Source organism: Gossypium hirsutum, unplaced genomic scaffold (assembly GCF_007990345.1).
Source record: "Gossypium hirsutum isolate 1008001.06 unplaced genomic scaffold, Gossypium_hirsutum_v2.1 scaffold_103, whole genome shotgun sequence".
Taxonomy (NCBI): Eukaryota; Viridiplantae; Streptophyta; class Magnoliopsida; order Malvales; family Malvaceae; genus Gossypium; species Gossypium hirsutum.
The window spans coordinates 1-53591 of NW_024402809.1; the positions used below are offsets into that span (position 1 = coordinate 1).

Sequence of the window (53591 nt, forward strand, 5' to 3'; positions counted from 1 at the left end):
TGATATCCAAGCCTCAGTAGTCTTGTCAAATTTGGTTAGGTTCACATTAGAAATTGTCATTCGTACCAGTATCTACTTTTACTAATTTTAATTCATCACATATAAAAATAATATAAAAATAATATAAGGTTATACCGAATATAAAAAAAAATAAGAATTATTATGAACCGGTGTTACTCGTTCATCCAGGAGTTGACGTTTCCTGAGCATACATGATTGCGCCAATGAAGTTGTCTTATGTAAGGCCAACCTTATGGAGTTTTAATGTTTTTATCTAGGAAGGATTTTCTTCGATATACGATGGTTTTTGGGTAACTTGTTCTCAATTTTTCCTCGAGAATGGCTTGTTTGATTGATAGTTATGTTAAACTATCGTACCTGCTAGCTAATACCACGGTTAATATGTAAGCCAAAGAGGAGTCACATTCATGCATGATGGGTCGTTAGTATATAGGCTATTGTGTTAAACCATCGTTTTTGATTCAACCGTTTGATGATTCCATAGCCAAACATTTTATGAAACTTTGATAGCTTTTAATATTAACATAATAGTAATTTTAGCTCTCATTGTTTATACATTGTGTCCATTTAATCTTTATTCTAAAAAATTCAACTCCCTAACATTTATATAGTGCAATTTTGTATTTTTATAGTTTTGCTTTTATTGTAAGATTCAAGGTTAAATTTAAAACAATAAAAAAAGATAAAATTGTTATATTAATTTTTAGGTTTTTAATTTTAACATATTTTCGATCAAATTTAATTGATAAATTTATTTTTTTACCTTTTAAGGTGAAAGAGTACTAAAAAAAGAAAACTAAAAAGAAAATCAAATTATACAAGGTGTAAAAGTTAAAGGTTATTTTTAGAATCAAAACTAAATTGATACAATGTATAAATATTGATTATTAAATTTTTATGCCAATTTATAAAAAAAAAAAATATATAAAGAAAAAAAACAAATAATAAAAATTGGTCAGAGTATCTAAAATTAATTATATCGTAACCTAAATGCAAAAATGTTGTCCATTGCAATATTTTTGTTGAGTGTATTTTAAAATAATTAATTATGAAAAATATTCTTATAACATAGAATAAAAAAAACAAATTTATTTGCGAAATAAATTATAAGAGTTACAACGTCATCAAAAAAATATACCTCTGCTATTGATTAAGCGGTCGGGTAGATTTGCTGGGATAGGGCAGAACATGCAGCTGGATTTTGTTTGCCACTAACTTTAGGCTTCACATTCGAACATTGTGATACTGCAGGTCCAGTCGGTCCACTATGCGTAATTTCAATGTCTGCAAGTTCTACATTTTCACAAGGCAAAGTAGCACTACAAATAATCTTGACAGCTTCTGGACGCGCAGAAGTGCCGTGAATGTTTTTGAAACTAATGTTGCTTAGTTAACTTTCGATTCTTCCTGCATCAACAAAATAATGATTCAATGACCGGTTAACTCTTTTTGCTCTCTTACGATTTTGATAAATATGTACATACATTTATTTGCATTTGTTCCATGGGCAATATTTCTGATCAATATAATAGGAGAACTGACATTGGTCACGGTAATATCCTCAAAGTGAATGTTCGAACAAGTGCCAGGTTCAGCACCTGGCCAAGTTTGATTCTAACACCATTGGAAGTATTAGTCATGGTGCAATTTTTTACTGTAACTCCATCAACTGGTTCTTCATTTTTAAACAATCCGAGACTACCAATACTGATACCATGTCCTGGTCCACAAGTTACTCCATTGATAACCAAATTTTGGAACCGTCCCCAATTGAAACACAATCATCACCAGTTTTTATCTCCGAGTTAAGAACATTGACCCCATCCGATCTCCCAATGTGAATCCCATCTGTGTTTGGGCTTTCGTCAGGTGCAGATACGGTGAAATGTTCGAAAGTAATGTTTTTGCATCCTAGAACATTAGCCTGGAACTGCTTGCTGTCTTTGGTAGTTATATCTTGTATCATTGCGTTGGTTAAAAAATCAAATCTTAGGTTCTGTTTAATTCCAGAATGAAACAAAAAATAATTATTACTTAATTCTATTTATAAAAAAAAGTCATAACTTCTCAATAAGAAAGTAACTTACAATAGGAAGTGAACCACAATAATCATGACCTTTGCAACCTTCCCTTTTATAAGCAGTGGTTCCCTGGCCGTCGAAAACTCCTCCGCCAGACAATTTGAAATTTTCAATTCTATTGAAAGCAATCCATTTAGGCTCCTTGAAAGCACCAGGGTCTGCCGGAGCCTTCACAGTGCCTTGAACTTGAAGCTCAATAGGAGCCTTGCAAGGACCATCTAAGGTAGCTGTACTTAAAAAATATATCCCTTTAGGAATCACAATTTTTGACGGAGATGTCGAGGCACATGCTTCTTTCCAAGCATCCAATAATGGCTAGAACCAAATAAAAGAATAAAAAAGATACATATAAAGATAAGATATTTGGAAAATAGTTATGCATACTTTTATCTGCTAACTATAAGTTATATGATATTTTGCTTACCTTACTCAAATCTGTTTTCTCGTCTGCCTTTGCACCAAACTTTGCAACAACATCAATAACACCACCACCTCCTCCTCCTTGACCTTCAACGGATGATATGGACAGAAGTACTAGTATTAACATGGATGAAACAAAATTAAATTGAATAGCCATACTTTATTTTTTTCACTACAAAGAGAGAATGATTTCTGTCTTTTGTTTTGTTTCAAACCATCTTATATAGATAAAGTAAGGCCAAATTACAACCAACTAAACATTTTCTATTTTAATTAGCGTGGGTAAATAATATGACCAAGTTTTGCTTACTATAATTAGCACTTCTTTTTCTTTTTGGAAGCGTTTAACTCGTTAATTTGCCAACAAACTTGATATAGTAAAAATAATTAACTAACACGTGACTTAATATAACTATTTAAGGTTTCTATATATAAATGAAAATGATGAATAAAATTGTCGACTTAGCTCGATTGGCATCGACCTTGTTGCACATGCAGGAGGCCGTGGGTTCGAGCATGTTGAAGGGCATTAATGATATCCTATATTAAGGGTTGGGGAAGAGTTATGAGTAGTTCTAGGCAATGTATAAAAAAATGATGAGTAAAATTATCCATTACTAATTTCTTTTCTATATTGTATTAATAATTTATTATATGGTTAGATATAGATAATTAAATATGTATGTTTAATAGTATTGAAAATTATAGTATTCTATTAATTTGAAATATTTTAAAAAATAAAAATTTATTAATAATATAATATATGAAGCTTGACTTAAGTTATTTTTTATATAAAAATAAAATCTCCCATAAAGGTTAAGTCATTCTAGAGTGAAAGAAAAAGGGCTTATTTTTTGTTGACTTGTAAGTTATTTCCATTGACTAAACTGTTTTCCATGAGACAAACACAAGAAAATGTAGAAAATATTTTTCGGAAACCATTTTCAATGAAACAAACAGAACCTGCCTTGATTGAGTTGGTATCACAAGCCAAGGGGAACCAACTTTGGTCGGTAGAGTTCTTGAATTCAAAGTCTCATTGCAATTTCATATAATTATTCCATGTATCAGCAATGGTATACAAGTTTAGTTATAATGCTACTAAGTATCGTTAATAAACGTAATATGCAAGTATGCTTTTATTTTATTTCAATTTATTGGTAAGTTTTTTTTAAATAATATCCATTCAACGAAAAAAATTACAAGTGAGGATCAAATCTCGGGTAAAGTACTAAATAAGATGTAAATACAAAATGAATTACAATAGAAAATCATACTTTGTTTGAATCAAGTTGAAAACTCTATCATATGTTGGTGTTTAGCCATTAGGGCTGTGAAGGTTGGACCTTGATGTGTATAGTTTGTCATGCCTTCACTGCTGTTACAATGGCACACCTCAAGCACCCAATAAATGCGAAAAGCTCGAGCAAAAATAGGCAAACTAAAGCTTCTCGAGAGCTCTCAAAAATGGGAAATCAAAGCCTTGGCAGAGGAGCCAAACAATGCAATATTATGTTGGAAAAGAGAAGGCTCATTCGCATCTCATTGGCGTCCACAGGAAGATACTGTGCCAGATAATACAAAATTCAATGAGATGGAAGATAAAGGGGGAAGGGAGGGTTGCTTTTCAGCCATATAATCGTCAACAACCACTCTGCCAGCCGAAAGATTAAGGCCTTACTTTGGTAGCAATGTTGACAACTTTAAAAGCTCATATTTAAATTACTCTTGCCACTAATACAAAAATATTTATAAAAAAATAATAATTTAAATAATAAAAATTAATAAATAATTCATAAATTATTTTAAAAAATTACACGAATTGTCGTCTCCTACTACCCATATTTATCAAAGGAAAAACGGGTAAAACATATGCAATTACCATGCCTAATTTTGGGAAATTTAGGTTGGTGGAAAAAACCTATTCCGACTAAAAGGCATAGTATAAAATTCTTCAATCCTATTATCTCCTCTAACCGATAAAAACTTAAGCCTCATGGCATCCCTCTAGCTTTCTTCGATTTCTTCACTTTATCATGTTGTCTAAGATCACCTCCACCATCAATCCCACCATTATCGGCAGTGAGAACACGGTGTTCACGAATACATTAAACTGAAAAAACATTCACTTTGTTTTACCCTCTTTTATCATTGAAGATTATGGGATTGGAGTTTTTTTTTAAAGAAATAAAATAAAAACACTTACTCAGGCTACATCGGTGTGAGCGAGGCCATGATGGGATGGGTTCAATATTAGTTGAAGAATTAAGGGATGGAAATCACTAAGAAGAGTGATAATCCTGTTATGATAAGGTTTCTCGTGTAATTCATGTTTCTGAATTGCAGACATGATAATCTAACAGAACCTGCAATAAACAAAGCAACAATATTTTCATTAAGGTTACTAAGATTAGATAAACCAATATTTAGGCCTAAATGAAATAATTTTTTTCATCTTGGTCCATATTTGTCTTTGACAAAATTGGGAAATTTTTTCATGAACTTGGATTCGGATGATGTAACACTTTTAATTTACGAAGCAATCACCTAAAATTTTTAAATCTATAAAATGTAAGAAATATATTAAAATATTAATTAATTAAATCAGGTGATGGCATAGTAGAATTTAGTAATATCATTTACGTGTACTTTAATGGAATCTAAATTTAAGGATTAAATTGAGAAAAGTTATCAAGTTCTTAAACTAATATGACTTTTTATGCTAAAAAAAGTTATATCGAGCTCGAATTTGAATTAGTCGAGTAAAGATCTATATGACACCCCAAACTCAACCGAGAGGGTCCGACCTGGATTTCGAGCGACACATTTGCCACCGAGGTGATTCTCTGAAAAACTACCACAAATCACACCAACCATCCATACTCACTATACAGATACAAAATATTTCATACAAGCATTTACTCCTAAGAGCATGCTTTTCTAAATTAAACTATAAGCCATATAATAAGCGGAATAAGGCGTACCTGGATTTCGACAAGTTGTACTAGCTGCAAAATTTCTCGTTAGTTCATATGGGCAGTATCATATAATTCAAACAGCAAATTCAGCCAAACAAGCAAACATGGAGATTAAAAAATCCCAAAATTTAAAATAGACCAAAAATTCCAATTACAACCCTCTAAAAAATTATTTTTAAATTGTCTAAAATTATCTAAGCCCCATTCCAATTCTCTAGGCTGGAAATGTCCCATATTCCCTTCTTGGGATTTTATAAGCTCGACGCACATACTGTAAAAACAAAGCTTGTGTGATAGATCTTGAACTGCTGCCCTGCTCATTATCCCATGCACTACTTATCGTGAAGGGAGAAGAAAGCAAAGAGATGAGCTCAGGAAAGCTCAGTGAATACACATGTACACAACACAAGAAGACAGACATCAATAATTTATGTACTAAACAATACTAAAATTTTGAGTAATAAATATATTGATAATAAACTAAGTTTTCTTCTAAAGCTAAACAAATGTTCAAAAATATTTGTTTTCAAAACTTCGACTGCTTACTAGGCCATTTTGGTGGCTAATGTAATCTTTCAAATTCAAGTCTAACGTCTAGGCAGGTTGGGGACGTTACATTTCGTGGCATTAGTGCCTAGTTTTTCTAAATTTGCATTGTGAAATTTTGATATATGTTTGCATGAGTGCATCGAAAAGGGGTATTTTGGGAAAAACCACGCCACAAGATTTTTGAAAATTTTATTTTTCTATGGGAAATTAAATCCAAGATTACTGTAAAAAATTTAGATAAATTGTAAACTTTAGATTGTGAACATTTAGGAGGATAAATAATGCTTCAACTTTTCTTTGAAGACTATAGATATACTTTAGATTTAAAACTTTCGAAAGATCACTGTGAACACCCAAGGCTGACGTGGTAGGGGTTGGCCACGTAGGGCTGCACCTATAGAGTTACCCATTGTCCAGGGAGAAAACCCAATACCAGAGGAGGATTATGTTGAGAACGAAAATGGTGACGACACGATAACCCAGGTGATGTTGAGGATTTTACAAAGGGTTGCTGGAGCCCAAACTGGATCGGGGAGAAGGGGATCGTTGCAGAGAGGCTCGAATGAATGCGTTAGAAATGTTCAAAGGCATTGCTGGAACAAATCCAACGGTGGCTGGATGGAGTCGGTGGAGAGAATTGTGAAGGATTTAGATTTTACTTCGGAGCAGAAGTTGAAGAGCACTATGTTCTCCCTAAGAGAAGAGGCATATCATTAGTGGTAGTTTGCCATAAGAGGTATGCAAATAGACCGCATAAATTGAAAATACTTTCAAGAGGCCTTCCAGAAAAAGTATTTGGGCACTAGGTATACAGAGGCTCGTAGGCTCAAATTTATCAATCTAGAACAAGGAGACAAGTCTGTGATATAATATGAGGTTGAATTCCTGAGGCTCAGTGGATATGCTCAAGCTGTGATCACCATGAAGTAGGATAAATGCTTGAGGATCGAAAATGGGATGCGTTTCGACCTTAAGATTCAAGTTGCTCCACACTAAAAATGAGTGTTTTAGACCCTAATGGAGAAAGCCAAAATAGTGGAAGAGATTAAACCAGTGAATCACGAACAACGAGAGAAAAGTAAGGTCCTAGTTAAAAGAGATTTGGCTTCCACTAGTTCAAACTTTCATCCTATAAATCTATTTAGAGAGGGTAGACTACAGACAAGGGGCGCAGTAACTAACTCTAGGGGTAAGGTTTTCCACTGTAAATATTGTGGAAACTACCACTTGGGAGATTGTCGGAAGAAGATGGGTGTTTGTTTGAAATGCAGATTAATGGAGCATTTGATGAAAGCTTTTTCTCGCTCGAGTAATCAAGCACAAACTTCGACCCAAAATCAGGGAGTGGGCTAGCTACCTCTAAAGGGCTGTTGGCAAAATAGGGCTGCAAATAATGTAGCAATAGGCACGATTAGAACCGAGGCTAGGCAACCAACCTTTGTTTAACATTGTTAGAGGTCGTGAGGAAAGGGATGTGTCTGATGTCATCACAAGTATTTTTTCCATTAATTCAATCTCATATATTGCCCTTAATTGAAGTAGGATCCACCCATTCGTATGTTGCATGTAATATGCCTGATAAATTAGGTGTTGTGTAGAGGAAACCATTATTGATATAACCATAGCAAGCTCCTTAGGATAGTCAGTTATTATAAATAAAGTCTATAGGAGATATCCATTAGAGGTTTAAGGGGTAGTGCCTCTAGTAGACCTTATGGAGTTACCATTTCAGGAGTTTGATTTAATTATAGGTATGGATTGGTTATCAGAACACCAGTTCCCTCTGGGTTGTTGCAACCTATCAAAATACCTTAGTCGATGTGGGAGCGAATAACGGTGGACTTTGTTAGTGGGTTACCCTTAACACCCACTAAGAAAGATCTAATTTGGGTAATAGTAGACCGGCTGACTAAGTCGACACACTTCTTTCCTGTCTGTAAAGATTACTCTTTGAAAAAACTGGTTAAGTTCTATATTTCTGAGATAGTGCAGTTGCATAGGGTGCCCATATCAGAAATCTCTATCAAGATGGAATTGTTAGTTGGATATGATTATTCTATGTGTTATTATTTAATATGATTTAACGACTGTTTGCTCTGATTTTCTTATACAGTGACTCACACTAAGCGTCATAGCTAAATCCCCCATTTATTTCCATCCTTATAGATGACCCACCAAGTTAAAACGTGGACGCGACATCCAGAGGGTCTCGGCTCAGTTTTATTTATTGAATTATTTAGGCTTATTATTCAATTTATTCAATTATTCAAAGTTTTAATATATTTTATTTTGAACTATGGCATGGAATTTAGGGTTTAGGTTTTGTTTTTTGTATTGCATGAACGTAAATAGAATTTAAGGATGCCACTATACAGTTAATTATAAACCCCCGATTTTATTAAAAATACATACTATTATCATTTTCCACTACTAAAAGAGATGAGCTTACGAAAGCTTAGTGAATACACAAGTACACAACACAAGAAAACACATCAATAATTCACAAACAAAATAACTCACTTATAGACAAATCGTATAAAACAGTTCGCACATAAATAGTTCTACACGTTGGTGGTCTGCATAAAATCGGTTGGAATGTCACTAATTCACATATAATCAACCCCGTTTAGTTTAGTGATATATTATCAGTTCATGAAAATGAAACATAAGTAAATAATATACTCATTGGATAAACGGTTCTCCTAAAACACACCCTAAGACTCATAGAGTCACTCAAATCGCCATATAAGTGTAGCACGAATGCTCACACTCTTCGAAAAACACACTCTTACGATCCCCGGTGAATGAAGCATTACTTAACATTCCCTTATTTCTCCATCAAGTCATTAGGCCATAATGCCCTATCACATTACATAAGTGAGCACTCACGATCCTATGGCAAGCCAACTATATCTAATGGTTCCAAAAATTCACAATGCCAACATATCGTAGTAATACACATTTACAGATCACGTCATTTTAGGTTCACAATTTTTAATAGAGCTCACAGTACCACAACACATCATAGAATAGCTTGCAAAATAGAAAATTAGGCATAAAACAACAGCATAGTAGATTTAGGGTTCGCACACCGCATATATATACATTTATATATAATAGATAGAACAAAAATTTTTAATGCAAAGGTATGTAAATATATTTTTTATATTAAAACCCACGCATGCATACATATAATACAAAACCCTTTTAATGTAAAGTTATGTACATATATTATATTATTTATAATAACCTTTGCGCATGCATTCATTATATATAACAATTCCCTTTTACATCAATGTATAGCATGTAAAAACACACGGACATAGATTCATGCTAAGAGTTCGCACAACGCATAGATGAGGTTTGCACAATACATGGAAGAGGTTCACACATGCACATGTTCAATTCACGATAGAAGATAAGGTTCGTATGTCTTACATGCTTTTAGCAGAGTGCGTCCTCGTTTTCAGATGCAGTATAGAGTGTACTCACCTTGTTCACCATAATGTCGATTATGTGAGCTTTTCCTTTCCTTTGTCTCTACTAGTCGATGCTTCTTCAATATTTTCAGCTTCGAATGAAAAAACGCACATCACATATTGTCTAAAACAATTTAATTCATTCTCTATTCAACAACAGCCCACTACTCCGTTATCTCTTGCAGATTTTTATTATTCTAATACTTACCCCATTTTCTAACCTCTAACCCTCCTAACGTACATATATTTGTAGATCTGGACAGTTACTTAAACGCTAATCTCACCTAAATCTTTCATTTAAGAATCAGTCACTGTTCAACGTCTTCCTCAATAACAAAACCATTTTAAACAACATTTCTTAGCTTCACCAGCTTTAATCCACCATTTTCATGAAGCCAAATCATAAAAAAACAAAGATTATTTATATTTTCTAACTAAACTGTTGATACTTTAGTCAAAAGCATTTCATGCATGTTTGATATGAAAATATATTGCTTACCTTCGTTCCTGCTAGCCTTCACGACTTTCTAGTGGTCCGCTCAATAACCGAACCAAAGTTTAAGAAGAAAAGTTGGTGTATTACTTGAGAATTTAAAAAAGAAAGTGGTGTTTGGTTGCTTAGAAATGTAATGCGCAATAAAATTTTGAAGGAAAATTAGCTACCAAATGCAACAGCTTTGAAATGAAGAAAGTGTAGAAAGAAAGAAAATAATAAAAAAGGAAATTAAAACATGAGAAGAAAATGAGCAGTGACAACTTATATAGGCAAATTCATTTATAAACTTGGTTTATTTATCCTATATATCCCTCCTAATTCTACTTTTATTTTAATAAATCCCCCACTAACCATTACTCCTAATTTACCTATTTAAGTTCTCTACTTTGCTATTATTCCTATTTAGTCCTAATTACTAACGTGATTTCTATTTACTCTATTTTTAATCTATAATATAATGTCAATACCATCGATCCAGTTTCCATGATGTGACAATCAAACGTTGGGATAAAAATGGGTAGCTATGGTTAGAATTAATACATATCTACAAGGCCGAAAAGTATAAAATAAAGTGCTGCAAAGATGGGGAAAGGTATGGATGCAAACACTACTCCAAATTTTCCTACACAAATTATCATATATGTTAAGATTAAATCACTATTTGGATCTAATTTAGTAACTTTTTTACATTGGAGTCTGAAATTTTTTTTGCCAAAGTTAGGCTTTGAGCTTAGTAAATTGTTCTCACATTGAGACTTGAAGAAGGTTATCGTTTCCACTTTGGGGCTTGAACTTTTTAATGTCCAAGTTAGTTCTTAAACTTGACAATGGTTCCCACATTGGGGCCTAAACTCTAGGGCTTTAAGGACTAACTTGAACCAAAAAAATTTCAAACCCTATTGTGAGAACAACTACAAAATTCAAGGTTTAATTTAGATAAAAAAATCCAAGCCTCAAAGTAGAATTAATTGTCAAATTTAAGGTCTAGGGTTCCACAATATGAGAAAATTTGTCAAGTTCAGGTACCAAAAAGTAATCTAACCCTTTATATTACCTAAATTTTAATTCATTTCCAACATATATGAATTTCAAATATATATATAAAAATATTGAGCGTATCAATGTTGGACTTATACCGAATATAGAGAAAAACAACATGAAGCCACCAGTTATCTTATGAACTCGGTGACTTTCAACTCGTGTCAATCCTAGGAGTCTGACGTTTTCCCTGAAGCATAACAATGATTGCGCCAATGAAGGATTGGTCCTTATTGTAAGGCCAACAAGACCTTACGTTGGAGTTTCATAATGTTTGAGTTTAATCTAGGAAGGATTTTCTTCGAGTATACGATGGTTTTTGGTGACGACACGATAACCCAGGTGATGTTGAGGATTTTACAAAGGGTTGCTGGAGCCCAAACTGGATCGGGGAGCAGGGGATCCGTTGCAGAGAGGCTCCGATGAATGCGTTAGAAATGTTCAAAGGCGTTACTGGAACAAATCCAACGGTGGCTGGATGGAGTCGATGGAGAGAATTGTGAATGATTTAGATTGTACTTCGGAGCAGAAGTTGAAGAGCACTATGTTCTCCCTAAGAGAAGAGGCATATCATTAGTGGTAGTTTGCCATAAGAGGTATGCAAGTAGACCGCATAAATTGAAAATACTTTCAAGAGGCCTTCCAGAAAAAAGTATTTGGGCACTAGGTATACAGAGGCTCGTAGGCTCAAATTTATCGATCTAAAACAAGGAGACAAGTCCGTGATAGAATATGAGGTTGAATTCCTGAGGCTCAATGGATATGCTCAAGCTGTGATCACCATGAAGTAGGATAAATGCTTAAGGATCGAGAATGGGATGCGTTTTGACCTCAAGATTCAAGTTGCTCCACACTAAAAATGAGTGTTTTAGACCCTAATGGAGAAAGCCAAAATAGTGGAAGAGATTAAACTAGTGAATCACGAACAACGAGAGAAAAGTAAGGTCCTAGTTAAAAGAGATTTGGGTTCCACTACTTCAAACTTTTATCCTATAAAACTATTTAGAGAGGGTAGACTGCAGACAAGGGGCGCAATAACTAACTCTAGGGGTAAGGTTTACCACTGTAAATATTGTGGAAACTACCATTTGGGAGATTGTCGGAAGAAGATGGGTGTTTGTTTGGAATGCAGATTAATGGAGCATTTGATGAAGGATTGTTCTCGCTCGAGTAATCAAGCACAAACTTCGACCCAAAATCAGAGAGTGGGCTAGCTACCTCTAAAGGGCTGTTGGCAAAATAGGGCTACAAATAATGTAGCAATAGGCACGATTAGAACCGAGGCTAGGCAACCAACCCTTGTTTAACATCTTTAGAGGTCATGAGGAAAGGGATGTGTCTGATGTCATCACAAGTATTGTTTCCATTAATTCAATCTCATAAATTACCCTTAATTGAAATAGGATCCACCCATTCGTATGTTGCATGTAATATGCCTGATAAATTAGGTGTTGTGGTAGAGGAAACCATTATTGATATAACCATAGCAAGCTCCTTAGGATAGCCAGTTATTATAAATAAAGTCTATAGGAGATGTCCATTAGAGGTTTAAGGGGTAGTGCCTCTAGTAGACCTTATGGAGTTACCATTTCAGGAGCTTGATTTAATTATAGGTATGGATTGGTTATCAGAACACCAGTTCTCTTCTGGGTTGTTGCAACCTATCAAAATACCTTAGTCGAAGTGGGAGCGAATAACGATGGACTTTGTTAGTGGGTTACCCTTAACACCCACTAAGAAAGATCTAATTTGGGTAATAGTAGACCGGCTGACTAAGTCGACACACTTCTTTCCTGTCTGTAAAGATTACTCTTTGAAAAAATTGGTTAAGTTCTATATTTCTGAGATAGTGCGGTTGCATAGGGTGCCCATATCAGAAATCTCTGATCAAGATGGAATTGTTAGTTAGATACGATTATTCTATGTGCTATTATTTAATATGTTTTAACGACTATTTGCTCTGATTTTCTTATGAAGTGACTCACACTAAACGTCATAGCTAAATCCCCCATTTATTTCCATCCTTATAGATGACCCACCAAGTTAAAACGTGGACGCAACATCCAAAGGGTCTCGGCTCAGTTTTATTTTTGAATTATTTAGGCTTATTATTCAATTTATTTAATTATTCAAAGTTTTAATATAATTTATTTTGAACTATGGCATGGAATTTAGGGTTTAGGTTTTGTTTTTTGTATTACATGACACGTAAATAGAATTTAAGGATGCCACTATACAGTTAATTATAAACCCCCTATTTTTATTAAAAATACATACTATTATCACTTTTCCACTGCTAAAAGAGATGAGCTTGTGAAAGCTAAGTGAATAAACAAGTACACAACATAAGAAAACACATCAATAATTCACAAACAAAATAACTCACTTATAGACAAATCGTATAAAACAGTTCGCACATAAATAGTTCTACACGTAGGTGGTTTGCATAAAATCGGTTGGCATGTCACTAATTCACATATAATCAACCCCGTTTAGTTTAGTGATATATTATCAGTTCATGAAAATGAAACATAATTAAATAATATACTCATTGGATAAACGGTTCTCCTAAAACACACCCTAAGACTCATAGAGTCACTCAAATTGCTATATAAGTGTAGCACGAATGCTCACACTCTTCAAAAAACACACTTTTACGATCCCCGGTGAATGAAGCATTACTTAACATTCCCTTTTTTCTCCATCAAATCATTAGGCCATAATGCCCTATCACATTACATAGGTGAGCACTCACGATCCTATGGCAAGCCAACTATATCTAATGGTTCCAAAAATTCACAATGCCAACATATCGTAGTAATACACATTTACAGATCACATCATTTTAGGTTCACAATTTTTAATAGAGCTCACAGTACCACAACACATCATAGAATAGCTTGCAAAAGAGAAAATTAGGCATAAAACAACAGCATAGTAGATTTAGGGTTCGCACACCGCATATATATACATTTATATATAATAGATAGAACAAAAATTTTTAATGCAAAGGTATGTAAATATATTTTTTATATTAAAACCCACGCATGCATACATATAATACAAAACCCTTTTAATGTAAAGTTATGTACATATATTATATTATTTATAATAACCTTTGCACATGCATTCATTATATATAACAATTCCCTTTTACATCAATGTATATTTACTACATAAATTAAAAGCCACAAACCTACATATAATATATAACTGTACACACAAATTATATTATATAACAAAATTTAGAGGCCTATATATATATCATATATTTAACCTAACCCTGGACGCATGTGTACATTTTACTCAAGGTTCGCATAGCATGTAAAAACACACGGACATAGATTCATGCTAAGAGTTCGCACAACGCATAGATGAGGTTTGTACAATGCATGGAAGAGGTTCGCACATGCACATGTTCAATTCACGACAGAAGATAGGGTTCGCATGTCTTACTTGCTTTTAGTAGAGTGTGTCCTCGTTTTTAGATGCAGTATATAGTGTACTCACCCTGTTCACCACAATGTCGATTATGTGACCTTCTCCTTCCCTTTGTCTCTAGTAGTCGATGCTTCTTCGGTATTTTCAGCTTCGAATGAAAAAATACACATCACATATTGTCTAAAGCAATTTAATTCATTCTCTATTCAACAACAGCCCACTACTCATGTTATCTCTTGCAGATTTTTATTATTCTAATACTTTCCCCATTTTCTAACCTTTAACCCTCCTAACGTACATATATATGTAGATCTGGACAGTTACTTAAACGTTAATCTCACCTAAATCTTTCTTTTAAGAGTCAGTCACCGTTTAACGTCTTCCTCAAGAACAAAACCATTTTAAACAACATTTCTTAGCTTCGCCAGCTTTAATCCACCATTTTCATGAAGCCAAATCATAAAAAAACAAAGATTATTTATATTTTCTAACTAAACCATTGATACTTTAGTCAAAACCATTTCATGCATGTTTGATATGAAAATATATTGTTTACCTTCGTTCTTGCTAGCCTTCACGACTTTCTAGTGGTCCGCTCAATAACTGAACCAAAGTTTAAGAAGAAAAAGTTGGTGTATTACTTGAGAATTTAAAAAAGAAAGTGGTGCTTGGTTGCTTATAAATGTAATGCGCAATAAAATTTTGAAGGAAAATTAACTAGCAAATGCAACAGCTTTGAAATGAAGAAAGTGTACAAAGAAAGAAAATAATAAAAAAGGAAATTAAAACATGAGAAGAAAATGAGCAGTGACAACTTATATAGGCAAATTCATTTATAAACTTGGTTTATTTATCCTATATATCCCTCCTAATTCTACTTTTGTTTTAATAAATCCCCTCTAACCATTACTCCTAATTTACCTATTTAAGTTCTCTACTTTGCTATTATTCCTATTTAGTCCTAATTACTAACGTGATTTCTATTTACTCTATTTTTAATCTATAATATAATGTCAATACCATCGATCCAGTTTCCAGGATGTGACAATCTAACGCTGGGATAAAAATGGGTAGCTATGGTTAGAATTAATACATACCTACAAGGCCAAAAAGTATAAAATAAAGTGCTGCAAAGATGGGGAAAGGTATGGATGCAAACACTGCTCCAAATTTTCCTACACAAATTATCATATATGTTAAGATTAAATCACTATTTGGATCTAATTTAGTAACTTTTTTACATTGGAGTCTGAACTTTTTTTTGCCAAAGTTAGGCTTTGAGCTTAGTAAGTTGTTCTCACATTGAGACTTGAATAAGGTAATCGTTCCCACTCTGGGCCTTGAACTTTTTTATGTCCAAGTTAGTCCTTAAACTTGACAATGGTTCCCACATTGGGGCCTAAACTCTAGGGGCTTTAAGGACTAACTTGAACCAAAAAAATTTCAAACCCTATTGTGAGAACAACTACAAAATTCAAGGTTTAATTTAGATAAAAAAATCCAAGCCTCAAAGTAGAATCAATTGTCAAATTTAAGGTTTAGGGTTCCACAATATGAGAAAATTTGTGAAGTTTAGGTACCAAAAAGTAATCTAACCCTTTATATTACCTAAATTTTAATTTATTTCCAACATATATGAATTTCAAATATATATATAAATATTGAGCGTATCAATGTTGGACTTATACCGAATATAGAGAAAAACAACATGAAGCCACCAGTTATCTTATGAACTCGGTGACTTTCAACTCGTGTCAATCCTAGGAGTCTGACGTTTTCCCTTAAACATAACAATGATAGCACCAATGAAGGATTGGTCCTTATTGTAAGGCCAACGAGGCCTTACATTGGAGTTTCATAATGTTTGAGTTTAATCTAGGAAGGATTTTCTTCGAGTATACGATGGTTTTTGGGTAACTTGTTCTCAATTTTTCCTCGAGAATGGCTTGTTTGATTGATAGTTATGTTAAACTATCATACCTGCTAGCTAATGCCATGGTTAATATGTAAGCCGAAGGAGGAGTCACTAATTCGTTGCAATGATGGGTCATTTAGTATATAGGCTGTTGTGTTAAACCATCGTTTTTTGATTCAACCAGTTTGATAAATTCCATAGCCAAACATTTTATAAAAATTTGATAGCTTTTAATATTGACATAATAGTAATTTTAGCTCTCATTGTTTATACATTGTGTCCATTTAATCTTTATTCTAAAAAATTCAACTCCTTAACATTTATATAGTGCAATTTTGTATTTTAGAGTTTTGCTTTTATTTGTAAGATTCAAGGTTAATTTAAAACAATAAAAAAATAAAATTATTATATTAAATTTTTAGTTTTTTAATTTTAATATATTTTTTATCAAATTTAATTGATAAATTTATTATATAAAAAAATTTGTTTGCAAAATAAATATAATTATAAGAGTTACAACGTCATCAAAAAAATTTATACCTATGCTATTGATTAAGCGGTCGGGGTAGGTTTTGCTGGGATAGGGGCAGAACATGCAGCTGGATTTTGTTTGCCACTAACTTTAGGCTTCACATTCTAACATTGTGATACTGCAGGTCCAGTCGATCCACTGTGCGTAATTTCAATGTCTACAAGTTCCACATTTTCACAAGGCAAGGTAGCACTACAAATAATCTTGACAGCTTCTGGACGCGCAGAAGTGCCGTGAATGTTTTTGAAACTAATGTTGCTTAGTTTAACTTTTGATTCTTCCTGCATCAACAAAATAATGATTCAATGTTCGGTTAACTCTTTTTTCTCTCTTACGATTTTGATAAATATGTACATACATTTATTTTGCATTTGTTCCATGGGCAATATTTCTGATCAATTATAATAGGAGAACTGACATTGGTCACGGTAATATCCTCAAAGTGAATGTTCGAAAAAGTGCCAGGTTCAGCACCTGGCCAAGTTTTGATTCTAACACCATTGGAAGTATTAGTCATGGTGCAATTTTTTACTGTAACTCCATCAACTGGTTCTTCATTTTTAAACAATCCGAGACTGCCAATACTGATACCATGTCGTGGTCCACAAGTTACTCCATTGATAACCAAATTTTTGGAACCATCCCCAATTGAAACACAATCATCACCAGTTTTTATCTCTGAGTTAAGAACATTGACCCCATCTGATCTCCCAAGGTGAATCCCATCTGTGTTTGGGCTTTCGTCAGGTGCAGATACCGTGAAATGTTCAAAAGTAATGTTTTTGCATCCTATAACATTAGCCTGGAACTGCTTGCTGTCTTTGGTAGTTATATCTTGTATTATTGCATTGGTTAAAAAATCAAACCTTAGGTTTTGTTTAATTCCAGAATGAAACAAAAAATAATTATTACTTAATTCTATTTATAAAAGCAAAAGTCATAACTTCTCAATAAGAAAGTAACTTACAATAGGAAGTGAACCACAATAATCATGACCTTTGCAACCTTCCATTTTATAAGCAATGGTTCCCTGGCCGTCGAAAACTCCTCCGCCAGACAATTTGAAATTTTCAATTCTATTGAAAGAAATCCATTTAGGCTTCTTGAAAGCACCAGGGTCTGCCGGAACCTTCACAGTGCCTTGAACTTGAAGCTCAATAGGAGCCTTGCAAGGACCATCTAAGGTATCTGTACTTAAAAATATATCCCTTTAGGAATCACAATTTTTGACGGAGATGTCGAGGCACATGCTTCTTTCCAAGCATCCAACAATGGCTAAAACCAAATAAAAAAATAAAAAAGATACATATTAAGATAAGATATTTGGAAAATAGTTATGCATACTTTTATCTAACTATAAAGTTATATGATATTTTGCTTACCTTACTCAAATCTGTTTTCTCGTCTGCCTTTGCACCAAACTTTGCAACAACATCAATAACACCACCACCTCCTCCTCCTTGATCTTCAACGGATGATATCGACAGAAGTACTAGTATTAACATGGATGAAACAAAATTAAATTGAATAGCCATACTTTATTTTTATTCACTACAAAGAGAGAATGATTTATGTCTTTTGTTTTGTTTCAAACCATCTTATATAGATAAAGTAAGGCCAAATTACAACCAACTAAAATTTTCTATTTTAATTAGCGTGGGTAAATAATATGACCAAGTTTTGCTACTATAATTAGCACTTCTTTTTTTTTGGAAGCGTTTAACTCGTTAATTTGCCAACAAACTTGATATAGTAAAAATAATTAACTAACACGTGACTTAATATAACTATTTAAGGTTTCTATATATAAATGAAAATGATGAATAAAATTGTCGACTTAGCTCGATTGGCATCGACCTTGTTGCACATGCAGGAGACCGTGGGTTCGAGCATGTTGAAAGGCATTAATGATATCCTATATTAAGGGTTGGGGAGGAGTTATGAGTAGTTCTAGGCAATGTATAAAAAAATGATGAGTAAAATTATCCATTACTAATTTCTTTTCTATATTGTATTAATAATTTATTATATGGTTAGATATAGATAATTAAATATGTATGTTTAATAGTATTGAAAATTATAGTATTCTATTAATTTGAAATATTTTAAAAAATAAAAATTTATTAATAATATAATAATATTAAGCTTGACTTAAGTTAATTTTTATATAAAAATAAAATCTCCCATCAAGGTTAAGTCATTCTAGAGTGAAAGAAAAAGGGCTTATTTTTTGTTGACTTGTAAGTTATTTTCCATTGACCAAACTGTTTTCCATGAGACAAACACAGGAAAATGTAGAAAATATTTTTCGGAAACCACTTTCAATGAAACAAACTGAACCTGCCTTGATTGAGTTGGTATCAGAAGCCAAGGGGAACCAACTTTGGTCGGTAGATTACTTGAATTCAAAGTCTCATTGCAATTTCATATAGTTATTCCATGTATCAGCAATGGTATACAAGTTTAGTTATAATGCTACTAAGTATCGTTAATAAACATAATATGCAAGTATGCTTTTATTTTATTTCAATTTATTGGTAAGGTTTTTAAAAAAAATATAATATCCATTCAACAAAAAAAAATTACAAGTTGTCGAAACCATTTTTTAAAGGGATGTTTGAAAAATGGGGATCAGCTTTTGAAAAACGAAAATAGGAGTTGCCACCAACCTTTTAGGTGTGATTGGATCACCTTATAGAACGTTTTGGTCTACGAATGTTCAAAAATATTTGTTTTCAAAACTTCGACTACTTACTAGGCCATTTTGGTGGCTAATGTAATCTTTCGAATTCAAGTTTAACGTCTAGGCCAGGTTGGGGACGTTACATTTGGTGGCATCAGTGCCTAGTTTTTCTAAATTTGCATCGTGAAATTTTGATATATATTTGCATGAGTGGATCGAAAAGGGGTATTTTGGGAAAAACCAAGCCATAAGATTTTTGAAAATTTTATTTTTCTATAGGAAATTAAACCAAGATTACTGTAAAAATTTTAGATAAATTGTAAACTTTAGATTGTGAACATTTAGGAGGATAAATAATGCTTCAACTTTTGTTTGAAAACTATAGATATACTTTAGATTTAAAACTTTCGAAAGATCACTATGAACACCCAAGGCGGACGTGGTAGGAGTTGTCCACGTAGGGTTGCACCTATAGAGTTACCCATTATCCAGGGAGAAAACCCAATACTAGAGGAGGATTGTGTTGAGAATGAAAAAGGCGACGACACGATGACCCAGGTGATGTTGAGGATTTTACAAAGGGTTGCTGGAGCCCAAACTGGATTGGGGAGCCGGGGATCCGTTGCAGAGAGGCTCTGAATGAATGCATTAGAAATGTTCAAAGGCATTGCTGGAAAAAATCCAACGGTGGCTGAGTATTGGATGGAGTCGGTGGAGAGAATTGTGAAGGATTTAGACTGTACTTCGGAGCAGAAGTTGAAGAGCACTATGTCCTCGCTAAGAGAAGAGGCATATCATTAGTGGTAGTTTGCCATAAGAGGTATGCAAGTAGATTGCATAAATTGAAAATACTTTCAAGAGGCCTTCCAGAAAAAGTATTTGGGCACTAGGTATACGGAGGCTCGTAGGCTCAAATTTATCAGCTAAAACAAGGAGACAAGTCCGTGGCAGAATATGACATTGAATTCCTGAGGCTTAGTGGATATGTTCAAGCTGTGATCACTGTAGAACCCATATTTTGCCCGGGCTTACAAAAATTAAAAAAAATGAAATTAAACGAAAAATAAAATTAAACAGTCCATTTAAGTCCTTTTGCAGAACCCAAATACCATAGCCCACTAACCCATAGGCCCAAAATTAAATGCCTAACCCAATAACCCGTTACACCCATAACCCAACTAAACACTAACCCAATAACCCGCTTAACCCAACAACCCATTTACAATCAAGTACCCAATACCCTTGATACCCTAAACTAGTCCAGTAACCTAAGACTTAATTGGCCCAATTGGCCCAACCTATCTTCAGCTTCGGGAAACCCTAGCTAGGGTTTGCGCCGCAGCTCCCAAGCCATACCAAACGTCAGAAGATCTCGCACCGCAAGCACCAGTGCGCAGTCAATACCTGGTCCGTCGCCGCCATCGTCAAGCCTTTATCACCGCCGTGATTTTCGTGCTCACCTGCACACAAATGGAAAGAAAAGCAGTATAACAGCACAAAAATAAGAAGAGACCAAAGGAAATTATTCTTACCAAATGTAAATAGTGGCTACAAAGCCCGAGTGCTATCGTTGTAATAGGGACCATAGGAACCACATACGCAAACAGTTGTACGATTTACTACACAAACAGTGTTTTTTTTAAAGAAAGGTGATATTTTGTTTATTGTTATTTTTTTGTTTCTGTTTTTTTTTCAACACATACAAAACAACATTTTTTAAAGAATACTAAAAAGAGGGAAAGAGGGTTACCTTTGACGCGCTTAGAAGACGGAAGATTTTAGACTCTCCGACCGCCACGTACAATGGCGCGTGTGGTGGCGTGTGTAGCGGTCGACCGTCAGAGCTTTCGCTGGATTCCGGGCTGAGGAGAAGAACCGAGAGAGTTTTAGAAAAAAGGGCAGGGTTTAAATGAATTTGGGTGTAAAATTTTGTTTTTATAATAGTATAAAACGACACCATTTTGGCTTAAAACAATAAGCCCTAAACCGGCACCGTTTAAGCATATAACCCGTGTGTCAACCCGACTCGACCAAGGGATCCGCGTGTTTTCTGTTATTGGAATAATTGTCCAATTGGTCCTTCCGCACTTCTATCCTTTAAAATTAAATTTCTTTCATATTTAAATTTTGCCCAATAAATTTATTTTTAATTTCAATTTAGTCTCGAGCCTGTGATACCTGAACACTGGAAACGGTGACGTTTTAAGGATTAGGGTTATTTACCCATGAGTCCCTCTCTTAAAACGCGCACTCTAATTAGGCCCCAAATTCAGTTTTGATATTTTAAAATTTAACCCTACAGTTTTATTAATCATTAATTTTAATCCTTTTTTATATATTTCTAAATTTTATTTATTTATTTATTTTAAATATTTTGTATATTATTTATTTGACTATAAACATTATTCATATATAAAAAATTATTTATCGTATATTATTTTATTATATATTTATATTATTATGTTATGTTGTCTATTATATATATTATCTATTATTTATTTATATTTTATCATATATTATTTACTATGTTGTTTATCTTTATCTTTATTATTATAATTTTAACACTTGTAAATTATTATTAAAAATTACATATTATTGAATATTTAGTATGATATATAATCTTCTAAACTTATTAAAAAATTTTGTTCCTATTTAACATATTATTGTAAGTATATATATTAGGTTATTATACCATATAGTATATTTTTTGTATATATACTAACCTTTCTTTAAAAAAAAAAATCTCTTTTCACTATTTATATACTGTTTTAAATATTTTTTATACTGCAATTATTTCCTTTTTGACTTATTTTATATATGTTCATAAATTTGTTGATTTATTTTCATATGTTTTTATTTAGTGTTTTTAGTATGTTAATTTTATCTTAAATTAATTTTTTATGTTATTTATTGTTTTTATATATTTGCATAAAAATTGATTATTTATGTTGTTATTTTAAGCTATGTTTGCTTATATGTTATGAAATTTAGGGTTTCCCACGTTGTGTTGTGCATGAAATGTTAATGTATGTTGTTTTTAAGTATATTTGCATGAATTGCTAAAATATGTACCATGTAGTTTATGTTATTATTGATATCTTGAAATATGTTAAATGCATCATCGTTTAATTTTTTTTAAACCCCAAAAGAGTTTTAAAAATAAGGCAATGTTTTTTCGTGTTTAGGAATTCGAGAAATGGTGCCCTAACATGCTGGGTTGCGATTTCCCGTTTGTCTAAATGCCTAAATACCCTTCTAAATGATTTTATAAATTACGAGGTGATTTCAGTTACAAGAATTTTAGAATATCATGTCCTACCATACTAGATGTGATATTTATATTTTTGGAATGAAGGAATCTCATTTTAAACTGAAACTATTCTGACTTTTAAAAGGATCCTATTTTTAAACTCTTTCAAAATTTTGACATTAAGACAGAAAACTATTCAATTTGGTACTGATTTTGGGCGTTGCGAGGGTGCTAATCCTTCCTCGTACATAATCGACTCCCGGCCCTGTTTACTCAAATTTTCGTACACCAAAATGTTTAAAGGTGATCCAATCGCACCTAAAAAGATTGGTGGCGACTCCCGTTTTCATTTTTTTAAAGTCGAACCCCATTTTTCAAACCCCGTTAAAAATGAGTTCGATAGCTTGGCGACTCCGCTGGGGACAATAAGAGAGTCAAGCCAAAAATTGATAACTTTTTGTCTTAATGCTAAAATTTGAAAGGATTTAAAGATAAAGATCCTTTTTTTTGTGTTCGCTGCATATGTTTGTTATATTATTTGCACACATTGCATTTGCATGACTGTTGGTCACACCTTTAAGTGGGAGTAAGAAACTAAGCTTTCGTGAGGTTTTCACCTCCGCATGAGTTAGTGGATTGCTTCCGGGATACTATACCTATGTCTTCGTGAGATTTTCATCTCCGCATGGCCATAGGGAAATGTGTCCCCCTGAACTGAACTTGGTCTATATGAGCCTATAATGGGTGAGGACTGAGGAATCGGCTGGTTCAGGTACCCTCACTTTAGAACTGGAACTCATATAGTGAACTTTAAGCGCTTACCCTAGGGATTATGGTGATAACTTTTAGTAAACTACCCTTATAAGTGTTTATTTGTTATACTTTTATACGATACTAATTTATTTTGTTTCGCTATCATTGCATGTCATTCAAACATTCAAAGGTATTAATTCAAGGTTTGATTTCTGGGTTAGAAAGTTTTGTAATGGGGAACAAATATCTTGATAAAGTGGAGAACAATGCCTCTGTCTGTACCTGGTCAGAGAAAACCCAGTTAGAGAAAGGAGATAGTATCAGTGAGGGGCATACAACAGAGTTATGGGACTTCACCCATATTAATTCGACGTAGGATGAGTTTCAGGAGTTGAGAGACATTTGGGCCGAATGGGATGACGAGGCTAAGCGGCTTTTCTATCAGAATTATGGAGGCCTTCCCTATTTGCTAGACGTCAAAGTAGATAGGCACTTGTTTCGAGCTATGGTACAGTTCTAGAACCCTGCTTATAGTTTCTTTACATTTGGTAATGTTGATCTTGTACCTACTTTGGAGGAGTATGCGACTTTACTGTATTGCCCGAGGATTTAGGGTCACAAGGCTTATGTTAGGCCTGCTAGCCTTCCAACTTTTGCGAAGAAGTTGGTGATGATTACTAGGATGAGTGAGCAATGGGCTGTAGCTCGTGTGCAGTAAAAAGGTGATAGTAAGTGCGTTCCATGGGCTGCTTTGAGGGATTTAATATCGACACATCCAGATGTAAAGAAAAGGGTCGACGTCCTAGCTTTGAGTATTTACGTCATGGTGATTTTCCCAAAGACGGTAGGGCACATGATGAGGCAGTCGCGGATTTGTTCAATCGCATTGGCAAGCAGAATACACTGGTACCAGCAATCCTAGCTGAGACATTTAGATCTTTGAGTGCATGTTGGAGGGTCGGCGAGGGAAGATTTATTAGATGTATGCAATTGTTGCTAGTCTGGCTCCATAGCCACTTTTGGAAGCTTGATAAGGTTCCTTGTCGAGTATTCTTTGAGGGTTATTCTCCCTTAAAGGAAGCAGTAGACATGCCTAGGAGAGATGACATTTCAGAGGAGAGGTGGATAGACATTCTTCAAAATCTTCGAGAGGAAGATGTTATGTGGAAGGCTCCTTGGTTGGTTCCTAGTAAAGTCCTTTACTGCTGTGGCAGTTTTGATTGGGTTCCTTTACCAGGAATTTGGGGCGTTGTTGGATATACACCATTGCTTGTTCTAAGGCAATATCGAGTGAGGTAGTTCATACTGGCTATACAGGGTTTAGCTTAGAGTGATTTCTCTTATAAAGGAGATCACTATAAGAAGAGGATGCGAGAGATTTCTGAAGCTTGGAAGAAGCCTTTCTATATGAAGATCTTAATCGATGGCTCGACATCAACCCTTGAGTATAAAGGGTGGTTTAATAGGAGAGTCAACGATAATGTCCTAGGCCGATTTTAGGGGCGAATCGATCATTAGAGGAGAGATTACGAGTGATTCCATCAGAGTTGGAGGTTATAAAGCAAGAGTTCAAAAGAAAGAATTCAGAGCTTGAAAAGAGGATTGAGAAGCTCGAAGAGGAAAAAATGTGCTTGAGTCTCGACGTCGATGTTCAAAAGATGGAAGTCGAGAAGGTGAAAAAGGAAAAGAGAAAGATCGAGGAAGATCGAGATGATTTAAAGACGCACTACAAGAAGGCCCAGGTAACGTTGAAAAGGGTCGGATTAGGGAGATCTTCAGAGTAGTGGCAGCAAGAGATTCAAGAAGAAAGAGCCAAAGCCAAGTATTGGGAGAGGAATTTCCAAGAGATGCAGTCGCGTAATCAGGCCCTAGAGAAGGAAAATCAAGGATTAAAAACTAAGGTGGCTGAGCTTAGATAATCTCTTTATCATCACCGAAGTCGTAACTCTATGATTGAGTTAAAGGCAAGCTTGGAAAAGATCAAGGAAATGAAGCACAATATTGGAGGGTTGGAAGTAGCACTACAGGACTGTGAGCTACGAATTGAGCAGCTCGAGGCAAGAGAAGAACAGTGGAAGGGAGAGCTTCACCATCTTCGGGATCAAGTTGGAGATAGGGATTATCTCATGGGAGAAGATATAGTCTAGATTCGAGAAGTTGCTGATCATTTACAAGACCTAGCGGCACAAGCTAATGTATTGAGTAAAAAATATGAGTTAGTGTCAGATAGAGGTCTAGAGTTATCTTTGTTGTTGGATAGGGTTAAAACCTTGGGCCTGAGGGCAAAGGCATATATGTAATCCGTTTTGTGTAAAGTTTTTGTTTCTTAAATAATGTTTTCTAAAAAGAAACTGAATCAGAATCGATATCTTTTAGCATTCATGCATTTGTATCTCATCACATCATATGCATAGAAAGACCCTAATTAGTTAAAATTAATAGGGAGAAAAAGTGTAAGAGAAAGAAAATTTGGAAGCAACACATCCTTACGGTACACGCGCTAAGTTAAAGAATATGGATCAAAGACTTGAGCAGATTCAGAAAGAAATGCAAGAGCAGTTACAGGAGCAATTGGAAAAAATCCAACAAGAGATGAAGGATCAAATGTTCGAGGCTCAAAGGAATATGATGGCTGAGATGGCTCAGCTGTTGAAGGGAACAACAGATAAAGGAAAAGCCCCTATGACTACTACTGAAGAGGATAATGAGGGTCATCCTCTTGGTTTCACTCCACCTCACGTACAGACCCAACCTGAGGGATATCCCCGAGGGCCGTCTGTCACAATAAGGCCTTAACAGGGTCAAGTCGATGCTGGAATACCCATGAACTTTCAAACTGGTTCGGGATTCAATCCTGGAGACAATCCTTCCAATTTGGTTATACCCGATCTAGATGTAGCTGAGAGAGAAGAAATGGGACTCGAATCATCAAGGCAATTAGAGAACATTGCAGATGGTTAGAGGAGAAATTTAGGGCACTAGAAAACGCTGATAATCGCTAGGGAATGGATGCTAAGGACTTAAGTTTAGTCCCAGATTTGGTGCTTCCCCATAAGTTCAAAATGCCGGAATTCAAGAAGTACAATGGGACTACTTGCTCGGAAGCCCATTGTAATAACCCAAATTTACCCGGGCCCATAAATAATAAAAATAAAAACAAAATTTATTTAAAAATAATAAATTCCATTTAGCAGTCCATTTACAATAAAAAAGGTCTAAAGGCCCAATAGCCCAAACTTGGTTACACTTGTAGCCTAACTGGTCTAAACCTAAAATTAACCCTATACCTGGCTACACCCTAAAAATTTTAGCCCAAATACCTAAAACCCAACAACTAAACCCAAATTAGTAAAGCCTGATAAGGCCCAAACCCTAATCTGAAACAGGAAACCCTAGGGTTTCCAGAAGCTTCGCGCCGCAAACATCATGCCCCTTCGTCTGGAAACGTTTCAGTGACCCCTTATCGACGCCTCCATCAGAGCTGTGACTACCGTAATCTATGCCTGAATCGACACCCCATCATCGCCAGATTTCGCGCTGGCATTTGCAAAATAGGAAAGAAGAACAATAGAGGCAATCCAAATATGGAAGGGAATAAAATCAAACAGATAGAATATTATTTTCAGTGGCTATAAAAGCCCGAATCAAAATGATGTATAGGAGAGAGTTTATATATAGGCATATATACAAAAAAATACAGTAGTTTGTCAAGAATACAAAGTTTTTAGCAGGCATATATAATAAAAATTAAAAAACAGAGGTAATTTACTTTTATTTTGTTTTTCTACGATTACATACAAATATTGCTAAGAATATAAAAGAGAACTTACTGACAGATTCGCGTTGAGAAACAAAGGCATTTAGCCTTCCCTCCGCTGTGTACGGCGGCGCGTACAGCGCGTAGGCACTTGCAATCCAGTGGCCAGAGGCCGGAGACCGGAGCCGGAGGTCTCCTCTTTTAGAGGATTTTAAAGTTTTTTTAAAAAAATTGATTACCAAATGAATTTTGGGTTATGTTTTGGCATATATAGCATAATAAAAACGATGTCGTTTTGGCTTAGTCAATCAGCACTGAAATGACACCGTTTTAGTAGAGGATCCGCGCGTTGACCCGTGACCCATAAAGGATCCGTGTGTTTTTGATAAAAGGGCAAATTGCTCAATCAATCCTTCTGTATTTTTAAAGTTTATAACTGCATTTTATTTTTATTTTAAATTGGCCTTAACCTTTTACGTTTGTTTCAATTTAGTCCCTCTGGTCACTATAAGACTTATATTTAGTATGTAACGATAATGCATGTATATTTGATATTATCTATGATCACATATGCATAAAATGTTGACGTATATTGTGCAATTTATGCTATTACTCATCATCTCTGTTATATTTGCATGGAATGTTAAAATAGGTATCATATAGGTTAATTTATGTAATATTGATCCTTTGTAATATGTTAAATGCATCATCACTTTAAAGAATTTTTATAATTCATTTGATCCAAAAAGGATTTTTTTAAAAAAGGATAAGGCAATGTTTTTTTGTAGTTAGAAATTCGGGAAGTAGTGCCCTAACATGTTGGGTTGTAATTTCCAGTTTGTCTAAATGCCTAAAATACCCTTCTAAACGATTTTATAAATTATGAGGTGACTTCAGTTACAAGAGTTTTAGAATATTGTGTCCTATCATGCTGGATGTGATATTCGTATTCTTATGGAACGAAGAAATCTTGGCTTTCAACTCAAGCTATTTTAACTTCAAAAGGAATCATATTTTTAAATACTTCCAAAATTCTAGCATTAAAGATAGAAAGTTATTCAATTTGGTACCAATTTTTTGGGCGTTACGAGGGTGCTAACCCTTCTTCGTATGTAACCGACTCCCGAACCCGTTTTCTTGATTTCGTAGACCAAAACAAATGATTTCAAACAAAAAGTGCTTTAAAGGTGGTTCAATCACACTTAAACTGATTGGCGGCGACTCCCGTTTTCATTTTTTTAAAAAAGGGCTCCTTTTAAAATGGTTTCGACACTCATATTACCATGTTCTGCAGACGGATGACTGGTTATGTAAACAATGATCAATTATTCATCCATTGTTTTCAGGATAGTTTGGTTGAGGCAGCGGCCAAGTGGTATAATCAACTGAGCCAGGCCAAAATAAGTTAATGGAAGAATCTTGCACAAGCCTTCATGCAGCAGTACAGTCGTGTGACTGACATGACTCCGGATAGGATCACGCTGCAAAACATGGAGAAAAAGCCTAATGAAAATTTTAGGCAATATGCACAGAGATGGAGAGAGGTGGCAATGTAAGTTCAACCATCGTTGTTGGAGAAAGAGACTACCATGTTGTTCATCAACACTTTAAAGGCTCCATTCATAACTCACATGATTGGGAGCACCACTAAAAGCTTTGCGGATATAGTCATGGCGGGAGAGATGGTTGAGAATGCAATAAGGGGTGGCAAAATCGAGGGGGAAGTGACCAAAAGATCAGCCCCAAGGAGAAAGGATAGTGAAGTAAATAACACAAGCACCTTCAACATGAAGGCAATCACAGTTGGTCAACCTAAAATAGCTGCGGTTGAGCAACAGAGTTCTCAAAGGCAGGAGTCCGGTACAAGGCAGAATTCTGAAAGGATGCAGTTCACACTTATCCCTGTGACGTATCGCGAGCTTTATCAAAGCTTATACGATGCACATGCTATTGATCCTTTTCACTTGAAACCACTGCAGCCCCCATATCGCAAATGGTATGACACAAACACCAGATGCGAATACCATGCTAGAATACCGGGGCATTCGATCGAAAACTGTACCGATTTTAAGAAGGCCGTAGAGAGGCTTATTAAGATAGGGGTAGTGAAGTTCGACAATACCCCTAATACTAAAAACTCGTTGCCAAATCATAGCGATCAAGGAGTGAGTGCCATTGGCAAATCCAGTGAGAGGAGAATGAAGGAAGATGTTGCTGACGTAAGGATGCCAATGAAGGTGATTTGGGAGGAGATGATGAAGAGAGGTATGTTAACCTCTAAAAACTAGAGAAGAGAAACAAGGAACTATGGTGAGTTCCATGAGAAAGAAGGACATGAAGTTCAAGATTGTGAAGAATTCAAGGCCTTGGTGCAAGGCTTTATAGACAACAAAGAGCTACAAATTTTTGAAGGTAGCTCTTGTGAAAAACAAGTATGTGTGCTGGAAGATGAACAGAAAGGAACTAGCCGGCCAAGGATTATTATTTCCCTACTAGGGATTAATGAAGTGGGGGCATAAACGGTGCCTAAGGTCATTATCCATAAGCCTACATTTTTCCCTTATAAGGATAGCAAGAGGGTACCATGGAGTTATGACTGCAGTGTGACAGTGCCGGAAGATGAGAGTATAGCCAGTACGTCTAAGGATGTACAAGTTGAGGGTTCCCATACACGGAGTGGGAAGCGGTATGATACGATGGGCGTCAGAGAAGAGCCCACAAAAAAAATTGTTAGTGCAGAAAAGGAGAAAGAGGCTGAACTGCCTGTCAAGGAGCCAGTAAAGGAGGAGGAGGCTAAGGAATTTCTAAAGTTCCTTAAGCATAGCGAGTATAGCGTGGTCGAGCAGTTGCATGGCAGCCGGCTCGCATATCAGTATTGGCTCTATTTTTGAGTTATGAGGTGCATCAGGACGCATTGATGAAGGTGCTCAACGAAACATATGTCACCCATGACATATCCGTTAACAAGCTGGACCAGTTGGTGAATAACATAAGTGCGAATAATTTCATCTACTTTAATGATGATGAAATCCGACCGGGGGGCAGGGGGTCAACTAAGGCCTTGCACGTCACCACTCGATGCAAGGGGTACACACTCCCAAGTGTGCTCGTCGATAATGGATCAGCCTTGAATGTTCTACCGTTGTCAACATTGAACAGATTACCTATTGACGGTTCTCACATGAAGACATGTCAAAATGTGGTAAGTGCCTTCAACGGTACAGAAAGGAAGGTGATGGGAAGGATTGACATCCCCTTGGAAATTGGGTTGAGTATATACGAAGTAGACTTCTTGGTGATGGATATCAAGCCTTCCTACAATTACTTATTAGGGAGGCCATGGATACACTCAGCGGGAGCGGTGCCCTCATCGTTCCACCAGAAATTAAAGTTAGTGACGGATGGACGGTTAGTAACCATCAATGCAGAGGAGGACATTATAGCTGCAGTCACTAGCAAGGCCCCTTATGTCGAGACGAACGAAGAGTCTATTGAGTGTTTCTTTCGCTCTTTAGAATTTGTGAATGCAACCTTCATTTCAGAAGGGAGTGAGCTACCGGTGCCAAAGATAGCAAGAGCCACGAGGATGGCTCTACAAATGATGGTGGGAAAGGAAGCCTTACCAGGAAGAGGGTTAGGAGAATACTTGCAAGGAGGGACTCAAATTCTAGAACTGAAAGAGAAGAGAGATCGCTTTGGTCTGGGCTTGAAGCCAGACTATAAGCAAAGGAAGAAGGAAGTTGAGAAGCGCCAAGAGGGAAGAAGGGCGCACCTTAATGGCAGAGAAGTAGAGTGGGAGCCGATGAAATTCCCTCCAATATCCTAAACCTTCATATCGGGAGGGTTACTTATAGAAGAAAGTCATCAGATTAATACTATACACAACGAAGGATAAAAGCAAGGAAACCTTGAGGGCATTCGCCCTTACGAACCGAGAAGCTCTCTGAATAATTGGAGTACAGAGGAACTTCCTGTAGTCTTTAGGAATTTTTCAGAGTAATTCTCGAAACATTCTTGTTACTCTAGGGCCTAGGAGTAATAGGATTACATTTGTGGAATGGGCTTACGATCATCTTTTTTTTTTAATAAAACATAACTTTTATCAATTTGAACGAGTATTGTTTCATTTTTATCAACCAATATTCCGTTAAACTTTTGCAATTATTATTCTTTCATTCATAGCATATAAATAAGCATTCTTAAATTCATTCATTCTTTGTATATTCTTTATACTTCACAGGTCCCTAGATATCAATGACATGAGCACTGGTATTAACAATCTTGATTTCTCTTGCGAGCAAGACATGTGTTTAGAAGAATCTCAGGATTTTGAAGATGTCCAGGATTGTGATGTGTCTCCGGAGCTGTTGAGGATGGTAAAGCCGGAGGAAAAACAAATCATGCCCTATGAAAAAGAGGCAATAGAAAATGTAGCCCTAGAGGAAGGGAAAGAGCTGAAAATCGGCACGCATATTACCAAGGACACAAGGCAAGGACTGATTGAGTTGCTACGTGAGTTCAAGGATATCTTCGCATGGTCCTATCAAGATATACCAGGGTTAAATACCGATATTGTGGTGCATCTTCTTCTAATAAGACAGGAGTGTAAGCCTGTCCAACAGAAGTTGCAAAGAATGATGCTAGATATCGTATTGAAGATAAAGGACGAAGTCAAGAAGCAGATCGATGCAGGATTCTTACAAGAGGTGAAGTACTCTGAATGGGTAGCTAACATTGTACCAGTCCCTAAGAAGGATGGAAAGGTACGAATGTGCGTTTATTAGAGAGATCTGAATAAAGCTAGCCCAAAAGATAATTTCTCTCTACCACACATAGACACTTTGGTAGACAACACAACGGGGTATTCGTTGTTCTCCTTTATGGATGGTTTTTAGGGGTACAACTAGATAAAGAAGCATCCGGAAGACATGGATAAAACCACTTTCATAACATTGTGGGGCACCTTTTGTTACAAAGTAATTCCGTTTGGATTAAAGAATGCAGGGGTAACATACCAAAGGGCTATGGTGACTTTATTCCACGATATGATGCATAAAGAAATTGAGGTGTATGTTGATGACATAATTGCTAAATCTCGAACAAAGAAGGAACATACTGAAGTTTTAAAAAAGTTGTTCCTGAGATTAAGGAAAATTTAGTTGAAACTTAATTCGGCAAAGTGCATCTTCGGAGCTAGGTCGGGGAAGTTATTGGGCTTTGTGGTCAGTGAAAAGGGAATAGAAGTTGACTCAGACAAAGTTAGACCCATACGAGAATTGGCTCTACCACGTACTAAGAAGGAAGTTCAGGGTTTTCTTGGAAGATTAAATTATATTGCTCGGTTTATTTCACAATTAACTGAGAAATGTGATCCTATATTTCGCCTCCTTAGAAAACACAACCAAGGTACTTAGGATGAGGAATGCCAGAATGCTTTTGATAAGGTTAAGTAATACTTGTTACAAGCTCCAATGTTTTCTCCGCCTATTCCAGATAGACAATTAATTCTATACTTATCAGTGTTTAGTAATTCTATAGGATGTGTGCTTGGTCAACATGATGAGTCGGGAAGAAAGGAGAAGGCGATATACTACCTCAGCAAGAAATTCAAAGAGTGTGAGATGAGATATTCACCAATTGAGAAATTGTGTTGTGCTTTAATCTGGATGATTCGAAGGTTAAGACAATACATGCTATAACATACTACTTGGCTTATTTCAAAACTTGATCCTTTGAAGTATATAATGGAGTCAACAGCTTTGAATGGGAGAATGGCAAGGTGGTAAATATTGCTCTCAGAGTTTGATACAATCTATGTAAGTCAAAAAGCTATAAAAGGAAGTGCAATAGCAGAATTATTGGCTAGCATAGCTCTAGAAGATTATGAGCCATTAAACTTTGACTTCCCTAATGAGGAGTTGATGTATGTGGCAACTATTGAAGAACGTCCATGGAAGATGAACTTCGACAGCGCATCCAATGTGGTAGGAAATGAAATTGGGGCAGTCTTGGTATCCCCAAATGGCGATTATTATCCATTCACGTGCAAGCTGGATTTTGATTGCATAAACAATATGGCCTAGTATGAAGCGTGCATCATGGGACTCCGAGCGGCTATAGAGCGAGGAATAAGAACCTTGGAAGTATATGGAGACTCTACGTTGGTAATTTACCAGCTTAGAGGTGAATGGGAGATAAGGGATCCTAAATTGATCAATTATCGAAAGGTAGTTTTGGGGTTACTTGAGGAGTTCGATGACATCACTTTCAATTATAACCCACGAGATGAAAACCAATTGGCAGATACTCTAGCAACCTTGGCTTCAATGATTAAAGTGAATAAAGAGGAGGAGATGAGACCCATACAGATGAGTATCTTTGATGCTCCAGCTCGTTGTTGTAACATTGAGGAAGAAGAAAAGGATGATAACCCTTGGTATGAGGATATATTGCGATATGTGAGAGATCGTAAATACCTAGAAATGATAAGCGAACTTTAAGGAGATTAGCCTACGACTACGTTTTGGATGGGGACATCTTGTACAAAAGAAGAAAGGACCAAGTACTATTGAGATGTGTTGACGCTGTGGAAGCTAAGTTAATCTTGGAAGAAGTTCACGAGGGTGTTTGTGGGACGCACACTAATGGTTTCACGATGGCTAGACAAATCATGAGGTTTGGATATTATTGGTCTACTATGGAAGGGGATTGTATCAACTACGCTAAGAAATGTCATAAATGTCAGATTTATGGAGACAAGATTCATGTGCCACCTTCACCTCTACATGTTATGACTTCTCCATGGCCTTTTTCCATGTGGGGCATGGATGTCATTGGGTCAATATCACCAAAAGCTTCAAATGGGTATCGCTTTATTTTTGTGGTCATTGATTACTTCACGAAGTGGGTAGAGGCTTCTTCTTATGCGAATGTTACTAAGTCGGTTGTGATTCGATTCTTAAAGAAAGAGATCATTTGTCGGTATGGGATGCCTGAAAGGATCATATCAAACAATGCATTGAACTTGAACAATAGAAGGATAGCAGAAGTTTGCAATCAGTTCAAGATTAAGCATCATAACTCTTCTCCGTATCGCCCAAAAATGAATGGGGCAGTAGAAGTAGCCAACAAGAACATCAAGAGGATAGTGGGGAAAATGACTGAAACCTACAGAGATTGGCATGAGAAATTACCGTTTGCACTCTTAGCCTACCGAACGTCTATTAGAATCTCAACTGGGGAACTCCTTTCTCGTTGGTTTATGGGATGGAGGCAGTGTTACCCATTGAAGTTGAAATACCGTCTCTCCGAGTTTTGTCAGAGATAAAGTTGGATGAAGCTAAGGGCCATTCGTCATGGTCAGATGTATCAGAAGTGAATGATGCGAGCTTACGACAAGAAAGTGCAACCAAGAGAATTCCACGAGTGGGATCTTGTGCTGAAAAAGATCCTTCCCATTCAGAAGGACTTTAGAGGAAAATGGATGCCGAATTGGGAAGGGTTGTATGTCGTGAAGAAGGCTTTCTCTGGGGGTGCATTGATCATAACGGAAATGGATGGGAAGAGTTTACCCAAAACAGTGAATTCGAACTCAGTCAAAAAGTACTTTTGTCTACATGAGAGGAGAATCCAGGGTGAAAACCTACAAAGGGCGCGTTGAGTTTTCGAAAAAAAATGGAGAGGCGAAGGTGAAAACCCGCAAAGGGCGCCTTGTGATCAAAGGGGTTTTGAGTTGAAAACCTGAAAGGGCAGCTCAAAATTTTAAGAGCACACGGTAATCTTGCTATATCTAATTCAATAAAGTGCGGAGCACATTGCATATCGGGGTATGAACAAAGTACTTTGGATCTTTTAAACACATGTTGAACTCAAAAAAGTCTTCATGGAGCTGGTGTATAGACGCTCAAGTGGCGATATCTAAGGCATCTAACTTTTGTCATATTTGCTATCTTTAGATTCTCTTTCTTCTCAAAGATAGGATATTAGATTAATTTCCTTTGTATTTTTGACAAATTCATTCAAATCTAATTATTCTCAAAATTAAATTCATATTCCATTATTTTTAAAGTGTGTTGCATTAAAATAATGATAGATGAACTAAATAATTTTCAGAAATGAAGTTTTGCTCATTACTCTGGAAATTTCTAGATAGTACAAGAAACTAAAATAGAACAATTGTTTGAGGAATTCACGTAGGTAAGGTTTGAAAGAACTCGAGGAAATTCTTTCTTTAGTCCAAAATGATGATTGGACAAATCAAACAATTCGATCCGAAGAGAGGATCATCTTACAAACATTTTTAGTAGGTCATAGCATTTGAAGAATGGTACAAACCCATAGTCTGAGTAGGAATGATACTTCGAGAGAAATAAGGATAAACTTCGACGAATGAATGAGTGGTGACGTCTGGCATATGGGTCATATTCATGAACATTTTGCATTATAACAAGTTTTGACTCACTTCGATCACAGCATCCTAATCATTAGGCAGGAACTCATACACATTGTACAGGTTATGTCCTTCAAGGAACAATGAAGATTGATGCGCCTTAACCCCCTAAGCAGTAGGGTAACAGGCTAAAGCATAGCAGATCTGACCTTCAGGTGTTTACGCTGAAGCAGATCCAAGATGATTTGGCATATCTGTATTGTCAGAGAACAAATCGAGGAAACATATTTGGCATTTCCATATTCGACGGAGAGCATATCGAAGACAGAGTAGATCTAACCTTCGGATGTTTTTGCATCGAAGCAGATCCAAGATGATTTGGCATCCTTACATTTACAAGGAGCAGATCGAAGATAGCAGATTTGGCATCTTTGTATTGTCAGAGAACAGATCGAAGATAGCAAATTTGGCGTCTCTGTATTGTCAGAGAGCAGATTGAAGATAGCAGATTTGGCGTCTCTGTATTGTCAGAGAGCGAATCGAAGATAGCAAATTTGGCATCTCTGTATTGTTAGAGAGCAGATCGAAGATAGCAGATTTGACATCTCAGTATTGTCAGAGAATAGATCGAAGATAGCAGATTTGGCATCTCTGTATTATCAGAGAGCAGATCAAAGATAGCAGATTTGGCATCTCTGTATTGTCAGAGAGCAGATCGAAGATAGTAGATTTGGCATCTTCGTATTTTGACGAGGAGCAAATCCAAGAAGCAAATTTGGCATCTCCAGATCCAAGATGATTTGGCATCTTCGTATTTGTCGAGGAGCAAATCCACGAAGCAGATTTGGCATCTCCATATTCGACAGGGAGCAGATCTGACCTTCATCAAGGCTGATTCAAGATGATTTGGGTGTCTATGTATTCAACAGGGAGCAGATCAAAGAACTCAAGACTCGGCGAGCCTGGGCAAAATTGGTTCTTTTATATCTTTGCTCTATTCCTGTTACACAACAATGAGCGAAGAGGGACAGTTGTAGAACCCATATTTTGCCCAGGCCTACAAAAATTAAAAAATGAAATTAAACGAAAAATAAAATTAAACAGTCCATTTAAGTCCTTTTACAGAACCCAAATACCATAGCCCACTAACCCGTAGGCCCAAAATTAAATGCCTAACCCAATAACCCGTTACACCCAAAACCCAGCTAAACACTAACCCAATAACCCGCTTAACCCAGCAGCCCATTTACAATCAAATACACAATACCCCTGATACCCTAAACTAGTCTAGTAACCCAAGACTTAATTGGCCCAATTGGCCCAACCTATCTTCAGCTTCTGGAAAGCCTAGCTAGGGTTTGCATCGCAGCTCCCAAGCCATACCAAACGTCAGAAGATCTCGCGCTGCAAGCACCAGTGCGCAGTCAATGCCTGGTCCGTCGCCGCCATTGTAAAGCCTTCATCACCGCCGTGATTTCTGCGCTCACCTGCACACAAATAGAAAGAAAAGCAGAATAGTAGCACAAAAATAGGAAGAAACCAAAGGAAATTATTCTTAACAAATGTAAACAGTGGCTATAAATCCTGAGTGCTATCGTTGTAATAGGGACCACAGGAACCACATACGTAAATAGTTGTACGATTTACTACGCAAACAGAAACAAAAACAGTGTTTTTTTTTAAAAAAAAAGGGTATTTGTTTATTGTTATTTTTCATTTTTTTCAATACATACAAAGCAACATTTTTAAAGAATATTACTAAAAAGAGGAAAGAGGTTACCTTGACGCGCTTAGAAAACGGAAGATTTTAGACTCTCCGACGCCGCGTACAATGGGTGTGGTGGCATGTGTAGCGGTCGACCGTCGAGCTTTCGCCGGATTCCAGGCTAAAGAGAAGAACTGAGAGAGAGTTTAGAAAAAGGCAGGTTAAATGAATTTGGTGTAAATTTGTTTTTATAATAGTATAAACGACACCGTTTTGGCTTAAAACATAAGCCTAAAACGGCACCGTTTAAGCATATAACCGTGTTCAACCCGACTCGGCCAAGGGACCCGCCTGTTTTCTGTTATTGGAATAATTGTCCAATTGGTCCTTCCGCACTTCTATCCTTTAAAATTAAATTTCTTTCATATTTAAATTTTGCCCAATAACTTTACTTTTAATTTCAATTTAGTCTCGAGCCTGTGATACCTGAACGCTGGAAACGGTGACGCTTTAGGGATTAGGGTTATTTAACCAATGAGTCCCTCTCTTTAAACGCGCACTCTAATTAGGCCCCAAATTTAGTTTTGATATTTTAAAAATTAACCCTACAGTTTTATTAATCATTAATTTTAATCCTTTTTTATATATTTCTAAATTTTTTATTTATTTATTTTAAATATTTTATATATTATTTATTTTACTATAAACATTATTCATATATAAAAAATTATTTATCGTATATTATTTTATTATATATTTATATTATTATGTTATGTTGCCTATTATATATATTATCTATTATTTATTTATATTTTATCATATATTATTTATTATGTTGTTTATCTTTATCTTTATTATAATTTTAACACTTGTAAATTATTATTAAAATTACATATTATTGATATTTAGTATGATATATAATCTTCTAAACTTATTACAAATTTTGTTCTATTTAACATATTATTGTTAGTATATATTAGTTATTATACATATAGTATATTTTTTGTATATATATTAACTTTTTTTCAAAAGAAATTTCTTTTCACTATTTATTACTGTTTTAATATTTGTTATACTGCATTTATTTCCTTTTTGACTTATTTTATATGTTCATAATTTGTTGATTTATTTTCATATGTTTTTATTTAGTGTTTTAGTATGTTAATTTTATCTTAATTATTTTTTATGTTATTTATTGTTTTTATATATTTGCATAAAAATTGATTATTTATGTTGTTATTTTAAGCTATGTTTGCATATATGTTATGAAATTTAGGGTTTCCCATGTTGTGTTGTGCATGAAATGTTAATGTATGTTGTTTTTAAGTATACTTGCATGAATTGCTAAAATATGTACCATGTAGTTTATGTTATTATTGATATCTTGAAATATGTTAAATGCATCATCGTTTAATTTTTTTTTAAACCCCAAAAGGGTTTTAAAAATGAGGCAATATTTTTTTGTATTTAGGAATTCGGGAAATGGTGCCCTAACATGCTGGGTTGCGATTTATCGTTTGTCTAAATGCCTAAAATACCCTTCTAAATGATTTTATAAATTACGAGGTGATTTTAGTTACAAGAATTTTATAATATCTTGTCCTATCATGCTGGATGTGATATTTATATTTTTGGAATGAAGGAATCTTGATTTTAAACTCAAACTATTCTGACTTTGAAAAGGGATCCTATTTTTAAACTCTTTCAAAATTTTGACATTTAGACAGAAAACTATTCAATGTGGTACCAATTTTGGGAGTTGCGAGGGTGCTAATCCTTCCTCGTACGTAATCGACTCCCGACCCTGTTTACTCAAATTTTCGTGGACCAAAATGTTTAAAGGTGATCTAATCGCACCTTAAAAGATTGGTGGCGACTCCCGTTTTCATTTTTTTAAAGTTGAACCCCATTTTCAAACCCCGTTAAAAATGAGTTCTATAGCTTGGCGACTCTGCTGGGGACAATAAGAGAGTCAAGCCAAAATTTGATAACTTTCTGTCTTAATGCTAAAATTTGAAAGGATTTAAAGATAAGGATCGCTTTTCATGTGTTCGCTGCATATGTTTGTTATATTATTTGCACACATTGCATTTGCATGACTGTTGGTCACACCCTTAAGTGGGAGTAAGAAACTAAGCTTTCGTGAGGTTTTCACCTCCGCATGGGTTAGTGGATTGCTTCCGGGATACTGTACCTATGTCTTCGTGAGATTTTCATCTCCGCATGGCCATAGGGAAATGTGTCCCCCTGAACTGAACTTGGTCTATATGAGCCTATAATGGGTGAGGACTGAGGAATCGGCTGGTTCAGGTACCCTCGCTTTAGAACTGGAACTCATATAGTGAACTTTAAGCGCTTACCCTAGGGATTATGGTGATAACTTTTAGTAAACTACCCTTATAAGTGTTTATTTGTTATACTTTTATACGATACTAATTTATTTTGTTTCGCTATCATTGCATGTCATTCAAACATTCAAAGGTATTAATTCAAGGTTTGATTTCTGGGTTAGAAAGTTTTGTAATGGGGAACAAATATCTTGATAAAGTGGAGAACAATGCCTCTGTCTGTACCTGGTCAGAGAAAACCCAGTTAGAGAAAGGAGATAGTATCAGTGAGGGGCATACAACAGAGTTATGGGACTTCACCCATATTAATTCGACGTAGGATGAGTTTCAGGAGTTGAGAGACATTTGGGCCGAATGGGATGACAAGGCTAAACGGCTTTTCTATCAGAATTATGGAGGCCTTCCCTATTTGCTAGACGTCAAAGTAGATAGGCACTTGTTTCGAGCTATGGTACAGTTCTAGAACCCTGATTATAGTTGCTTTACATTTGGTAATGTTGATCTTGTACCTACTTTGGAGGAGTATGCGACTTTACTGCATTGCCCGAGGATTTAGGGTCACAAGGCTTATGTTAGGCCTGCTAGCCTTCCAACTTTTGCGAAGAAGTTGGTGATGATTACTAGGATGAGTGAGCAATGGGCTGTAGCTCGTGTGCAGTAAAAGGGTGATAGTAAGTGTGTTCCATGGACCGTTTTGAGGGATTTAATATCGACACATCCAGACGTAAAGAAAAGGGTCGACGTCCTAGCTTTGAGTATTTACGGCATTGTGATTTTCCCAAAGGCGTTGGGGCACATAGATGAGGCAGTCGCGGATTTGTTCGATCGCGTTGGTAAGCAGAATACACTGGTACCAGCAATCCTAGCTGAGACATTTAGATCTTTGAGTGCATGTCGGAGGCCGGCGAGGGAAGATTTATTAGATGTGTGCAATTGTTGCTAGTCTGGCTCTATAGCCACTTCTGGAAGCGTGATAAGGTTCCTTGTCGAGTATTCTTTGAGGGTTATTCTCCCTTAAAGGAAGCAGTAGACATGCCTAGGAGAGATGACATTTTAGAGGAGAGGTGGATAGACATTCTTCAAAATCTTTGAGAGGAAGATGTTATGTGGAAGGCTCCTTGGTTGGTTCCTAGTGAAGTCCTTTACCGCTGTGGCAGTTTTGATTGGGTTCTTTTGCCAGGAATTTGGAGAGTTGTTGGATATGCACCATTGCTTGTTCTAAGGCAATATCAAGCGAGGCAGTTCATACCGGCTACACAGGGTTAAGCTCAGAGTGATTTCTCTTATAAAGGAGATCACTATAAGAAGAGGATGTGAGAGATTTCTGAAGCTTGGGAGAAGCCTTTCTATATGAATATCTTACCCGAAGGCTCGACGTCAACCCTTGAGTATAAAGGGTGGTTTAATAGGAGAGTCAACGATAATGTCCTAGGCCGATTTTAGGGGCGAATCGATCATTAGAGGAGAGATTACGAGTGATTCCATTAGAGCTGGAGGTTATAAAGCAAGAGTTTGAGAGAAAGAATTCAGAGCTTGAAAAGAGGATTTAGAAGCTCGAAGAGGAAAAAATGTGCTTGAGTCTCGACATCGATGTTCAAAAGATGGAAGTCGAGAAGGTGAAAAAGGAAAAGAGAAAGATCGAGGAAGATCGAGATGATTTAAAGACGCACTACAAGAAGGCCCAGGTAACATTGAAAAGGGTCGGATTAGAAAGATCTTCAGAGCAGTGGCAGCAAGATATTCAAGAAAAAAGAGCCAAAGCCAAGTATTAGGAGAAGAAGTTCCAAGAGATGCAGTCGCGTAATCAGGCCCTAGAGAAGGAAAATCAAGGATTAAAAACTAAGGTGGCTGAGCTTGGACGATCTCTTCATCATCAGCGAAGTCGTAACTCTGTGATCGAGTTAAAGGCAAGCTTGGAAGAGATCGAGGAAATGAAGCACAATATTGGAGGGTTGGAAGTAGCACTACAGGACTGTGAGCTACGAATTAAGCAGCTCGAGGCAAGAGAAGAACAGTGGAAGGGAGAACTTTACCATCTTCAGGATCAAGTTGGAGATAGGGATTATCTCATGGGAGAAGATATAGTCTAGATTCGAGAAGTTGATGATCATTTACAAGACCTAGCGGCACAAGCTAATGTATTGAGTACAAAATATGAGTTAGTGTCAGATAGAGGGCTAGAGTTAGCTTTGTTGTTGGATAGGGTTAAAACCTTGGGCCTGAGGGCAAAGGCATCTATGTAATCCGTTTTGTGTAAAGATTTTTGTTTCTTAAATAACGTTTTCTAAAAAGAAACTGAATCAGAATCGATATCTTTTAGCATTCATGCATTTGCATCTCATCACATCATATGCATAGAAAGACCTTAATTACTTAAAATTAATAGGGAGAAAAAGAGTAAGAGAAAGAAAATCTGGAAGCAACACATCCTTACGATACACACGCTAAGTCAAAGAATATGGATCAAAGACTTGAGCAGATTTAGAAAGAAATGCAAGAGCAGTTACAGGAGCAATTGGAAAAAATCCAACAAGAGATGAAGGATCAAATGTTCGAGGCTCAAAGGAATATGATGACTGAGATGGCTCAGCTGTTGAAGGGAACAACAGATAAAGGAAAAGCCCCTATGATTACTACTGAAGAGGATAACGAGGGTCATCCTCCTGGTTTCACTCCACCTCACGTACAGACCGAACCTGAGGGATATCTCCGAGGGCCGTTTGTCACAATAAGGCCTCAACAGGGTCAAGTCGATGCTGGAATACCCATGAACTTTCAAACTGGTTCGGGATTCAATCCTGGAGACAATCCTTCCAATTTGGTTATACCCGATCTAGATGTAGCTGAGAGATAAGAAATGAGACTCGAATCATCAAGGCAATTAGAGGAACATTGCAGATGGTTAGAGGAGAAATTTAGGGCACTAGAAAACGCTGATAATTGTTAGGGAATGGATGCTAAGGACTTAAGTTTAGTTCCAGATTTGGTGCTTCCCCATAAGTTCAAAATGCCGGAATTCGAAAAGTACAATGGGACTACTTGCCCGGAAGCCCATTTTAATAACCCAAGTTTACCCGAGCCCATAAATAATAAAAACAAAAACAAAATTTATTTAAAAATAATAAAGTCCATTTAGCAGTCCATTTACAATAAAACAGGCCTAAAGGCCCGATAGCCCAAACTCGGTTACACTTGTAGCTTAACTGGTCTAAACCCAAAATTAACCCTATACCTAGCTACACCCTAAAAATTTTAGCCCAAATACCTAAAACCCAACAACTAAACCCAAATTAGTAAAGCCTAATAAGGCCCAAACCCTAAACTGAAACAGGAAACCCTAGGGTTTCCAGAAGCTTCGTGCCGCAAACATCACGCCCCTTCGTCTAGCAACGTTTCAGTGACCCCTTATCGACACCTCCATCGGCACCGTGACTACCGTAATTTGCGCTTGAATCGACACCCCATCGTCGCTGGATTTCGCGCTGGTATTTGTAAAATAGGAAAGAAGAACAACAGAGGCAATCCAAATATGGCAGGGAATAAAATCAAACAGATAGAATATTATTTTCAGTGGCTATAAAGGCCCGAATCAAAATGATGTAAAGGGGAGAGTTTTTATATAGGCATATATACAAAAAATACAGTAGTTTGTCAAGAATACAAAGTTTTTAGCAGGCATATACAATAAAAATTAAAAAACAGAGGTAATTTACTTTTATTTTGTTTTTCTACGATTACATACAAATATTGCTAAGAGTATAAAGAGAACTTACCGACGAATTCGCGTTGAGAAACAAAGGCATTTAGCCTTCCCTCCGCCGTGTACGGCAGCGCATGCAGCGCGTGGGCACTTGCAGTCCAGTGGCCAGAGGCCGGAGACCGGAGCCGGAGGGCTTTCCCTTTCTCTTTTAGAGGATTTTAAAGTTTTTTTTTTTTTAAAAAACTAATTACCAAATGAATTTTGGGTTAAGTTTTGGTATATATAGCATAATAAAAACGATGTTGTTTTGACTTAGTCAATAAGCACTGAAACGACACCGTTTCAGTAGAGGATCCGCCCGTTGACCCGTGACCCAGGAAGGATCCGCGTATTTTTAATAAATGGGCAAATTGCTCAATCGATCCTTCCGTATTTTTAAATTTTATAATTGCATTTTATTTTTATTTTAAATTGGCCTTAACCTTTTACTTTTGTTTCAATTTAGTCCCTCTGGTCACTATAAGACTTATGTTTAGTATGTAACGATAATGCATGTATATTTGATATTATCTATGATCACATATGCATAAAATATTGACGCATATTGTGCAATTTATGCTATTACTCATCATCTCTATTATATTTGCATGGAATGTTAAAATAGGTATCATATGGGTTAATTTATGTAATATTGATCCTTTGTAATATGTTAAATGCATCATCACTTTAAATAATTTTTATAATTCATTTGATCAAAAAAGATTTTTTTAAAAAAAGGATAAGGCAATGTTTTTTTGTAGTTAGGAATTCGGGAAGTAGTGCCCTAACATGCTGGGTTGCAATTTCCAGTTTGTCTAAATGCCTAAAATACCCTTCTAAACGATTTTATAAATTATGAGGTGACTTCAGTTACAAGAGTTTTAGAATATTGTGTCCTATCATGCTGGATGTGATATTCGTATTCTTATGGAACGAAGAAATCTTGGTTTTCAACTCAAGCTATTTTAACTTCAAAAGGGATCATATTTTTAAATACTTCCAAAATTCTAACATTAAAGACAGAAAGTTATTCAATTTGGTACCAATTTTTTGGGCGTTACGAGGGTGATAATCCTTCTTCGTACGTAACTAACTCCCGAACCCATTTTCTTGATTTCGTAGACCAAAACAAATGATTTCAAACAAAAAGTGCTTTGAAGGTGGTTCAATCACACTTAAACTGATTGGCAGCGACTCCCGTTTTCATTTTTTTTTAAAAAAGGGCTCCTTTTAAAATGGTTTCGACACCCATATTACCATGTTCTGCAGACGGATGACTGGTTATGTAAATAATGATCAATTATTGATCCATTGTTTTCAGGATAGTTTGGTTGGGGCAGTGACCAAGTGGTATAATCAACTGAGCTGGGCCAAAATAAGTTCATGGAAGGATCTTGCACAAGCCTTCATGTAGCAGTACAGTCATGTGACTGACATGACTCTGGATAGGATCACACTGCAAAACATGGAGAAAAAGCCTAATGAAAATTTTAGGCAATATGCACTGAGATGAAGAGAGGTGGCAATGTAAGTTCAATCACCGTTGTTGGAGAAGGAGACTACCATGTTGTTCATCAATACTCTAAAGGCTCCATTCATCACTCACATGATTTGGAGCACCACTAAAAGCTTTGCGGATATAGTCATGGCGAGAGAGATGATTGAGAATGCCATAAGGGGTGGCAATATCAAGGGGGAAGCGACCAGAAGATCGGCCCCAAGGAGAAAGGATAGTGAAGTAAATAACACAAGCACCTTCAACATGAAGGCAATCACAGTTGGTCAACCTAAAACAACTACGGTTGAGCAACAGAGTTCTCAAAGGCAGGAGTCCAGTACAAGGCAGAATTTTGAAAGGATGCAGTTCACACCTATCCCTGTGACGTATCGTGAGCTTTATCAAAGCTTATACGATGCACATGCTATTGATCCTTTTCACTTGAAACCACTGCAACCCCATATCCCAAATGGTATGACGCAAACGCCAGATGCGAATACCATGCTGGAATACCGGGGCATTCGATCGAAAACTGTACTGATTTTAAGAAGGCCGTAGAGAGGCTTATTAAGATGGGGTAGCGATCAAGGAGTGAATGCCATTGGTGAATCCAGTGAGAGGAGAATGAAGGAAGATGTTGCTGAGGTGAGGATGCCAATGAAGGTGATTTGGGAGGAGATGATGAAGAGGCGTATGTTAACCTCTAAAAACGAGAGAAGAGAAACAAGGAACTATGGTGAGTTTCATGAGAAAGAAGGACATGAAGTTCAAGATTGTGAAGAATTCAAGGCCTTGGTGCAAGGCTTTATAGACAACAAAGAGCTACAAATATTTGAAGGTAGCTCTTGTGAAAAATAAGTATGTGTGCTGGAAGATGAATAGAAAGGAACTAGCCGGCCAAGAATTATTATTTCCCTACTGGGGATTAATGAAGTGGGGGCACAAACGGTGCCTAAGGTCATTGTCCATAGGCCTACGTTTTTCCCTTATAAGGATAGCAAGAGGGTACCATAGAGTTATGACTGCAGTGTGACAGTGCCAGAGGAAGAGAGTATAGCCAGTACGTCTAAGGATGTACAAGTTTAGTGTTCCCATACACGGAGTGGGAAGCGATATGATACGGTGGGCATCAGAGAAGAGCCCACAAAAAAAATTGTTAGTGCAGAAAAGGAGAAAGAGGCTGAACTGCCTGTCAAGGAGCCAGTAAAGGAGGAGGAGGCTAAGGAATTTCTAAAGTTCCTTAAGCATAGCGAGTATAGCGTGGTCGAGCAGTTGCATAGGCAGCCGGCTCGCATATCAGTATTGGCTCTATTTTTGAGTTCTGAGGTGCATCAGGACGCATTGATGAAGGTGCTCAAGGAAACATATGTCACCCATGACATATCCGTTAACAAGCTGGACCAGTTGGTGAATAACATAAGTGCGAATAATTTCATCTACTTTAATGATGATGAAATCCGACCGGGGGGCAGGGGGTTAACTAAGGCCTTGCACGTCACCACTTGATGAAAGGGGTACACACTCCCAAGTGTGCTCGTCGATAATGGATCAGCCTTGAATGTTCTACCGTTGTCAACATTGAATAGATTACCTATTGACGGTTCTCACATGAAGACATGTCGAAATGTGGTAAGTGACTTCAACGGTACAGAAAGGAAGGTGATGGGAAGGATTGACATCCCCTTGGAAATTGGGCTGAGTATATACGAAGTAGACTTCTTGGTGATGGATATCAAGCCTTCCTACAATTGCTTATTAGGGAGGCCATAGATACACTCAGCGGGAGCGGTGCCCTCATCGTTGCACTAGAAATTAAATTTAGTCACGGATGGACGGTTAGTAACCATCAATGCAGAGGAGGACATTATAGCTGCAGTCACTAGCAAGGCCCTTTATGTCGGACGAAGGAAGAGTCTATTGAGTGTTTCTTTCACTCTTTAGAATTTATGAATGCAACCTTCATTTCAGAAGGGAGTGAGCTATCGGTGCCAAAGATAGCAAGAGCCACGAGGATGGCTCTACAAATGATGGTGGGAAAGGGAACCTTACCAGGAAGAGGGTTAGGAGAATACTTGCAAGGAGGGACTCAAATTCTAGAACTGAAAGAGAAGAGAGATCGCTTTGGTCTGGGCTTTAAGCCAAACTATAAGCAAAGGAGGAAGGAAGTTGAGAAGCGCCAAGAGGGAAGAAGGACGCGCCTTAATGGAAAAAAAGTGGAGTGGGAGCCGATGACATTCCCTCCAATATCCCAAACCTTCATATCGGGAGGGTTACTTATAGAAGAAAGTCATTAGATTAATACTATACACAACGAATGATCGAAGAAAGGAAACCTTGAAGGCATTCACCTTTACAAACCGGGAAGCTCTCTAAACAATTGGACTACGGAGGAACTTCTTGTATTCTTTAGGAATTTTTCAGAGTAATTCTCGAAACACTCTTGTTACTCTAGGGCTTAGGAGTAATAGGATTACATTTGTGGAATGGGCTTACGATCATCTATTATTTTTTAGTAAAACATAACTTTATCAATTTGAACGAGTATTGTTTCATTTTTATCAACCAATATTCTGTTAAACTTTTGCAATTCTTATTCTTTCATTCATAGCATATAAATAAGCATTCTTAAATTCATTCATTCTTTGTATATCCTTTATACTTCACAGGTCCCTAGATATCAATGACATGAGCACTGGTATTACAAATCTTGATTTCTCTCGCGAGCAAGACATGTGTTTAGAGGAATCTCTGGATTTTGAAGATGTCCAGGACTGTGATGTGTCTCCGGATCTGTTGAGGATGGTAAAACAGGAGGAGAAACAAATCATGCCCTATGAAAAAGAAGGAATAGAAAATGTAGCCCTAGAGGAAGGGAAAGAGGTGAAAATCAGCACGCACATTACCGAGGACACAAGGCAAGGACTGATTGAGTTGCTACGTGAGTTCAAGGATATCTTTGCATGGTCCTATCAAGATATGCCAGGGTTAAATACCGATATTGTGGTGCATCGTCTTCCAATAAGACAGGAGTGTAAGCCAGTCCAACAGAAGTTGCACAGAATGAGGCCAGATATCGTATTGAAGATAAAGGACGAAGTCAAGAAGCAGTTCAATGCAGGATTCTTATAAGAGGTGAAATACTCTGAATGGGTAGCTAACATTGTACCAGTCCCTAAGAAGGATGGGAAGGTACGGATGTGCGTTGATTACAGAGATCTGAATAAAGCTAGCCTAAAAGATAATTTCCCTCTGCCATACATAGAGACTTTGGTAGACAACACAGCGGGGTATTCGTTGTTCTCCTTTATGGATGGTTTTTCGGGGTACAACCAGATAAAGACGCATCCAGAAGACATGGATAAAACAACTTTCATAACATTGTGGGGCACCTTTTGTTACAAAGTAATGCCGTTTGGATTAAAGAATGTAGGGGCAACATACCAAAGGGCTATGGTGACTTTATTCCACGATATGATGCACAAAGAAATTAAGGTGTATGGTGATGACATGATTGCTAAATCTCGAACAGAGAAGGAACATATTGAAGTTTTGAAAAAGTTGTTCCTGAGATTAAGGAAATTTTAGTTGAAACTTAATCCGGCAAAGTGCATTTTCAGAGCTAGGTCGGGGAAGTTATTAGGCTTTGTGGTCAGTGAAAAGGGAATAGAAGTTGACTAAGAAGAAAGTTCAGGGTTTTCTTGGAAGATTGAATTATATTGCCCGGTTTATTTCACAATTAACCGAGAAATGTGATCCTATATTTCGCCTCCTTAGAAAACACAACCAAGGTACTTGGGATGAGGAATGCCAGAATGCTTTTGATAAGGTTAAGCAATACTTGTTACATGCTCCAGTGTTATCTCCGCCTAGTCCAGATAGACCATTAATTCTGTACTTATCATTGTTTAGTAATTCTATAGGATGTGTGCTTGGTCAACATGTCGAGTCGGGAAGAAAGGAGAAGGCGATATACTACTCAGCAAGAAATTCACAGAGTGTGAGATGAGATATTCGCCAATTGAGAAATTGTGTTGTGCTTTAATCTGGATGACTTGAAGGTTAAGACAGTACATGCTATATCATACTATTTGGCTTATTTCAAAACTTGATCCTTTGAAGTATATGATGGAGTCAACAGCTTTGAATGGGAGAATGGCAAGATGGCAAATATTGCTCTCAGAGTTCGATACAGTCTATGTAAGTCAAAAAGCTATAAAAGGAAGTGCAATAGCAGAATTTTTGGCTAGCATAGCTCTAGAAGATTATGAGCCATTAAACTTTGACTTCCCTAATGAGGAGTTGATGTATGTGGCAACTATTGAAGAACGTCCATGGAAGATAAACTTCGACGGCGCATCCAATACGGTAGGAAATGAAATTGGAGCAGTCTTGGTATCCCCAAATGGCAATTATTATCCATTCACGTGCAAGTTGGATTTTGATTGCACAAACAATATGGCCGAGTATGAAGCGTTCATCATGGAACTCCGAGCAGCTATAGAGCGAGGAATAATAACCTTGGAAGTATATTGAGACTCTGCGTTGGTAATTTACCAGCTTAGAGGTGAATGGGAGACAAGGGATCCTAAATTGATCAATTATCGAAAGGTAGTTTTGGGGTTACTTGAGGAGTTCGATGACATCACTTTCAATTATATCCCACGAGACGAAAACCAAATGGCAGATGCTCTAGCAACCTTGGCTTCAATGATTAAAGTGAATAAAGAGGAGGAGATGAGACCCATACAGATGAGTATCTTTGATGCTCCAGCTCGCTGTTGTAACATTGAGGAAGAAGAAAAGGATGATAACCCTTGGTATGAGGATATATTGCGATATGTGAGAGATCGTAAATACCTAGAAATGATAAGCAAACTTTAAGGAGATTAGCCTGCGACTACGTTTTGGATGGGGACATCTTGTAAAAAAGAAGAAAGGACCAAGTACTATTGAGATGTGTTGACGCCGTGGAAGCTAAGTTAATCTTGGAAGAAGTTCACGAAGGTGTTTGTGGGACGCACGGTAATGGTTTCAGGATGGCTAGACAAATTATGAGGTTAGGATATTATTGGTCTACTATGGAAGGGGATTGTATCAACTACGCTAAGAAATGTCATAAATGTCACATTTATGGAGACAAGATTCATGTGCCACCTTCACCTCTACATGTTATGACTTCTCCATGGCCTTTTTCCATGTGGGGCATGGATGTCATTGGACCAATATCACCAAAAGCTTCAAATGGGCATCGCTTTATTTTTTAGTCATTGATTACTTCACGAAGTGGGTAGAGGCTGCTTCTTATGCGAATGTTACTAAGTCGGCTGTGACTCGATTCTTGAGGAAAGAGATCATTTGTCGGTATGGGATGCCTAAAAGGATCATATCAGACAATGCATTAAACTTGAACAGCAGAAGGATAGTAGAATTTTGCAGTCAGTTCAAGATTAAGCATTATAACTCTTCTCTGTATCGCCCAAAAATGAATGGGGCAGTAGAAGTAGCCACCAAGAACATCAACAGGATAGTGGGGAAAATGACTGAAACCTACAGAGATTGGCATAAGAAATTACCATTTGCACTCTTAGCCTACCGAACGTCCATCAGAATCTCAACTGGGGCAACTCCTTTCTCGTTGGTTTATGGGATGGAGGCAGTGTTACCCATTGAAGTTGAAATACCGTCTCTCCGAGTCTTGTCAGAGATAAAGTTGGATGAAGCTGAATAGATACAATCGCGATATGATCAGTTGAACTTGATTGAGGAAAAGAGGCTAAGGGCCATTCGTCATGGTTAGATGTATCAGAAGCAAATGATGCGAGCTTACGACAAGAAAGTGCGACCAAGAGAATTCCACGAGGGGGATCTTGTGCTGAAAAAGATCATTCCCATTCAGAAGGACTTTAGAGGAAAATGGATGTCGAATTGGGAAGGGCCATATGTCGTGAAGAAGGCTTTCTCTGGGGGTGCATTGATCATAACAGAAATGGATGGGAAGAGTTTACCCAATCTAGTGAATTCTGACTCAGACAAAAAGTACTTTGTCTAAATGAGAGGAGAATCCAGGGTGAAAACCTGCAAAGGGCGCCTTGAGTTTTCGAAAAATAAATAGAGAGGCGAAGGTGAAAACCCGCAAAGGGCGCCTTATGATCAAAGGGGTTTTGAGTTGAAAACCCAAAAGGGAAGCTCAAATTTTTAAGAGCACACGGTAATCTTGCTATATCTAATTCAACAAAGTGTGGAGCGCGTTGCAAATCGGGGCATCAACAAAGTACTTTGGATCTTTTAAACACATGTTGAATTCAAGAAAGTCTTCATGGAGCTGGTGTATAGACGCTCAAGCGGCGATATCTAGGGCATCTAACTTTTGTCATATTTGCTATATTTAGATTCACTTTCTTCTCAAAGATAGGCTATTAGATTAATTTCCTTTGTATTTTTGACAAATTCATTCAAATCTAATTATTCTCAAAATTATATTCATATTCCATTATTCTTAAAGTGTGTTGCATTAAAATAATGATAGATGAACTAAATAATTTTCAGAAATGAAGTTTTGCTCATTACTCTGGAAATTTCTAGATAATACAAGAAACTAAAACAGAACAATTGTTTGAGGAATTCACGTAGGTAAGGTTTGAAAGAACTCGAGGAAATTCTTTCTTTAGTCCAAAATGATGATTGGACAAATCAAACAATTTGATCCTAAAAGAGGATCATCTTACAAACATTTTTGGTGGGTCATAGCATTTGAAGAATGGTACAAACCCATAAGCTGAGTAGGAATGATACTTCGAGAGAAATAAGGATAAACTTCGACGAATGAATGAGTGGTGACGTTTGGAATATGGGTCATATTCATAAACATTTTGCATTATAACAAGTTTAATTAGGAGCATTTGACTCACTTCGATCACAGCATCCTAATCATTAGGCAGGAACTCATACACATTGTACAGGTTATGTCCTTCAAGGGACAATGAAGATTGATGCGCCTTAACTCCCAAAGCAGTAGGGTAACAGGCTAAAGCATAACAGATCTGACCTTCAGGTATTTACGCTGAAGCATATCCAAGATGATTTGGCATATCTGTATTGTCAGAGAACAAATCGAAGAAACATATTTGGCATTTCCATATTCGACGGAGAGCATATCGAAGACAGAGTAGATCTAACCTTCGGATGTTTTTGCATCGAAGCAGATCCAAGATGATTTGGCATCCTTACATTTACAAGGAGCAGATCGAAGATAGTAGATTTGGCATCTTTGTATTGTCAGAGAGCAGATTAAAGATAGCAGATTTGGCGTCTCTGTATTGTCAGAGAGCAGATTGAAGATAGCAGATTTGGTGTCTCTGTATTGTCAGAGAGCGAATCGAAGATAGCATATTTGGCATCTCTGTATTGTCAGAGAGCAGATCGAAGATAGCAGATTTGACATCTCAGTATTGTCAGAGAATAGATCGAAGATAGCAGATTTGGCATCTCTGTATTATCAGAGAGCAGATCAAAGATAGCAGATTTGCCATCTCTGTATTGTCAGAGAGCAGATCGAAGATAGTAGATTTGGCATCTTCGTATTTTGACGAGGAGCAAATCCAAGAAGCAAATTTGGCATCTCCAGATCCAAGATGATTTGGCATCTTCGTATTTGTTGAGGAGCAAATCCACGAAGCAGATTTGGCATCTCCATATTCGACAGGGAGCAGATCTGACCTTCATCAAGGCTGATTCAAGATGATTTGGGCGTCTATGTATTCAACGGGGAGCAGATCGAAGAACTCAAGACTCGGCGAGCCTGGCCAAAATTGGTTCTTTTATATCTTTGCTCTATTCCTGTTACACAACAATGAGCAAAGAGGGGCAGTTGTAGAACCCATATTTTGCCCAGGCCTACAAAAATTACAAAATGAAATTAAATGAAAAATAAAATTAAACAGTCCATTTCAGTCCTTTTACAGAACCCAAATACCATAGCCCACTAACCCGTAGGCCCAAAATTAAATGCCTAACCCAATAACCCGTTACACCCAAAACCCAGCTAAACACTAACCCAATAACCCGCTTAACCCACCAACCCATTTACAATCAAATACCCAATACCACTGATACCCTAAACTAGTCCAGTAACCCAAGACTTAATTGGCCCAATTGGCCCAACCTATCTTCAGCTTCGGGAACCCTAGCTAGGGTTTGCATCGCAGCTCCCAAGCCATACCAAACGTCAGAAGATCTCGCGCCGCAAGCACCAGTGTGTAGTCAATGCCTAGTCCGTTGCCGCCATTGTCAAGCCTTCATCACCGCCGTGATTTCTGCGCTCACCTGCACACAAATGGAAAGAAAAGCAGCATAGCAGCACAAAAATAGGAAGAAACCAAAGGAAATTATTCTTACCAAATGTAAACTGTGGCTATAAATCCCGAGTGCTATCGTTGTAATAGGGACCACAGGAACCACATACGCAAACAGTTGTGCGATTTACTATGCAAACAGAAACACAAACAGTGTTTTTTTTTGAA

General features: G+C 36.7%; 1 long non-coding RNA gene and 2 pseudogenes across 2 annotated transcripts; all 3 read right to left on the reverse strand.

Moving 5' to 3' along the window:
* Positions 1 to 1530: 1530 nt before the first annotated feature.
* Positions 1531 to 2716, reverse strand: LOC121226299 (polygalacturonase-like; annotated as a pseudogene).
* A 14142-nt stretch (positions 2717 to 16858) lies between these two features.
* Positions 16859 to 17713, reverse strand: LOC121203413 (polygalacturonase-like; annotated as a pseudogene).
* Positions 17714 to 17801: 88 nt separating this feature from the next.
* Positions 17802 to 18514, reverse strand: LOC107952617 (uncharacterized). Of its 2 annotated transcripts, XR_005924140.1 has the most exons (3): positions 18333 to 18514; positions 17918 to 18225; positions 17802 to 17816 (listed from the first exon to the last, which is right to left on the reverse strand). It is a non-coding gene; the product is annotated as an uncharacterized lncRNA (long non-coding RNA). The 2 variants fall into 2 exon arrangements; XR_005924139.1 differs by lacking the exon at positions 17802 to 17816 and having other exon boundaries at positions 17841 to 18225.
* Between the last annotated feature and the right edge of the window lie 35077 nt (positions 18515 to 53591).